General features: G+C 42.5%; 1 protein-coding gene and 1 long non-coding RNA gene across 2 annotated transcripts; both read left to right on the forward strand.

Moving 5' to 3' along the window:
- Positions 1-31001: 31001 nt before the first annotated feature.
- On the forward strand, positions 31002-35067 carry LOC112186042. Its single transcript, XR_002930605.2, has 3 exons — positions 31002-31609; positions 32012-33739; positions 34588-35067. It is a non-coding gene; the product is annotated as an uncharacterized LOC112186042 (long non-coding RNA).
- A 23658-nt stretch (positions 35068-58725) lies between these two features.
- LOC112190242 lies at positions 58726-60668 on the forward strand. Its single transcript, XM_024329668.2, has 4 exons — positions 58726-58831; positions 59368-59640; positions 60205-60319; positions 60420-60668. Exons 2-4 carry the CDS (start codon positions 59511-59513, stop codon positions 60481-60483), a joined length of 309 nt encoding a protein of 102 aa, XP_024185436.1. The 5' UTR covers positions 58726-58831; positions 59368-59510; the 3' UTR covers positions 60484-60668.
- Positions 60669-60948: the final 280 nt, after the last annotated feature.

The following is a 60948-nucleotide window of genomic DNA, read 5'->3' on the forward strand; positions in this document are numbered from 1 at the left end:
GCTAAGGCTTGGTGCCTTAGATTAGCATTTTTATTTATTTTCTTTTTCTTTTCTTTGTTTGCTAAGTGTCTTTATTTCCGATTATCCAAGGATTGTGGGTTAGCCACTAATCCCCGTGGTACGATAAACTTTGGGCATAATATTTCCCTATCTTGACAATGATACGTACGCTTGCGTAAATGTGTATCAAGTCAGTATTCATAAAGAAAACAAGTTCCAGATTTGCAATTGTAGCTGTATATGTCGATGAAATGAACATAATAGGTACTATTGAAGAAATAAGAGAAACCGCGAGCTACTTGAAATCTGAATTTTAGATGAAGGATTTTGGGAAAACTCGATTCTATCTAGGCCTTGAACTAGAACACCGAGTTTGTGGAATACTAATCCACGAGTCTGCGTATGTCCAAAACATACTCAGGTGATTTAACATGGACAAAGCGCATCTTGCTAGCACTGTCATGATCAGTCTAAGCTTGGATGCAAGGAAAGATCCATTTCGTCCAAAGGAAGATGACGAAAAGGTGTTGGGAGCTGAAATTCCCTATCTAAGTGCAATAGGCGCATTATTGTACTTAGCCCAATGTACTCAACCAGACATTGCATTCTCAGTGAACTTGTTACCTAGATTTAGCTCAGTGCCAATGCAGCGTCACTGGAATGGTATCAAGAACACTTTTCGATACCTAAAAAGGAACCATTGACTTGGGACTGTTCTTTCCCTACAGAGAGACAAGAGGGACCGCAGATGGAACTGTAATCCCTAAAGGAAATGTTGATGGCGAAAGGGTTACTCACTACACCGAAATGCCAAATGACGTTTTGGTTGGTTTTGTTGATGCTGTGTACCTCTCTGACCCACATAAAGGTCATTCCCAAACTGGTTATGTATTTACCATTGGAACACGGCAATATCTTGGAGATCAACCAAGCAAACCCTTGTGGCTACCTCCTCGAACCACTCAGAGATCATTGTTCTACATAAGGCGGTTCATGAGTGTATACGGTTAAGAGCTATCATTACACATATTTGAGGGACTAGTGGTTTGAGTTCTACCACTAAAGAGCCTACTTGCATTTATGAAGATAATGCAGCTTGCATCGAACAGATAAAGCTAGATTATATCAAGGGTGATAACACAAAACACATATCGCCAAAGTTTTTCTACAATCAGCAACAACAGACCCTCCTCAAAATTCAAGTGAATCAAGTAAGGTCTGAGGAGAATGTGGCAGATTTGTTCACCAAATCATTGCCTAAGGCCATATTTGAGAAACATGTGAAAAGCATAGGAATGCAAAGACTTTCCAAGCTCCCTTGATTAATGTAAGGATCAGGGGGAGGTGTAGACGTCAGGAAGAGTCTAACGCCCACATGTCATCCTTAAATGTAAAAGGTGCGTTGTGCTCTTTTCCTTCGACCAATGTGTATTTTTTGTCCCACAAGGTATTTATTGTTACTTGGCAAGGTTTTTAGTGAGGCAACAACTCATGCACCATTTTATCTTTGACTTGGCACAAGGGGGAGTGTTAAAGGAATAACACTTTATGTGCATTCGTCAAAGAAACAGACGAAGAGGGAATCAAAGAATTGCAATCACATCACAATCAGTATTTACTATCATTATTGTAATTGATGTTAATTGATATTTCCATTGTAATTCTATCCCTATATAAAGGGACTATGAAATGAAATGAGTAGACCAATTCCAATCGCAATTTACTTTTACATTGAGAAGTTTATAATGAAGAAAAAAAATCTTATCTCCATTACATCAAATTAAGTCCTGGTGCTTATTTTTGTCCATGAAGCCATTTATACAAGATATTATAAAAAATTAAACATATATTTATAAATGACAGATTTTTTTTCTGTCTATAAATTAAGCACAAGGGTGCAGCTGTTGCCACCCTACTAATACTTGGTTCACTCTACATTCTCTTCTCACCCTAAAGACATTTTTTTAGTTTCATGCATACTTTGTTCACCCATTTGTAGTACCCAAAATACCATTTTCCAATGTAGGATTTAACTCGAAATCTTTTTCTATTTGGCTTCCTCGTTATCTCTCTCAGTGGTTTTTGACTTCCTCCTCATCTTCCTCAGTCAATCTCGTGAAGTCTTAGTCAATCAGTCTCCTCGGGTTTAATAATGAATGAAAAGATTAAGAATGAGTTTAAGTACATATTATGTATGGGTAATACGAAAACTAATTGTAAATATTATTATCTATGTAGTTGTTCACGTAAATACTCATTAGTTATGTACTTTGGAAAATTCTATAATGTGTTAACGTATGACATGCATACAATTGCCTTAAAAGTGGTAAAATGAGTCCTCAAAATAGTAATATTAGTCCTTAAAGTAGTAACATGAGTCCTTAAAGTGGTAAATTTTCTTAGTTACCACATGAGTCATCAAAATAGTAATATTAGTCCTCAAAGTGGTAACAGGAGTCCTTAAAGTGGCAAATTTTCTTAGTTTACCATATGAGTCCTCAAAATAGTAATATTAGTCCTCAAAGTGGTAACATGAGTCCTTAACGGGGTAAAAATAGTTGATGTATGAGAAATGTTAACATACCATACATTTACCCATGTACTTTTATGTAAACTCTACCTCTATTTAAAGGTGGCTAATGAGACAGAATATAAACACTTCTGCTTCCTCCTAACTATTCTCTCTTTATCTTCTCTTTACTTTATAACACGTTATCAGCACACTCTGGTTTAAAAGAGTTCTTTCTTATACCTCTATGATGATCAATGTATTCTTGGTGCAACTGTGTTGCTTCTAAGTTCTAACCATGAGGCATGATCTACCAGTTTATCTTGGATTCAAGTTGCTTTTATTTTTACTGATATAATCGTTACTATTCCATCTCTATAAACATTGGACGGCATATGATTATATAATCATACATGGTTGCCATTTTTGGTTTTATATACATACAATTGTTTCTTACATAGTATAATTACAATTATATAAATATATTTTACTTACTTCCAGCACCATGACGTTTCATCTTTTTTGTTTTTGTATTTGAGTATGATTCGTCTTTTATAAGCCTTGTCATGCTTATAGATAATATATCTTGATAACTATTCAAAACAGATTTGATTTTTCTGTATCATATATATATATATATATATATATATGCTTTGTTCAGGATCACCGTTCACATATGCAAGATTAAGTCGAACACGACAAGTTATTAAGTTCATAGAACACACGGTTAAGTGACTGTAATGATTAATTGGTTGCAGACTTGCAGTGAGGAAATACATTTGTTTGGTTCTGCATCAAATCAATTGATTATCCAGAGATACTGGACTAATTTTCCTTTGGTCTACACTCTGCAAGCCTGGTATGGGTGAGCTTTTTTTTCTTCTTTTTCTAAAAGATGATCAAAGGATTTCACTCCTACCCTCATGGTGACTCGAATCCAGAACCTGAATCCTAGGTAGTGGGCGCTCTAACCACTGAACTAACACTATTTCGTCAAGGTATGGATGAGCAAGGTATATTTTTATTTTGACATCTGTTTTATTGATTTATTGTTTGATCTCCACCATATTCTGTAATCAAAATTGATCAAGACCTAAAGTCTCTTGACTTGATTACAAGAGGATCTGAAGCTCCTCAAGGATTATTGCAACATGAAGTTTCCAATAGTTTTTACAATTATGAGGGCCAGAAGATCCTCGACGTAATATATGAACTCATATATTTTTGATCCCCAATAATTATAAGAGGCTAGAAGTTCCTCAAATTTTTTTGGTATTGGGGTTCCCTCCTCTATACGATAATGTGAATTTGAAGTTCAATTTTGAACACCTGGCCAAAGCTAGAAGCTACGTTGTCCACAAGATAAAATTATGTTCTTGTGTGACTAGAAGAGCGAAGAAATATTCACAAAATGATAAGTTGACCAGACCAGAAGTTTTGTGTATTTTCTTCCTTAATGGAACCAGAAGATTTTCTTCATTAATGGAGCCAGAAGTTTCCACAGTTAATTTTATTGCATAGTTAATCTATTTATTTTTCATCCCTGCAATTTTCCTATTTTGTTATGTACTTTCATTTCAGTACTTATCTTTTAAACAATTTTTGTTATTCATATGGCTAGCAGCCTTACGAACATATGAATTTCGAGTGTAACATTTTTGAACTAGAAGTTCAAAATTCCATTGTAGAACCCGAAGTTCTAACAGTAAAAACTCGAACCCAAACTTTGAGTATAAAACATAAACTAGTCAAAAGTGAATTTGAAGCTTCACTTTAGTCACCTCGAGCCTGAAGTTTCGAGCACCAAATTTATCTGAACCTGAAGTTCAATTTATGAAATCTTAGAACCTGCAATTCAAGAAAAAAAAAACCTGAAGCTTCGATTACACATATGATTCATTCATAGTTTATTTGACTTTATGTCAACTTGAACTAGAAGTTTCCAGTGAATTTTATTATGTTGATTTATACATTCTTCTTTATGCTTACTTAAAGTATTCTTATTGTTTTCTTACATTAATTACTATACCATAAGTTCACTCCAACTTAGAACCTAAAGTTCTAATTGTGCAGACTCGAGCCTTAAGTTTCGAGTATATGTACAATTTATCAAATAGCTTTAATCTTGATTAACCTCAAACCTGAAGTTTTGAGGGGATTTTATTGACACAAATTTAAAAGTAAGCAGATATTCCACCATTGGTTTATGACGAATGAGTATGAGTATACCCCAAATTAATGATCGTGAATTTTGTAATTAAAAGAGATCAGAACCTGTAGTTCCTTGATCCTTAATTACATGAGGACATAAAGTTCCTCAATGATCATACTAACTACATGACCATCTAATGTCCTTCACTTATAAGTTATGTTCATGAAGTTTAAATTCGACATTTCGCGTATATCATTTTGGCCAGTAGTTCAAAAATGAATTTGGTCCATTGCAATTATCAATATTTCACAATTGATGTCTGTCAATGTCTAAAAGTTCAGCTGTAGCTGAACTTCGGTTAACCCTGATACGATGGGCGGACCGCTACTTGTAATATTCAGAGCTTCTGTTTACCTGTCAAGTAAAATACAGAGGGCGTCAGAGGGAGACTACATTGGACGGTCTTCTCTTCTCCGATGCCTAAGTTAGTCAATGTATTTGTGTTGACAAGGTAACAGTAGGTAAGTAGTAAATGCGTAATTAATGAGGAGAGAGGAGAGAACCTTTTATAGGTGAGGAGGGAACTGATCTTCTCCATGTTTTCAATGTCGGACTAATGTGCTTCAATCCCCAGCTTCTGGAGCTTCTGATGCTAACTTGGGGCGGCGCGTGGCGGCGTGTCAACGGTGATCTGGGGGTGAGCCGGGGCTCAGGCGACAGCTAGTTTGGCTGTGTTTCCGTAGGTCACACAGTTGGCGGTAGTTGGTACCGCTGGTGGTATCATGAGTGTGGCTCATTATAGCTAATTATGCTTGCAAATGCTCATGTAAGTACAAGTCCCCCAAGTCCCTAGTCAAGGAGGGCAATCTTAGTTGGGAAGTTGCATAGCGGTTCGAAATGTTATTTCCGCTCGACTTGCAAGAGCATAATTAGCGTCAGTGTGTTGTCAACCATGGACTTATTGAACAAATGCTTTGTACCCTTTCGGGTAGGCCCCTGCTAGGCCCCCCAGGGAGTCCCCCACTCCCCGGCTAAGATATACCTCTGTTTTGTCAGTATATTGTTTGTTGAGGGGAGCTGCACTGAGCAGAGGGTGTTGGGTAGCAACCCCAAACTTTGGTACCTGAGTGGCGGAGGTCGATGTGCCTGATCAGGGCTGTCGTAAATTGTTGAAGTGTCCCCGTGTCCCGGAAGGACTTTCTGACTGTAACGCCACGTAGTGGTCGTCGTCAAGATGAGGCGTTTCCTTGGGAATCATCGTTGGTGGAAGTTCGTCCGCTGATAGTAAGCGGCAAGCAGTGTTGCTGGGACCAACCTGGTGCTAGTTCAGTGAATTGAGTTGTGCTCCATTGCAAGATGAAATGGGAGAAGTTCGGATAACAGAGTTTCGTTTAGCGGAGACTGCCTCGCTTGCAAGATGAAAAGGGAGAAGTTGCGCTTAGCGGAGACTGCCTCGCTTGCAAGATGAAAAGGGAGAAGTTGCGCTTAGCGGAGACTGCCTCACATGCAAGATGACAAAGGAGAAGTTCCACTAGCAAAGTTGCGCTTAGCGGAGGCTGCCACGCTTGCAAGATGAAAACGGAGAAGTTTCGCTAGCGGAGTTGCGCTTAGTGAAGACTGCCTCACTTGCAAGATGACAAGTGAGAAGTTTCGCTAGCGGAGTCTTCCTCGCTTGCAAGATGAAAATGGAGAAGTTCCGCTAGCGGAGTTGCTCTTAGCGGAGACTGCCCGATGAGTTGTGACTTGCCTCTTCGATGGTTGCTTCGGCTGGACGCTTCGTCTGACGGCGTTCGACACGTGGCCGACATGTATTGGGTTAGAGTGTGGAATAACATCTCTGCAGCACGTCCGTCTCCTCACCATTAATGCAAGTAATCACAGACGCCTCGGTTAATCAGGAGATTAAGTGCGATCGTGGGCCATGTGTTCGGTTGTCGTGTGACATCATTTTTCAGCGGACGGCTTATATTGCTTTGATGTTGAAATAAAATATAGGGAAACCTAGAGGTTTAACACTTTGTACTTTTGCCTATTATCGTCGTCCTCAAGCCTTGCTCTGAGATCTTAGAAGGTTCTGCAATCTACGTGAAGCTGTCGATCTTTGGAAGACAAAGATCTCCTGAAGTGAAGACGAGCACCTTCGAGCATACCAGATTTTTTGTCATTGAGGTTGGTAGCCCCAAATCTCGTTTATGTTTTATTGGTTTTTGTTTGCTTCTGTCGATTTCAGGTTTTTTTTTTTTTGAAGTGGTTTCTGGCACTTTCCGATGTCCCTAAGGGTCTAGAGTTGTGTTTGGGGGTGGGTTTTGGGTGTTTGATAGGAGGTTGAGGATTCTTGCCCTGCTAGATGGTCGAATCTGGGTTGGAGTGAGTGCGTTTTGTTCTTGTTTTGGTACTTTCTGGGTTTTCTGGGGATGGGTGTTCTTGATGTTCTTGGCTATAATCTGACATAGGCATAGTTTAGATCGTTGTTGAACTAACTCACCTGGGTTTTAGGGTTTGTGATGGCTAGCGTCGTAGATATCTCGAGCAGTGAGGATTCCGGGTCTGATATGTCGTTCAGCGTGGCGGATAGGGTATTTATTGACTCGTTGCATCCTTCTACCCCTGCAGGAACCTCACTGTCTGAACCGCTAGATATCGAGCCTCTACAGACCATACTCTGGGAGGTGGCAATGGGTAGTGTCGGTTGTACGGAGAGCTCTAGGGTGGGGGAGGAAGCCGCAGCCCGCCATAGGTGCTAAGAGCGATTAGCGAGCAATAGCGCCTCAAGTGGTTCCGCTGATGGGGGATAGACTGGCGGGGAGGAGATCGAGTCAGCATGGGTTCTCCATGATGGTACCCTTGTTGAAGAGGCGAGGGGGGCGATGACCGTTGCCGCCCTAAACCGGTTGAAATGAGTGTTTCGACTGCCAGGTGTCGTGAAGCTTTGTCCGCCGCTGAAGGGCTAGAGATCGTCAATGCTGCCAGCGGGGCATGCCACCGTGCACGAGGCTATCTTCCGCCAAGGAGTGACATTTCCCCTCCTACCAAATCTCCAAATTTTGGAATGCGAGTTTGGCCTCGCCTTTGGGCAAATTTGCCCTAACATGTGGCAGTTGTTTATGGCGATCAACTTGTTGTGGCACTTGTCCGGTTGCGAGGATCCAACAGTGGCGGAGGTGGTGCACTTATACGAGTTGGTGTACGTAAGGCGCCAAGGTTACATTGGGCAAGTGAACCTGAGTCACAGTCAGGGGGCGCCCAAGTTGATCGAGAATTTGAAAGCTTCCATGGCTTACTGGCCGGGGGGGGGGGGGGGGGGTCTTCTGTGTTGCTACCGCCGGATGGGAATACCAAGCAGGGTCGAATGAGGGGGAGCCGACGTTCAGGATTAAGTCGGAGTTCCAACCTATCCGAGGTTGTCGCTGGACTCCACTGCTCTATTGGTTTTGTTTGTATAATGATTCCTTGTGCTAATGAGTTTTTTTTTTTTTTTTTTTGTAGCGGGCTTGAGTTATAACATGACTCGTGAGGAAGAGTGCCTCGTGGCAAGGATCCAAGGCTGTTGGTAGAATTGCAACCTGCTAGATCTCCGCCTACTCACCGGGTAGGAATTGTTGGTCGATCTACAGTTGACACTCTCCCTTTGTAAGTGACTTCCGCTGATCCCTGGCGTAGCTTTGGTTTTGTACCCGGCTAACCTGTTGTTGTTGTTTTTTTTTTTTTAAAGACTCTCCGCCGGGTAACAAAGCGAGCCGCGATACTTTCGTCAAAGCGATGGACTGTGACAAGATAAATAACTTTCTTGAGAGCATGTACGCCGCCAGGTTGGCGACCCAGAAGACGATGGTGAATCCACAGACGTTGGCGGTGAGCCAGTTTAAAACCCCAGTGGTGCTGTTAATGTCGCACCACTCTCATCTCAGCGCCGACTATTTACCAGTCGTTCAAGCTGGAGCTGGCGGTGATCATAGGGTTGCCAGTGGGAGCCAGGCTTCAACTGCCCCTGTGCAGCGAAAAGAAAAAGTGCCCTCCACTAGGCGCTGGTCTCAGCAGGAGCGAGCGGTGCCCACGAAGGCACCAGTTACCATTGCGGGGTTGGAGCCGCAGATGACGAGGCCTGTCACCGCTGGCACTACATGGGCGGTTTTGTAGAGGAAGCGACGGCAGAACAACGCTGATGAGGAGGGCGGAGTTACTGGTACAGAGACCATCGGGGCCCTCCAGCGGGGAGGTGCAGACGAGCGACTTGGACTCGTTTGCCGCGTACTCTGAATTTCTGACTGACCCAGAGCGAGAGTTTCTGTTCCACCTTTGCGAGAGGCTGGGATTCAGTGGATTAGATGGAACCTCCCGCCCAACGGTGCTACAGCGGTCGTCGTTTAGCTCGGCTTTTGGCCATCTGTCCGTCGGGTTGCACGAGCTCTTCCTGGTGGTTTCGAAGCAGCTTGAGGTCGAGCGGCAGTTGCTGGAGGAGCTCGAAGTCCTGGGAGGGGAGTTGGCGGTTGCTCAAGTCAGATTGGAGATAAGAAGCGGCAGCTGACTAAGGCAGAATGCGATGCCTTGGATGCTCGTGGCAAGCTGAAAAACTCCATCGAGCAAAACCTTGATCGGAAAGACCACATCAAAGTGCTCCAGCAGGATATAGTTCAGCTGAAAGAGCAGATGATGGCCAAGTCTAAGAGGATCGACATTCTTCAGAAAGACTCTGCCTCCAAATTCGTCGAGGTGAAGAGATTAGAGGGTGTGGCTGCCCAGCTGGAGGCAGAGAGGAGCGGTGTTGAGGTCGCCGTTGTAGATGCCTTCAAGTAGTCTGCAGCATACAAGCAAGCTTTGACAGAGGCGGTGAAGGCCGATGTTGCTGCCAACGTAGAGCTCTTGAATAAACATAGCGCCATTGACTGGGTGAAGGAGTCCGGGTCTGCTAGCACACCCATGCAGCCATCAGTCGGAGGGGGCGGGTCTTAGGCGGTTCAAGCTGGCGTGCGCTCCGGCAGTGGGGAGAGTGATCATGATCCTGTGGAGGCCTCCCAACGGACTCATGTGCCTACCCAGTCCGAGGTCTCTAGGGCCAATGTTCTGGCTGCTCGTACCCGGCCGGACCGGACCATCATGACCCCAAGCCCGCCTGCGCATGGCTACGATCAGACAAGTCATATGGGCGCGCAGCAACAGCCGGCATAGGGTGTGCAGGGCGGTGCTGAAAATTGTTGAAGGCGTTGCGTTCCGCCATACTTTCGTATTGTAATGCCGCTGAGGCTTGCATATATATTATTTTTTGTAATGACTATTTTTGGGCAGGGAGTCCTGACCCCGAATAGACGGAAGTGTGTTTGAAAATTTTCAGTGTTGTATACCTTTCGACTATTATTGTTTGAATGTTGCTTTTACCGCCAGAGTTTTGACTTGTGCTTTTGTTAATCTTCGAAACATTAAAGGAATTAAAATTGTTCCAAGTGCACAGTGTAGCCGACGTGATCCGCTGAATGTTGTTGGCGTTGCCACTTGAACTTGTGCCTGGACTTGGTGACAATTGTTTGAATAATTCCTCATTTCATTGATTAGCTTACTTATCAACATTTATAAAAGCGGGGTTGTACCCGTTGGGTAGCTACCCGTAGCTAAATATTGAACAAAAATTTAGCTAAGTCAAGATACCTTAGGGTAGCGGCGTGGCTATTTGTAGTAATATTGAAGGTGTTCAGTATTCCAAGAGTGGATCGTTGTGACGTCATCCTTGTCCATTAAGTAGAAGGTGTCGGGGCTAACGACTTCCACAATTTTGTATGGACCTTTCCAAGTTGGGTGGAGTGCCGTTGGTGGCGGAATAACCTCCTTCATTACCCAGTCCCCTAGCTGGAGGTTCCGGGCTTTGACTCTGGCGTTATAAAAATGTGAAACCCATTGCTTGTTTTACAAGTTGTGCAGATGGGCTTTGTGGCATTTTTCCTCGAGGAGATCTTTGTCGAGGTTGACGCCCTCGCCGTTGGTCTCGGAGTGGTAGCCTTTAATTCTGGCGGTAGGTTTTGTGACCATGATGGGTACGACGGCCTCAGTACCGAACATCATACAGAATGGCATTTCACCGGTGGCGGAAGTTGGAGTACTCCGGATGGCCCATAGAACTTCCGGAAGTTTTTCCGCCCATAAACCCTTGGCTTCGTCGAGCTTCTTTTTTAGCAGCTTCTTGATTATCTTGTTCGCTGCTTCGACTTGGCAGTTGGTTTGGGGCTGAGCGCTCATCTTGGCGCCCAAGTTAGCGGTGAAAGAGATGAGTTCCTTGTTCTTGAACTGTGTGCCGTTGTCTGTGATGATTGTGTGGGGAACGCAGTAGTGGCAGTAGATGTTCTTCCAGAGGAAGTGAATTACCTTAGCGGTAGTTATTTCCTTCAGTGGTTCTGCTTCGATCCACTTTTTGTTGTAGTCGATGGTAACAATGATGCATTTGAACTAACCTTTAGCGGTTGGGAATTTTCCCAGTAAGTCTAGGCCCCACATGGAATGGATCCATAGGCCGATAATGATTGACAGGGGTTCCGCCGGGGCATGGGGGAGGTCAGCGTACTGTTGACATTTGTGGCAGGACCTGGACACCCTTCTGGAGTCGTCGCCAAGCGTGGGCCAAAAGTATCCTTGTCACATTGTGCGATTGGACAAAGACCTGGCGCCCAAGTAGTTTCCACACTCCCCAGAGTGTATCATTGTAAGCACGTCTTTTCCCTCTTCTGGGGTCAGACATCAGAGGTTGGGATGAGTAAACCCCTGGCAGTAAAGTTTGCCATTCTGTATGTTGTAGTGGGTTGCTCTCCACTTGAGCTGTCGTGCTTCGACCTTATCCGCTGGTAATGTCCCATTGCGCTTGTATTCGATGATTTCATCCATCCAACTTGGCCTAGTCTCAATGTTGAAAATCTCCGCTAGGGTTTTTGTGATGCTTGGCTTGTCAAGGCATTCCACCCTTGTGTCCGCTGGACATTGGTTTGGTTGAGCGGTTGCTAGCCTCGCTAGTGAATCAGTCTTGATGTTCTTTTCCCTGGGGATCTGTGAGATGGTGTGAAATTTGAATTTTTTTAGGAGTGTCTTAACGTACCCCAAGTATGCCACTAACTGTAGGTTCTTGGCCTGGAAACTATCATTGACCTGGTTAACGACTAACTGGGAATCGTTGAATATGTTGATAGTGTCAGCGCCCGAGTCGATAGCGAGGAGTAAGCCAGCAATGAGTGCTTCAAATTCCGCCATGTTGTTTGAGGCTTTGAAATTGAACTTTAACGCGTATTCTAAGTTTAGTCCCCTCGGTCCTGTGAGGATGACTCTGGCGCCGCAGGCCTTGGCGCAAGCGGAGCTGTCAACGTGGAGGTTCCAGTCTGACTGTTGCTGGGGGGCTGGTTCCTCAACAGTTATTATTTCCGTGCTGGCCTGTTATGTACCCTGGCTGGGTTTATCCTGATGCTCGGTGAGCTCAGTGATGAAGTCTACCACCACCTGGCCTTTCATGGCGGTTCTTGGTTTGTAGTTGATGTCGAACTCGCTGAGCTCGATGGCCCATTTGCTAGGCTCCCAGAGTGCTCATGGTTTTGCATTACTTGCCTCAGCGATTGGTTTGTTAAGACATGAATGGTGTGTGCTTGAAAATATTGGCGGAGGCGTCTAGCGGAAACAATAAGTGCAAGAGAAAGCCGTTCCAGGAAGGATATCTTGTTTCTGCCCCGTTCATGCCTCTGCAGGCGTAGAATATGGGGAACTCATCCTGGCCCTCTCGCCTGACAATGGCGCAGCTTACCGCTGATTGTGATACCGCTAGGTATATATACAGTGTCTCCCCTTGCACAAGAATGGAAAGAAGTGGGACTGCTGCCAAGTATTCTTTCAAGCTCTAGAATGCCGCCTCACAGTCTAGGTTCCAGTCTATTAACTTCTTGTGGTTCGTCTTTAGGACCTTGAAAAATGGGAGGCAACTGTCAGTGAGTCTGGAAATGAACCGAGAGAGGGCGGTTAGCTTGCCGTGGAGGCTCTGAACGTGCTTTTTTCATTCTGGAGCCTTCATGTTAAGGATAGCCTGTACCTTGTCAGGATTGTCCTCTACGCCCCGTTCACTGACTATGTACCCTAGGAATTTGCTAGCGGTGACGCCAAAGAAGCATTTTTCTGGGTTGAGGTGCATACCATACATTAAGAGAATGGAGAATATAATTCTGAGGTTTGCCATGTGTCCGTTGGCTTTGATGCTTTTTACCAACATGTCGTCTACGTATACCTCTATGATCTTGCCCAGATGCTCAGCGAACATGGTATTCATCAACCGCTGATAAGTTGCACCGGCGTTCTTCAAACAGAAGGGCATGACATTGTAGCAGTATAGGCCCTTGTCGATGGTGAAGGTAGTGCAGTTCACCAGGGTGCATCTTGATCTGATTGTAGCTGGAAAAGGCGTCCATCCGCTTAGTAGCTCGTGTCCAACGGTGGCAGCGACCAGTTGGTCTATGCAGGGTAGCGGGAAACTATCCTTGGGGCATGCCTTGTTGAGGCCCTTGAAGTCGACACACATCCGCCACTTTCCGCTAGGTTTCTTGACTGTGCCCAGGTTGGAAATCCACTGAGGGTAATTGACTTGGCGGATGAACCCGATGTTCTGTAGTTTGGTGACTTCCTCCCCAATTGCACGATACCTTTCCTCATCGAAGCCCCTCTGCCGCTGCTTGATAGGGTAGGAGGATGACTTGATGCTCAGCTTGTGTGTGATGATCTCATGAGAGATGTCAGGCATGTCAACATAGAACCATGCAAAGACAGCGGCGTTGTCACTTAGAAACTGGGTGAGTTCTGCAGCTACCTCTGTGTCTAGTTGAGCGCCGATGCGGACTGTCAGCTCAGGATGTTCGTCGGAGATGCTAATAACCCTCAAAGATGTATCTGGGTAGACAGGCTCCTTTTTGAAATATTTCTTCTCGTCATCTCTAGGGTCCTCAAAGATGTCTAGTGGTGGCGCATGGTTTCCTACTGTTAGTATCTCATGGCAGAGCGTCGACCGTGCTATGGTTGTGGAGTAGCATTCTCGTGCCAATTGTTGACTTCCTTTGACACAACCTGTCCCGTTGGGCGTAGGGAACTTTATGAGAAGCATGTATCTGGCTATGATTCACTTGAGCTTGTTGAGTGCTGGTCGACCGATGATGGCATTGTATGAACTAAAGTAGTCGACAATGATGAACTCCGTATGGATTTCAGACTTACATGGGCTGGCATCGATAACTAGTCGTATGTAATCAGAACCCAATGGTTACGTGATGTCTCCGGAGAAGCTGAACAATGGCTTATGATCTTGTAGTAATTTTCTATTCCGCTGGAGTTTGCCATAACAACCATTGAAGATGACATTGACAGCGGATCCGCTGTCCATTTATCGAGTATGGCGTCAATTAAGAATGGGTCGTAGTGGGGTAGATGCACTCCGCTCTCCTCCTCATCTGAGAAGGTAATGGGTTCCCAACCAGACCTTGGGAATTTAGCGGACCTCTCATAGCGGATGTTGCAAACTTCGTTGGGGTGGTTAGCGCGCACATAACGCTTTTTTGCCCTGTGGGACACATTGCTAATTAGAGCACCGCTGTCAATGGTATTGATGCAGCTCATTTGTTTGATGTTGGCGACCACGGGCGGCGGTTAGCGGATCTTGAATTGCTCCATCTTACCATCGCGGTACAAAGTCTCAATAGCTGTCTTGAGAGGGTTGCAATTGTTGGTGTTGTGGCCGCTGTCCTCATGGTATTTGCACTATTTACTGGTGTTCCTGGGCTTTCCTGCCCTTGGGTATTTTCTTGGGGGTGGTGGCGGAATCTGATCCTTGCATTGGTCATATATTTCTTCATACGAGGCTGTGAGGATTGTGAACACTGCATACCGCTGAGAGGACTCTGTCTGTTTATTACAGTTATCCCCATGGGATGAGCGTTTCCCTTGTTGTAATGCTGGTCGTTCTGCCGCTTGTTCTGGTAGGTGCCTTGTTGTCATTCTCTCTTCTTATCTGTTGGCGGCGTAGCAGAGTGTACATACATGTACATTTGCAAGCATAATTAGCTATAATGGGCCATGCTCATTGTACTGCTAAAGGTACTAATTCCAACCAAAGGAATGACGTGCAGACACACCGCCAGACGGGCTACAACCTCAGCATCGGACCACCTCCAGATCGCCACTAACGCGCCGCCACGCGCCGCGCCAAGATGGCATCAGAAGCTTCTGAAATTGAGAACTGAAGCATATCAGTCCCACATCGAAAACAAAGACAAGATCAGTCTCTTCCTCACCTATAAAAGGTTCTCTCCTCTCTCCTCATTAATTACGCATTCAATACTTACCTACTGTTACTTTGTCAACATAAATACATTGACTAACTTAGGCATCGGAGAGTTGAAGACCGCCCAGCGCGGTCTCCCTCTGACGCCCATTGTATTTTACTTGACAGGTAACGGGAACTACAATAACAATACAAGTATCGGTCCGCCCACCGGATCAGCGTTAACTAAGGTCCAGCTACCGCTAGACTTTTAGACATTAACATTGGCGCCGTCTGTGGGAATCTTTTGAACAAAAGGTCATCCCGCTACAATCACCATGACTAACGATAGCGGGGGAAACGCTGAGGAGCAGGCAGAACTCCCCGCCATTCCCCAACCTTCCGACCCCGCGATCGGCGTTAACCGCGTATTATTCACAACCCCGGCCAACCCCGGCGGTGAGGCAAATCCAGGCAGCAGCCGCCCGTCAGGCCAGGATCTCGTCACCATGTACGAGATGGCACTGGCGGATCTTCATAAGGCAAATAGAGAACGTGAGGAGGAGCGCAGGGAGAAGGCCGAAGCCCAGAGTCAGATGGCCGCGCTCATGACGCGTTTTGAGGAACTAAAAAACACTTTGGCGGCCACCGACCGCCCGGCACAGAGCGAGCAGTCACGCAGCACCAGGCGAAGTCGACCCAACGCCGGCACAGTAGCGCCAGGGCCGGTCGTACAAATGCATGTACCGCTGAACCCACCTGGGTTGTCAGGAATGGGACCACCGCCCATACCTCAACTAATGTCAGAACAGGTGGCGGAATCACTTCCGCACACCAATCGCTCGAATACCAGGACAATGACTGAGGAGGATCCGCCCATGCCTAGGCACAGGCCAACTCGGCAAATCAGTCGGGCCGATTCTGTCGGTGACGCAACCGCCCAGCTATTAGACAGGATGCACCAACTGGAACAGAGGTTGATCCGGGTGGAGACGGGTGTCCCGACGTCAACCCGGAATCCGCTATTTACTTCCAGACCCGGCCCCTTTTCCGCCACGATCCTGCAGGCCGTCAGACCAACACATGCAAAAACCCCAAAGATGTCACAGTACGGCGGAATGACCGATCCCTTTGTCCACATGGACACCTTCAAGAAGGTCACCAACAACAAGGGCTTCGACGACGCCACCTTGTGCCATTTATTCAGCGAAACGTTGGACGGCGAGGCAATGAACTGGTTCTTTGAATGTCCGCCGGGATCTGTCGGCTCATTCCATGCACTGTCACATGCTTTCCTCTCCCGCTTCATCTTACTGTCCGCCGGACATCACAATACAAGTCAGCTTTTCGGCGTTAAACAGGGGGAGGACGAATCTCTGAAGGCCTTTGTCACCAGGTGGCGGGCGGCAGCATCTCAATGCCGCGACCTGGACAAGACCATGGCATCGGCGGCCTTCAGGAAGGGGCTCCTCAAAGGACCGTTCATCTATCACCTCAATTACAACCATCCCAATGCAACATACGACCACGTCATGAGTGAGGCGGTCATTCACGCCCAGGCGGAATTCATTACATATGGAGAAACCCCACCGCCAACAACGCCAGCAAGGTCCACACAGCCATCTTCCAGTCACCAGGAAACCACTGACAAGCCTCCCTCAGCACCGCCAACTGACAAGAAAAGAGAGTGGCAGCAGGGCCACCACCAAACCAAGCGGCAGAAGGGGCAGCATTTTTACAAGGGAAACCGCCCAACTCATGGGGATAACAACAACAAGCAGACGGAGTCCTCACAGCGGTATGCAGTGTTCACGGTCCTAACGGCCTCACATGAAGATATCTACAATCAGTGCAAGGATCAGATCCCACCGCCACCCCCTCCAAAGTACCCAAAAACAGGCAAACCCAGGAACACCGGCAAGTGGTGCAAATACCACGCAGACAGCGGCCACAATACAAACAGCTGCAATGCTCTCAAAACAGCCATTGAGACTTTGTACCGTGACGGCAAGTTGGAGCAGTTCAAGGTGCGCCAACCACCACCAGTGATTGCCAACGTCGAGACCTTGGGCCGCATCAACACCATCGATGGCGGTGCTCCAATCACCAACATGTCTCACATGGCAAGAAAGCGCTATGAACGCGCCAACCACCCAAAGGAAGTTTGCAACATCCGCTACGAAAGATCCGCCAAACTACCGAAATCAGGTTGGGAACCTATTACCTTTTCAGAGGAGGAGGAACGCGGAGTACATTTACCCTATGACGACCCATTCTTGGTCGATGCCATTCTTGGCAAATTCTCGGTGGGGAGAATCTTGGTGGATAGCGGATCCGCTGTCAACGTCATCTTCAGCGGTTGCTACGACCATCTCAAGCGGAACAGAAAACTACTCCAGGATCACGAGCCACTGCTCAGCTTCTCCGGTGACATCACACAACCACTGGGGTCGGATTACATGCGACTAGTTATTGGCACTAGTCCCTGTATGGCTGAGGTACACACGGAGTTCATCATTGTCGACTGTTTTAGTTCGTACAACGCCATCATTGGTCGACCAGCGCTTAATAAGCTCAAGTGCATCATTGCCGGATACATGCTTCTCATGAAGTTCCCCACGCCCAACGGCACAGGCTGCGTGAGGGGAAGCCAACAGCTGGCACGAGAATGCTATTCAACAACTGTAGCACGGTCAACGCGCCGCCATGAAATCCTGACAGTGGGTAATGACCCACCACCACCGAATATCTTTGAGGATCCTAGGGATGAGGAGAAGAAGTATGTAATGAAGGAGCCGGTCAACCCAGACACGTCGCTGAAGACCGTCTGCATCTCAGACGAGCATCCCGAAAGGACGGTCCGCATAGGCGCACAGCTAGACCCAGAAGTAGAGGCAGAACTCACTCAATTCCTACGTGACAACGCCACCGTCTTTGCATGGTCCTATGCGGACATGCCTGGCATCTCCACTGAAATAATCACCCATAAGCTGACCATCAAACCTTCCTTCTATCCCATCAAACAGAAGCGGAGGGCTTTTGATGAGGAAAAATACCGGGCAATCGGACAGGAGGTCGCCAAACTACGGGACATTGGATTCATCCGCCAGGTCATCTACCCTCAATGGATCTCAAATCTGGTAATGGTGAAGAAGCCCAGCGGCAAGTGGCGGATGTGCGTCGACTTCAAAAACCTAAACAAGGCATGCCCAAAGGATAGTTTCCCGCTACCTCGTATCGATCAGCTGGTCGATGCAACCGCCGGACACGAACTCCTCAGCATGATGGATGCCTTCTCCGGATACAATCAGATCAGAATGGACCCCAGCGACCAAGAATACACCACCTTCACCACCGACAAAGGCCTCTACTGCTACAATGTCATGCCTTTTGGTCTGAAGAACGCCGGTGCAACTTATCAGCGATTGATGAACGCCATGTTCGCTGAGCATCTGGGAAAAATTATCGAGGTCTATGTGGATGACATGCTAGTTAAGAGCACAAAGGCCAGCGGACATGTCGCAAACCTCAGGATCATAATAACCATCCTCCTGGCCTATGGTATGCGCCTCAACCCAGAAAAATGTTTCTTTGCAGTCACCGCTAGCAAATTTCTGGGCTACATCGTCAGCGAGCGAGGTATAGAGGCTAACCCAGATAAGGTACAGGCCATCCTTAGCCTGTCGGACCCCAAGTATAAGGTAGACGTCCAGTGTCTCCAAGGCAAGTTAACCGCCCTTTCTCGATTCATCTCTCGACTTACTGACAAGTGCGCTCCATTCTTCAAACTCCTCAAAACAACTCACAAGAAGGTCATCGACCGGAACCCAGAGTGTCAGGCGGCGTTCCAGAGCCTAAAAGAATATCTAGCGGCGGTCCCTCTCCTTTCTGTTCTTGTGCAAGGAGAGACATTATTCATATACTTGGCGGTCTCGGCAACGGCAATAAGTTGCGCCATTGTTCGGCGGGAAGACCAGGACGAACTCCCGGTATTCTACGCCGGCAGAGGCATGAACGGAGCAGAAACAAGATATGCACCGTTGGAACAGCTGGCCCTCGCACTTATCGTTGCCGCCAGACGCCTCAGGCAATATTTCCAGGCTCACACAGTCCATGTGTTAACCAATCAACCGCTGAGGCAGGTAATGCAGAACCCTGAACACTCAGGACGCCTCAGCAAGTGGGCAATTGAACTCAGCGAATTTGACATAGAATACAAACCAAGAACCGCCATGAAGGGCCAGGCGGTAGCGGACTTCATCGCTGAACTTACTGAGCGTCAGCCGGAACCCGATACTCAAGCAATGCCCGGAACAGAAATAGTAACCAATACAGAGGCAACTTCCCAACGGTCGGATTGGGACCTACATGTGGACGGCTCCGCCTGTGCCAAGGCCAGCGGCGCCGGAGTCATCTTAACCGGACCCGGGGGACTGAACGCAGAGTACGCATTAAAGTTCAACTTCAAAGCTTCAAACAATATGGCGGAGTACGAGGCGCTCATAGCCGGCTTGCTTCTCGCCATTGACTCAGGAGCTGACAGCGTCAACATATTCAGCGACTCCCAACTAGTCGTCAACCAGGTCAACGACAGCTTCCAAGCCAAGGACCAGCAGTTAGCAGCGTATTTGGGATACGTCAAAACATTGCTAAAAAAGTTCAAATTCCATACAATCACACAGATCCCCCGGGAAAAGAACGCCAAGGCTGATTCACTGGCCAGACTGGCAACCGCCCAACCACATCAGAGTCCAGCGGATACAAGGGTGGAATGCCTGGACAAGCCAAGTATTACAAAAACCCTGGCGGAAATCTTCAACGTGCAAGTCAACCCCAGCTGGATGGACGAGATCATTGCATACAAGCGCAGCGGAACGTTGCCAGAAGATAAGGTCCAGGCAAGGCAGCTCCAACGAAGAGCAACCCGCTACAACATCCAGCACGGCAAGCTCTACCGCCAGGGATTCAGCCATCCTAATCTCCGCTGTCTAACCCCAGAGGAGGGAAGGGTTGTCCTAACTGAAATCCATGGCGGGGAATGCGGAAACCACTCGGGCGCCAGGTCCCTGACCAACCGCGCAATGCGACAAGGCTACTTCTGGCCTACACTTGGCGATGACGCCCGGCGGATTTCGAGGTCTTGCCACAAATGCCAACAGTTTGCAGATCTCCCACACGCACCAGCGGAACCACTATCAATCATCGTGGGCCCATGGATTCATTCCACGTGGGGCCTTGACCTGATGGGAAAGTTCCAAACCGCCAAGGGTCAGTTCAAATACATCATTGTTGCCATTGATTATAACAGCAAGTGGATAGAGGTAGAGCCATTGACGGCAATAACTACCGCCAAGGTAATTCACTTCCTTTGGAAGAATATCTATTGCCGTTACGGTGTCCCCCACACAATCATCACAGACAACGGCACACAGTTTAACAATGACGAGCTCATCTCTTTCACCACCAACTTAGGCACCAAGTTGAGGTTTGCATCTGTCGCCCACCCCCAGACCAACGGCCAGGTCGAAGCGGCAAACAAGATAATAAAAAAGTTGTTAAAAAAGAAGCTCGACGACGCCAAGGGTTTATGGGCGGAGAAACTCCCAGAAGTCCTGTGGGCCATCTGAACAACTCCAACCTCCGCCACCGGAGAAACTCCTTTTTGTATGATGTTCGGCACGGAGGCTGTCTTACCCATTGAAGTTACCCAACCTACCGCTGGAGTCGAAGGCTACTGCCCAGAGACCAACAGCGCCGGCGTCAATTTGGACAGGGACCTCCTAGAAGAGAGAAGACTCGAGGCCCATTTACACAATCTACAAAACAAGCAACGGGTATCACGTTTTTACAACGCCAGAGTCAGAGCTCGGAACCTCCAATTGGGGGACTTGGTCATGAAGGAAGTCATTCCGCCACCAACAAAACTCCGCCCAACGTGGGAGGGCCCGTACAAAATCGTGGAAGTTGTTAGCCCAGGCACCTTCTACTTAATGGACAAGGACGGAGTCACGTCGGCCCGCCCTTGGAATACTGAACACCTTCGGTATTATTACAAATAGTCAAACCGCTACCCATGCGCATCTTGACTTAGCTAAATCTTTTGTTCAAATGTTTAGCTAAGGGAAGCTACCCAACGGGTACTACCCCACTTTTGTACGCTGATCAGTCAGCCACCAATGAAACGAGGAATTATTCAAACCATTGTTCCTAAGTCTGGCACTGAGGGCAACTGGCAACGCCAGCGATCGTCAGTGGACCAAGTCCGCTACGTAGTGCACTTGGACCAATCTTAATTCCTTTAATGTTCCATTGATCGACAAAAGAAAAATACAGCTCAAAACGCTACGCACACATTGTACCAAACCAAGTCAGAAATTTACTTTATTCCACAACAGTCTTTACAAACAAAGATGCCCCAGCGGTTACACACAAAAAAAAAACAAACTTTGGTGGAATTCTCAGATAGGTTCAGTGGTTGGCGTCGGCCTCGGCAGCTTCAGCGATTGGCGGCGCGACCGATCGGCTCGCTTGATCAGAACCTCGGGCGGTCGGACTGGGGGTCTCTATGGTGCCGTCGGCCCGGGTGTGTGCCTCCAGAAATCCGGCACGTGACACCTCCGACGGGGTCTGCTGGGGAGTTTGCTGCGACCCTTCCGGCGGATGTGGGCCACTTTCCCCGCTGCCCGAGTGAGTACCTACAGCTGGGACAGGCACGACCTCTGTCTCCGCGCGGACACTATCAACCGGCGGCACGTCAGGCTGCGACGCCTTTACAAAGTCAATGGCACCCTTCCGCTTCAACATATCTATATTGGCCCGGGCCCCAGACTTCGCCGCTTCGGTTAGTGTCTTCTTAAACTCCGCCGACTGCTTGAATGATTCAACAGCAGCGGCCGCAGCGGTGCTTCCCTCAGCTCTCAGACGGGTAACCTCACCCCCCAGCCGCTTCAGTTCGGCCATCCTTTCGGCGGACTCCCGCTGCACTATAATAAGCTTCTTGTCCTTGGCGGCTATCTTCTCCTTCAGCAGCCCAATCTCCTGCTCCAACTTGGAGACATGTTCATTCCTCTCCAGATCCCGCCGAATAGCCGCATTAAGCTTGCCGCGGGCGTCCGCATAATCACACTCCGCCTTGGCTAGTCCCCGCTCGAGCTCCGCCAGTCTCTCCGCCAGCTCCCTCTGGAGATCTCCAATTTCTCCCTTGAGCTCCTCCTCAACCCGGGGCTGCTTGGACGCCGCCAAGAACATATCGTGTAACCCCGCCGATATTTGACCAAACGCCGAGCTGAAGGGCGATTGGTCAATTGCCGTCGGGCGCGATATGCCCGCCAGACCCCCGAATCCCAGCCGCTCGCATAGATGAAAGAGGAACTCCCGCTCCCCTTCTGTCATGAATGGCGCGTACTCGGCGAAGGAGTCCAGATCACTGACGGCGGGCGCCTCACCCTCCACCGCCACCGTTTTTGCAGGAGCTGGCCGGGCCTTCTTCTGTCGGCGAGCACCAACCACCTCCACCTCCTCTCCCTCTTCCTCGTCAGGAGACTCAACCGTCCGGCGCTTTTTCTCTAGCGCCCTCTGGCCCCCAGCGGCGGCCCTCGTCGCCATGACTGGCGGTTCCTCCCTCGTCACAATAACTTCTCCCGCCGGCTGAACCGCCTGAGAACCACGCCTCTGGGCAGGCATCCGCTCCTTCTGAGGCCCGCCCGCAGCACTTCCCCTCTGCTCCCCGCCGGCCGTCTGGGTCCCCGCCTGCACCACAGGCAGACCATCTTCACCAAGGTGGGACTGGTGCGGCATCGCCATCACCACCGGAACCTCGGACTGGCTCAACGCCAACGTCTCCGGGTTCACTACAGTCTGCTGGGCCGCCAGCCCCTCGGCGTACATGGCCTCCAAAAAATTTTCTATCTCCGCCCGATCCATGGCTTTCTCAAACGCGTCGCGACTTGATTTGTTGCCCGGCGGAGTTTCTAAAAAAAAAAAGAGGAAAGACAGCCACCAGTCAGACACAATTCAATTATAAAACAAAACGACAGGGTAGAATCCTCACCAATAGAGCGTGTTAGTCGCAGGTCGACCAATAACTCCCAACCAGTCAGCAAGCGGAAATCAAGCAGGTTTCGGTTCCGCCAGCAACCTCTGATCCTCGCCACCCGGCACTCTTCTTCACACGTCAGCGTATACCGAAGTCCCGCTGCACAAGAAAAACACGTCGTTAGTAAGAATACAAGTTCAAGCATGTAAGCACGCCAAACATTTTTAGCGGACACCGGCCACCAACCTCGAATAGGTTGGAACTCGGACTTAATCCTAAATGACGGCCCTTCCTCGTTAGACCTAGCGTGGTACTCCCAACCGTCGGTAGCGACGCAAAAGGTCCCCCGCCAATAGGACATGGAGTCCCTCAGATTCTCGATCAGCTTGGGCGCTCCCTGCCGGCGACTCAAATTTACTTGCCCGTGGCAGCCTTGGCGCTTCACATATACTAACTCGTAGAAATGGAGCACTTCCGCCACGGTAGGCCCCTCGCACCCCGACAAGCGCCACAAGGAGTTCATCGCCAACATCAACCGCCACATGTTTGGACAGATCTGACCGAAGGCAAGGCCAAACTCGCAAACAAGGATTTGGAGATTGGGCACCAGCGGAAGTGTCACCCCTTGGCGGAATATGGCCTCGTGCACGGCCGCACACCCCGTCGGGAGAATCGACGCCTTCTCATCAGCCGTCGGTGGGCGCAGCTTCACCGACCCCGGCAACCGGAACGCCTGCTTCAGTCGGGCGACAGCAGCACCGCTCATCCCCCTCCCGCCTCGTCAACGGCTGTCCCATCCGGGAGGAACCACGCTGACTCAACATTTTGCTCCGCTGTTTCCCCCTCCCCAGCGGAGCCGCTGGCAGCACTGTTACTCGCCAGACGCTCGTCGCGCCTGGCTTTGGCGGCAGCGGCCTCGCCCGCCTTAGAACTCTCCGGACGCGAACCCCGACCCATAACTACTTCCCAGGGGATGGTCTGTAGCGACTCGACGTCTAGCACTTCTGGCAGTGAGGTTCCTGCAGGGGCAGACGGACGCAACGAATCAATAAAAACCCCATCCGCCGCGCTGAGCGACACGTCAGACCCGGAATCCTCACTGCTCGAAATCTCTATAACGCTAGCCATCCCAAAACCCTAAAACCCACATCAGTTAGCACAAACATAGATCTAACCTATTCTCGCATCAGATATAGCCAAAATAATCAAGAACAAAACCCAGAAAACCCCAAAGTGTAAACAAACACTCAACCCAGACTCGACTATCCAAATCCTAAAATCAATGAACGCATTGGCCAACCATCATTCAATCCCCCACAAAAAACCCCATCTCACAACTCAGAGCACACCCAGAAAAGCAAACACAACAAAACCCAGCAACTAGCAGAAACAAATAGCAGAAGACAGAGATCCGAATACCAACCTCAGTGGTGCAATCTCCGGCACGGTGGTGCACAGGTACGACCGACGTCTCTGGGAGTGGTATACCCAAGCTTCGATAGGCTCCTTCTCCGGTTTCGAACAAACGGTGGCTAAGCTTTCAAAATTTTCACAAAGTGTCGAATCCCCCAGAGTTTCCCCCCTTTTTATATAGGCCCCAACGCGTCTTCGACCGTCCGCTCCATACCGACATCCCTTGTTAGCCGTACACGTGTCGTACGTCTCCACTCACTCTCCGGATTGCCCGAGGCGTCATCTTGGTTACGAAACCCACAGTTACTATCATTAAAGGCTAGAAGACGGACAGGCTTAGCAGACAAACCTACGCACGCTAACCCGCTATGGGCGCGACACGTATTAACCACCGAAGGGGCAACTTCGAAAACTCCGCCAGCGGAACTTCTCCCTTGTCACCTTCCAAGGAGTGAAGTCTCCGCTGAGCAAACCCGCCAGCGGAACTTCTCCCTTGTCACCTTCCAAGGAGTGAAGTCTCCGCTAAGCAAACCCGCCAGCGGAACTTCTCCCTTGTCACCTTCCAAGGAGTGAAGTCTCCTCTGAGCAAACCCGCCAGCGGAACTTCTCCCTTGTCACCTTCCAAGGAGTGAAGTCTCCGCTGAGCAAACCCGCCAGCGGAACTTCTCCCTTGTCACCTTCCGAGTGAAGTCTCCGCTGAGCAAATCCGCCAGCGGAACTTCTCCCTTGTCACCTTCCAAGGAGTGAAGTCTCCGCTGAGCAAATCCGCCAGCGGAACTTCTCCCTTGTCACCTTCCAAGGAGTGAAGTCTCCGCTGAGCAAACCCGCCAGCGGAACTTCTCCCTTGTCACCTTCCAAGGAGTGAAGTCTCCACTGAGCAAACCCGCCAGCGGAACTTCTCCCTTGTCACCTTCCGAGTGAAGTCTCCGCTGAGCAAATCCGCCAGCGGAACTTCTCCCTTGTCACCTTCCAAGGAGTGAAGTCTCCGCTGAGCAAACCCGCCAGCGGAACTTCTCCCTTGTCACTTTCAAGGAGTGAAGTCTCCGCTGAGCAAGCCCGCCAGCGGAACTTCTCCCTTGTCACTTTCCAGGAGACGAAGTCTCCGCTGAGCAAACCCAGCCAGCGGAACTTCTCCCTTGTCACTTTCCAGGAGACGAAGTTTCCGCTAAGCAAACCCCGCCAGCAGGACTTCCTCCTGGCTACCCTGCAAGCAGGGTGACTGTCGCCACACACCGCTGGCAGAACCTTTCTTTTCGTCTTGCAAAAATACCGCCAGGCACGTCTATCGGACGCTGCTGCATCTAGCGGGGGATATCCGCCAAACGGAAAATCCCGAGGCTACGCCTCACTGACAACGACCGCCACGCGGCGTTACCGTCAGACCGTCCCTACGGGACACGGGGACTAGTCAACCAGTCTACGACGGCCCTGATCAGGCATGTTGACCCCCGTCATTTGGGTGCTAAACATTGGGCTCGCTACCCAACACCCTCTGCTCCGTGCAGCTCCCCCTCATCAAACAAATTACCGACCATCCGGAGGTCTATCTTCGCCGGGGAGTAGGGGACTCCCTGGGGGGCCCAGCAGGGGCCCACCCGAAAGGGTACAAAGCGTTTGCTCAGTAAAACCAACGGTTGACAACGCACTGACGCTAATTATGCTCTTGCAAGTCTAGCGGAGGAAAACGCTTCAAACCGCCGAACAACTCCCCAACCAAGATTGCCCTCCTTGACTGGGGACTTGGGGGACTTGTACATACATGTACATTTGCAAGCATAATTAGCTATAATGGGCCATGCTCATTGTACTGCTAAAGGTACTAATTCCAACCAAAGGAATGACGTGCAGACACACCGCCAGACGGGCTACAACCTCAGCATCGGACCACCTCCAGATCGCCACTAACGCGCCGCCACGCGCCGCGCCAAGATGGCATCAGAAGCTTCTGAAATTGAGAACTGAAGCATATCAGTCCCACATCGAAAACAAAGACAAGATCAGTCTCTTCCTCACCTATAAAAGGTTCTCTCCTCTCTCCTCATTAATTACGCATTCAATACTTACCTACTGTTACTTTGTCAACATAAATACATTGACTAACTTAGGCATCGGAGAGTTGAAGACCGCCCAGCGCGGTCTCCCTCTGACGCCCATTGTATTTTACTTGACAGGTAACGGGAACTACAATAACAATACAAGTATCGGTCCGCCCACCGGATCAGCGTTAACTAAGGTCCAGCTACCGCTAGACTTTTAGACATTAACACAGAGGTTTTGCTAGCGGTCTTTTGATGGCTGGCGAAAGGTTGAATGGACTTTGTAGGCGTTGGAGCGGTGAGGGGGTTTCTCCATATGTGATGAATTCTGCCTGTGCATGGATCACAACCTCGCTCATGACATGGTCATATGCAGCATTTGGATGATTGTAATTGAGATGATAGAGAAATGGTCCCTTGAGGAGTCCTTGCTTGAAGGCTGTCAGCGCCATTGCCTTGTCGAGATCGCCGCACTGGGATGCCGCAGTCTGCCACCTAGTGACGAGCGCCTTCAAAGTTTCCGCTGCCCCCTGCTTGAGGTTGAACAGTTGGGTTGTGTTGTGATGTCCGGCAGCCAATAGGATGAACCGAGAGAGGAAAGTGTTTGACAGTGCGTGGAATGAGTCGATGGAGCCTGGTAGCATTCGAAGAACCAGCTCTTTGCCTTACTGTCCAATATTTCACTGAATAAGTGGCATAGGGTGGTGTCATCAAATCCCTTATTGTTAGTGACTTTTTTAAGGTATCCATGTGGACGAAGGAGTCGGACATGCCGCTGTAGTGTGACATCTTTAGTGTCTTTGCGTGTACTGGTCTGAAGGCCTACAGGATCTTGGCAGTGAATGGTCCTGGTCTTGATGTAAAGAGCGGATTTAGAGTTTGTGCTGGGGCGCCTGCCTCCACCCGGATTAGCCTTTGCTCTAATTGCTACATCCTTTCCAAGATTAGGGCGGTTGCGTCGCCAGCAGGCCTCGCCTAGAAGTTCCGTTGAACTAGCTCCCGCCTGGGGGTAGGTGGATTACCTTCAGTTCTGACCCTGGCTATTGGCCGGTTGGTGTTTGGTTGTGATTCTGCCTCCTACTCCATCATTAGGTGGGGCAGAGGTGGCGGTCCCATCACTTCTGGTGGGTTCAGCGATACCTGCATCTGTATGACTGGTACGGGTACTATTCTGCCTATATTGGGTCGACTGCTTTTGGGCCTCGACGTTCTCTATGCGCTCATGTTTGCACCCCCTGTTTGCCTTGTGGAGGTCCGCCAATGCCAGTTCATACATAGCGGCAAGGTCCCGGACCAGTGGGTAACTACTGCCCGACTGGGTCTCCGCCTCAAGGTTTGATGGGGTGTTGAATAGTGTACAATTAACGTTTACCACTGGGTCAACGTTAGCTGGTAGGTTTGTGGGGTGGAGGTCGACGGACTGGTCCGCTTGCTACTGAGCGTTTGCCTAGCTACCGCTAGTCATGGTAGTTGTGGTGGATCACATTTTGTTCAAGGATTCCCACAGACGGTGCTAATGTACGTTAATGTCTAAAAGTTCAGCAGTAGTTGAACTTCTGTTAACGCTGATCCGATGAGCGGACCGCTACTTGTGATATCAGAGCTTCTGTTTACCTGTCAAGTAAAATACAGAGGGCGTCAGAGGGAGACCACTTTGGGCGGTCTTCTCTTCTCCGATGCCTAAGTTAGTCAATGTATTTTTGTTGACAAGGTAACAATAGGTAAGTAGTAAATGCGTAATTAATGAGGAGAGATGAGAGAACCTTTTATAGGTGAGGAGGGAACTAATCTTCTCCATGTTTTCGATGTGGGACTGATGTGCTTCACTCCCCAGCTTCTGGAGCTTCTGATGCTAACTTGGCGTGGCGTGTCAGCGGTGATCTGGGGGTGAGCCGGGGCGCAGGCGGTAGCTTGTTTGGGCTGTGTTTCAGTAGGTCACACAGTTGGCGGTAGTTGGTACCACTGGCGGTATCATGAGCGTGGCTCATTATAGCTAATTATGCTTGCAAATGCTCATGTAAGTACAATGTCTACTAAAGGTAAGGTAACACTCATCAAGAGTTGTAGACCTTGATTTATTGCTCCGAATGAGCTACTATAATGTTACCGAATTTGAAGTATTGTCTCACTAAGTGCCTCCAAAATGGTTGGAGAAGATTTTTTAAGCTATCGTGAAATATTATCGCACTAAGTACCTCCAATATTGTCCAATTTTTATACAGTAAATTGAGGCATATAATGTCATGAACCAGAAGTTCATTAAACCAAATACATTATTTTGGCTTGACCAGTTACATCACCTTTGTCTACCATGTTGCATGGAATCACTTACAAGTTCTGATGACTACTAACCTTACTTAGAAACAAATTGTTTATTTACCGCATATTTACGAGTTGTCATTTTAATGAGACGATCCTCCTGCCATGAAGGGAGAAAGATTGTTTCTGAAGAATGACATGAATTGGTGTGAGATATTTTTCCACCATCTCATTTTGAGTTTGAGAAATATCTAAGCTAATAAATTGATAAAAGAAAGTGACAAAATTATATGCCAAATGCAAAGGAATATGCTTGGGTTAAAGTCCCTAAAACCAACCATATTAGCACAAAGAATCTCGACCCAATTCTATTTTTGTTATGCATGTGTATCCAAGTGACATGGTTCTCTTGAAAAGAATGTCATTAAACAATGTCAGAGTTCCTAATGCTACACATACAAAAGTTATAAGTACGCCATTAGAGAATGATGTCATGGTGATACAATAATTCATCAATATGGTTGATACTCATGAACATAATGTTTTTTACCTCAAACTTGGTTTAGGTTTGCCACCAACCAATGAACATCTTCACTCCAAAGAAAATGATAGATCTTTAAACGCATTTTTGTGCATGGTCATAATAAGACAGTCTTCCCGCCGTTATGGGGAGGAAAGACTACTGTCATTTGAATAACAGCGTGAATTTGTTTGGATTGTATCCACCAGGTCTAAAGTTTTAAGCTCCCAAAAAGGGAAGATTATACAAGCCCTATAATGCTGTACATGAGATTATAAGTAAAAAAATCTACATTCTCTACATAATTCATCAAGAACTAAATACTGTTTAGTCCTTGAGCTGTTGACCATAAAACACTTCAGTCCCTGACCTTCTAATTTCACACGTTTAGTTATTGTACTTCAAAATTTCGGACCAAAAGGTCCTTGCCGTCTAAAACCTCAGTTAAGTCGCAGCGAAATGTCTATTATGCCCTCAGTTTTTTTTTTATAATAAATTTATTCCTTTCTCTTTTTTTTATTTTTTCTTTTTTTTCTTTTTCTTTCTTTTTATCTCTTCTCATCCACCCCCTACGAGGAATGATGAAGAAACAAACAGAAAGAAAGAAAGGGAAAAAATTAAAAAAAAAATCATTTTCCAAAAAAATAAAATAATTAATTAATTTAAAAAAAAAAAGAACTGAGGGCATAATAGACATTTCACCACGACTTAACGGAGGTTTTAGACGGCAATGACCTATTGGTCTAAAATTTTGAAGTACAAGGACTAAACGTATGAAATTAGAAGGCCAGGGACTGAAGTGCTTTATGGTCAAAAGCTCAATGACTAAACAGTATTTAGTCCATTCATCAATGAGAGATGATTGTCCTGGGAGTGACAATATATGCCCCAGAAGTGGCATGGGTACCCAATATCAATAAGCTTATTATAGCTAATGCATGCATATAAGAAGTATATTTGGTAATTTACGTCAATGATAATTTACATTTAGTAGCTACCAAAAATCATTAAGGGCTGTATTGACGCTATATCACATTTCACCATGAATGTCGACAAAGTATATTATTGGCTAAAATTGGAAAGAGGTAATTCTAATGAAATTAAATATTGGAAACATGATGAAAGACTTTTACCTTTAACCCTACACGGTACAAAAGGGTATGTGTCAAAAGTGAAGATAAATCACTGTGACACAATATCTATTTATAGAGACATGAGATTATGAATATCTCCCCTTATACGAATGATAATTTTCTATAAATACAGTGTTACATATAGCTATTATATTGACCAGAGATTTATGACATGTTATCACCGTATATTATCACTACTACAAAAATTGAATCAGACGACACCTCTCAAACAACGCATTATACTTTCCCGTCGTCTGATTGATTTTTATTTTTTCAGACGTCGTTTCTACAAAATCCGTCTTCTCATATGGACTTATGAATTAGTTCAGAAGGCATTTAAAGACAAAACCGTTGTGTGACGCCAAAAAAATTGAGCGGCAAGTTTCCCGCCATGTAAGTGGTGCCAGACCCTATCTCAAACCCCAAAATTTCCCCCAAAATGGATTGATCATACGACGAAAAATAATAAAACTGTGGTCTGATTAATATGTTTGTCGGAAATGAGGGAGATTTCCCACCACCATTTTCTCCAACTCCCCAAAGAAGAAGTCAAATTAATAGGAGAGAAACCCCAAAATTAAAATGGCCGCATACAAACCACATTTTTATAAATTTCTGTTGTATGAGTTATTGTCCAAATTGATGGGGACCTGTCCAAATTAATATAGGCGGAGCAAAATGTATAACAAAAATAACAAAGAACCTTCACTCTCTCGGCAGCACCTCTCTCTCTCCCTCAACAGAGACCCAAAACCAAAACCTCACTCTCCCAAACCTTCACTCTTCGCTGGCGCCTCACCTTAAAACCAAAACCAGGCTCTCTAATCGATTGATGCGCTAAACCCAAAATGAGTCGTCCTCTGATGTCCCTTCCAAATCCCCATTACACTGCTGAATTCGAAATCCCCAATTTTCTAGGGTTTCAATTTTTAATCTCAAGAGGAAAATGTTGAAGCGGAAGGCATCATGGAAGAGAATGTTCCCCCTCACCATCTCCGGTACCTGCCTCTCAAGGCCATCACCGCCAATAATCCAAGTGTCGTCATCTTCTTCATCGATCTGAGGGCTTGTCCAACAACCGCTACTATGGCGTCAACGAGTACATCGCCATGTTCCAGCCCCATGACCGAATCATGGGCTCCCCTCCGTTGGTCACTTGACCTATGGTTACTACACCTCCGGCGAGAAGAAGATCTCAGCCAACTCTCTCTCTCTCTTCCCCTAGTCTGAAATCCAAGCTAGCTATCACCGTCAGCCAGCCCTCTTCTGCTTCGCTTCAATTCAATTATCTCAGGTATGCCTAACTCCCCAAACCCCCCCTCAAATTTCTTTGCCCTTGTAGAATTGAGATTGTTTTTGCTCTTTCTCTTTGTATTGGATTTGACCTTTTTGCTCTTGTTCTTGATTGTTCGGCTTTGATCTCTCTTTTTTTGGGATAATAATATGGTAGTCTTCTTTCTACCCTTATATATGTCAGTCTATGTGTTCGATCTCTTTCACCAAAGAGTCTAAATAGCAAAATGCAATGGTGATGTCTGTTGTTAAAATAAGAAATAGAAGAATGAGTAAACATTTCCTGCAGGAAAGTGCAATTGATTGAGAGTATTTGGTTAAAATTGTATTCCTCACAGTTAGATGGATATTGATAAAAAATGACATATAAGCATTTCACATTGTCTTAAATTCTGGGATACAGAATTCTGGATCACTGGAACTTCATGTGACACTGTAGCTTGCAGACATGCTTGGCAACTGACTCTATTTTATCACTGGTCAAAATGAGAGTAAGTCCTTCTTTCTCTATTGATTGGGTTTGTCAAATTTATCAATAAAGCATGCAAATTTTAACAACAAGTACCGTTTGTTAAACTGGGTTTCTAAATAAGGGATAAGATTATCGCCTTCCTGAGTACCCTTTCATAACAATCATAAAGTTTTAAACTTATTCTCTCTCCTAACATTTGGTTACTGCTGCTTTCAGTTTCTTTTCCTTTATGTACCCGTAAAGTGTTCTTAATGTCTCGGTTAGAATACACTATATAAAATTTCAATTATCAAAACTCATTTATTTACAATTCATGGTCGATCAGCTCTTTCCTTTACATTATAATCAGATTGATTTCATTTTTATTGCACATAAAATTCATGCAAGGTTCAATACCATGTTGATACTTCCATTGAATACTCTATTTAAGTGTTTACATTCCACAATTTAGTTTATTCTCTTCAGTATTATGAATCCTTGCTTTACTTACTGCTATTTACTTTGTATAATGTATGTAATTTCGTGCCTTGCACTTTTTGGTTGATATTAATGTAAATATTTGTGATTTCTTGCGGAAAGTTACATACTCATCTATAGTTTTTCACTTTGGAATCAATTTGTATAGTATTTCCACTCTTTGAATAATGTTATGACAATCATTATTAATTGATAGCAGATAGTGATCATGGACTAATTGCTTCTATGCTAATAACTCTATTTTTGGCAACTAATTTATGTAGAAAAATTGAACTACAGAAAGACTTGCAATACATAAGTTTGATGATTATTCAATGTCTTTGTACTTGGATCAAGTGAAGCATGCAAAAATCCAAAAAGCAAATTACTTAGTTAACTTAGCACAACAATAGAGAATGAGTCATAGTAGCTAAAATTGTTTTCTTTTTCGATATAATTAGGATAGACATGTCTGGTAATTTATTACTTTTTTTTTCACAACTGCCATATAACTTTTGGTTTTTGGTTTCTCTTCGTTTTACTAAGACCTATCTTCATGTATTTATGTGCATCTACTTCATATAAGTAATTTGGCTGACGGAGTCTTCAATATCAGTTGCTTTCTTAGTTGATTAACATAAACATTCTGCTATGCATGTTTGGTGCTATCTTGAGTGATATTCTCCATGACGAGGAAGCCTTGTCTACCGCAACATGTGGTGCTTGTTTGGGCTATCAAAATGCCAAATGAGCTCTCTTCTTTCAATAGTTGACATAGGGTCTATGGATTTTTCTGATGGATTGAATATTGAATGTTTAAATATTTAGTCACGTTACTTCCAGGCTGAGAAATAATGCCCATTTAGCTTCCTTTATATGTCATAAGAATTCCTGCTTTCTTTAGTGTGTTTCTAAGCAAGTGGTTTCTTGGATCTTCCTGCATTGCAAGTTCATGTTGATGAAATGTCACATGCAGCAGAAAGTAAACCCAGTTTGAGTTGTATTCAATGCGCTTATTATTGCGTGTGATCAATCAGCAGCAGTTGACCGTGCTTTTGATGTCTTAGAAGAAATGAAGGCAGATACGACACAGCCTATAGAACCTGATCACACAACTGGGATAATAAAGATGAGCTCGACAAGATCACACAACTGGCCTATAGCACTTTATCTTCTTCTTCAACTAATCTGGGCTCTGTGGAGGTAAATGTCCTATAATAGCTCCACTTTGGTGGGGAAAATTTATTTGTGAGGTTTCATGTAGAATGTATATTTAGCTGTGAGAATCATGTAGAGCTAAATATACATGTAGAATGTATATTTAGCTGTCTAAATTATTGAAAGTGTTTGCCCATTTTTTAATTGCATTACTATCCATCACCCAATTGTGCAAGTGAGAGCTATATATGCTTTAATATATACCAACTTAACTAATTGAATCATAATAAATGTACTAAATTCTTCTCTGTTAATATGATTGAGTTCAGAATTTGGTAGCTATCACAATCTCTATTCTAGCCTACAATCTGTCTAGGAGAATTGCTCTGTGTGTGTGTGTGTATGTATTATCTTTGTTGTATTTTTGGACTCACTAATTGCTGTCAAGTTTGAGGTACGTAGAAGATTATAATGGGTCCTGATTAATATACTTAAGAAGTCAATATTTGGGGTTTAGGTGATAAATGGTTGAAGAGTTGAATGATACTATGTCAAGTAGTAGAAGCATAAATAACAATGGTGTGGTTAAATTTTTTTGGTCGGATTACAATTCTAATAGACCAGAATGCACAGGCATTGCATTTGTTCATAACTGGTCTTCTTCAGGTTTTTATATGTCATTATATATTCTAATTTGTCTCCGGCATAGAATCAACACATTGTTGCAGGAAAAGTTGGTAAATGCATGTAGCAACCCTTCAACATGAGTTTTTAGAGCTGTAGAAAGTCCAAAAATTGACATGTTTAGCTAAAGTTTATGTAGTGTATTGCTATCTTCCTTTTGTACTTTGTTGTTAAAATGGTAATCTCATCCCTAAGTTGCCTTGTCTCAGGGAAAATACCTGATTTTATTGGAAACTGGACCAAACTTGACAGACTATCAGTATTCCCATCAGTATGTTCATCTTCCATCTTTACACTCCTTTTGGAAAAGCTACTAAAAGTATAAATACAGCAACCGACTTCTTGAGTTGCAGAACTCTCTTCAGAATCTGCTATTTATATTGCAATGGCAACAAGCAAGGGATGTGAAGGAGACCTAGGTGTAGTAAAGAATGTAGAGACGGTGATGCAGCGAGAAAGCACCTACAGAAGCTTCCAAAGCTAGACTCCAATGAGGCCATGAGAGCAGCAAATTAGCTAGACTCCTTAAGTAAATTTCTCGTTGTATATTGCTAGGAGAGTAGTATTAGATGTACTCCATTTGTAGATGAAAGATTACCTTTGCACAATCTATTTTGGAGCATGATTTGGATCATAACATTTTTTTCTATATATTGATCGGCTACTGTTAATTTGATCATTTTATTTAAGTTTCAGCATATACAATGCATTGAATCATTCTATTAGGACAACAATAACCACAAAAAAAACTGTCGTATGTGCACAATAGTTACAATGTCCCAAAAATAAAAACTGTCGTCTGATTGTAAAATAGATAATGACTATTTTGAAAAACTGTCGTCTGAATGAAAGTCACACAACGGGCATAAAATAAAGCGACCTCTGAATTGCAATCACACAACAGTTTCTAAAGTCGCCCGTCGTCAGAAGAATAGTCACGCAACAGCTAATGCTGTCGACAGGCTGCCGGCATGCTGCCGAGCCCTTCACACGACGGTTCCCTACAATCGACCTTCATCAGACGGCGCCTCGATATACGACGGTTTGCCTCCATATCAGACGACGGTTTTTAGCCGTCGTCTGATTCAATTTTTGTAGTAGTGTATGAAGATCTTAAAGACACATTGCTAAAAGCAAAATCTCAAAAGTAAAGTGTCATTATAAGTGCATCACTTATCAAATCCTTGAGGGGTTCAAATACACGAAAGACTCAAATGCAAATTCATGAATGGTTGAAAGAGCCTGAAGCTCATTCATGAAATCAAAGAGTCTATAACTAGCTCATATATACTCATTCTGTTATAGTTAACGTGACCTAAATTGCCTCAATGAGTACTATGACAACAATACGAAATCAAATTCAAATTATGATTATAATGTTGTAACATATTCTAACTTTCGCGAAGTTATGAATTCTTAGAACTCTTGAAGAGCTTATATGAGATGTATCAATACACAAAGATATTGATGTGTATGGCTAGGTATGCCATGATTTTTCAATGTTTTAAACTATACAAAGTTAAATGTGTCATTTTCTTTTTATTGTTTAGCTATTACTTGGTATATGAATTTGAGAATATGAGAATGTTTCTAACCTTATTATATGAGGTAAGACTTATTGAAAATCGTCTAGCTTTGTTGGTATTGCTTTAACTTTACAGCTATGAAAATTTGTGATGAACCCCTACATGCAAGCACACATAGTCTCACATTAGTGATAGACAAATCAAACCACTATAAATTGTACATGTAGCTTATCGCATACATAAATGAGACTTGCAACAATCAGGGGGAGATTCTCATAAGAATGAGCATGAAGAAACATGTTACCTAGGACATATGTGCGTTGTGCTTTTTTTGTCCTTCGACTAAGGTTATTTTTGTCCCACTGAATTTTTGTTACCTGACAAGGTTATTAATGAGACAATAATAAGCATGTCTAATACTATTATTCATGGGTGGACATCAAAGGGGGAGTGCTGTAAATATTATTATCTATGTGGTTGTCCACATAAATACTCATTAGTTATGTACTTTGACGTAAACCATACCTCTATATAAAAGAGCCTAATGAGACTGAATGTAAACACTTCTACTTCCTCCTAACTATTCTCTCTTTATCTTCATAACAAATTGTAATTTTTTTATCTAATAGTATTTTTATTGTAATTTCATATTATGATATTTTAGTATTTTAATAAATCAAAAAAATTTTAGATAAACAAAGTAGTTAATAGAGTGGTAATAGCTGCACCCTAAATACTGTAAAAAAAAAACCCATTTTAAAAAGGGATAATTCCTTTTTGCCTAAAAATTACATGTATTGTGCCCAAATGCACCAACATTTTCGTATCTTACTATTTGCTTGGGAAAAGACTAAAAAGGGTAGTCTCCTATATTGTCCTGAGCTTTTAGAGCTTTCGTCTACCTTAGAAACTTTGTTAAAAACAAAAATGAAAACAAGATTAGCCTTCAACATGCCTAAGTTTTTCTCCTAACGGCTCCCTGCCTAGTGGATACTTTAACAGGCGGAATCACTGCTGCTTGTCTTAATCTCAGTTTTAAAACTGGTTTTTTCTGGTAGGCAAAACTTTTAAAACTTCAGACTTCATGTAGGAAACTGATAGTGGTAGCTATTGAATGCAAAACTATGAAACAGATAGTGATAGCTAAAGATAGAATGCAAAACTATGAAACAGATAGTGATAATTTTGCTACTTTTGACAAAATGGGTAGGTAATCCTTATTTTATTTATTCAACAAAAATACATGCTAGAAATCTAGAGTCCCATTCTTAGGTAAACAGCAAAAGGCTGTTTAGCTATCCATAAGAATGAAAACAGATACTTACTTGTAATGAAAGCACACTACTGCACACCGAACAGAAAAAACACACTGCTACTTATGGCTTTCTTACTTCTTGAGAGAAGACTCTTTTACTCAATTTTCTGATCTAGAACTAATATGAAAAAAAATTTCTCTTCCTACAATTGGAACTTAAAGCTCCTTATATAGGGAGCGGAACTCAAACTAGAATTCAAAACATCGAAATGTACAGAACAACTCCGTGAACTTCTGCTTTTCTGAGTGCTCTTGCTGGTGGAGGTCGGACAGGGAAAAGCAAAAGTAGTTAGGTGAAATGTTTTTCACTTTCTTCTTTTGAAAAGCAAAAGTATCTTTTTGAAAAAGATAACAGTTGCCTTTTGTTTTGGTGCTTTCTTCTTTCACCTGTGGCTTCACCCGTGATGCTACATATTCTTGTCTGTTTCTGAATTGTGGCTAAAGACAAAGGAGTTGTTGTCTGCCTGGGCCATTCTAACAGTGGTAGCATTATCTTCGACATCTGTATCAACATACATCTTGTAGTGGTTGTCAGTTTCAAGCCTTTCCACCCACTGCAAGCATGTCAGTGTTGACTCTATCTCCTTTTTGGTAAGAGATAGGAATAGGTCACTGCTGATTACGTCAGGATGATCGTAAGCAGTGATAATAGTTTTCTCTCCTGCTACCAGGAAGGTATTGTGGATATCTTCAGAGATGATCTTCTTGATGTATTCTAGATTCATGGCCTTCATCCATGGGATGCTTGAGTTTGGTTGGCCATTGTACCCTACACAGGCTGGTTGAAGATATTTCCTTTGAATAATTCTCACATAATGATATGGAGGAATATATTCAACTTCACCGTTTGCCTTCTGGATCCATTCTGGATGAGTGGATCTAAACCTCAGATGAAGCATACAGTCATTTTTTCTTATATTTTTGACTGTGTTGACAATGATAGGTGGCAAACCTTTCAGATCATCATTTGTTTTAGTCCTTAGATTATGGACAAAACCATTTTCAACAAGCCAGAGCTTGTGTTCTTGAGGATGTTCACTCTGAACATTAACTAAGTATCTCCCAACATAAGGTCCTGCAATGATAAAGAGAGTTAGGGGAACTCGATCTTCAGAATTATGACTTCCTATCAAACTATGGAATTCATGCCAGTCTGATTCATTGAGCGCCATGATAGGGACCCTAGCACTTTCAGGGCTTTCAAGGAAGAGAATTTTTCTTTTCTTACAGCACTCTGCTGTGTATGAATTTCTTCAAGCTGTGGCCTAGCATTTTCATAGAGTTCTTCAGCTAGTGCAAAGAGAGCTGGGAACATCAGACCACTGCTTCTTTCTTGAAAGGCAAATAAAAGATTATCCAAGATTGCCTTCTGGTGAAAAGCTAGTCTCCTGCCAGTTCTGAACACAGGAGTATCAAAAGTTCTTAATTCATAATTAAAAACATTTATAACTCCCGTTGGAGTTGATCTGCTTTTTGGCAAAGCAGCAGCCGTCAACGGTCTTGATGAGCCTTTATCGTCTGCCGTTTGAGACGGGCTAGCCAATCCTTTACCCTGGGATTGATCAGTTGTGGCTAGTCCTTTTGGACTTAGCAGAAACCTTTTGAGGATTTTTTCTTTGGGATCCTCTTCAGGTTCATGTTCTTTCCCAGTTCTTCTGCTTCTGGGATTACAACCTTTGTCGTCATCTCTTTGGCTGAACATTGCCATTTCTCTGGTCAATGTGTCTGGAAGATAGTTCTTATTTCCTGCAATCAATTCAACATTATAATCATATTGGTTAAGAAATAATTGCCAGTTTGCTAATCTTCCTCTATCAGCAGCTTTATCAAGTTTGAAATTTTTGAAATTCTTTACTCTGGCACAATCAGTGTAGACAGTAAAGGGTTTTCCAAGAAAAGCTGGAGAATTTAAAATCGTTTTTTTGACAGCCAAAATTTCTTTTTCCCCTGTGGGATAATTTAGTTCTGCAGGGCTAAACTTGCCACTACAAAATTTGCAAATCTTTTCAATGTTAGTCCCAGGCGTTTTTGCCAAGACTACACCGGACCAATAATTATCACTCGCATCTGTCTGGAGGATAATTTCATCATTCTCTTCTGGTTGTTGAAGAGGAGGGAGGTTTTTGCAGAGATTTTTAATTTGCTTCACAATTCTTTCATCATCTTCTGTGAAGTTCCATTTTCTTTTGGAACTTGTCTTAGGAGATAACATTGTTGTTAACCCTGAGATCTTGGGAATGAAATCTCTCCCATAATTTATGACACCAAGGAATCTCTCTAGACTCTTAGCATCATGAATTCTATCTGGGAACTTCCAGATTTTCTCAAAGATATGAGGTTGGAGTTTTATTACTCCATTTTTGATATTTATTCCTAGGAAATCAACTTCATCGAGGATAAAGAAGATTTTCTTTTCGCCTAGGATAATTCAATGCTGAACTATCAGCTTTACTACCTCATGGAGGTGTTCCATGTGTTCTTCTCTGTTTTTGGAGAAGACAAGGATGTCATCTATATAGACGATGCAGAACTCCGCCACATGCTTGAAAATGTTGTCTATCTTTCTTTGAAATATTGAGGGAGCTTGCTTTAGACCAAAAGGCATTACCAACCATTCATAATGACCTTGTGGTGTTCCGAATGCAGTGAGAGGAATACTCTAAGGATGCATCTTGACCTGCCTGAAACCCGACTTTGCATCGAATTTTGAAAAGACTTTACCTCCTCTGAGCTGGTTGATCAATACTCTTACTTGAGCAATTTGATAACCGTCTTTGACAGTCTTCTTGTTGACATCTCTGTAGTCAATCACCATTCTAGCTTTTCCTCTGAGGTTTTCTGCATGATTTCTCACGTAGAATGCTGGAACATGATGAGGGCTAGTGGACGGTTGAATTAATCTCTTGTTCAGGAGATCTTCAATATCTTTTCTGAATTCTTTTTTATCTTCCTCTTTGTATTGAGGAATGGCTTTGACATGACAGATAGCATTCATGTCATGCAATCTCAATTCACAAACCACTGGGTCTTTTTCCCAAAACTTCTGAGGATCTACATCGATATTTTGTTCGAGTAGTTTCTTGATTTTATCAAGAGTGGGAATTTTCTGAGACTCAAGCTTATTCTGAAAGTGCTTGAGGTTATGCTCATGGATGAAACTAGCTTCTTCATCTTCACTAGTTTCTTCTTCTTCTTCTTTAGAAGATTCTTCAACAAGTAATTCTTCTTGTTGTTTGATTTGGAGTATAGGCTCGAATTTGGATTTGTAGGGGGTAAGATCACCACTATTCTGTTGCGATCTCTGATACTGAGTAGTGAAACCAGGACCTACTACACTTTTTGCTTGTGTAAATCTGTCTGCCCAGAACACCCATTCACCTTTTCTGAAGCCTATCGCTTCTTCATCTTGAATAAATCTCTGTTGGAGAATAAAATCATTTCCCAACAAGAAATCTGATCCTTGGCCTTCAGATTGCCAAACATTATGAATGATAAATGTTCCTCCACCAATGGTGATATGAACATTTTTTGCTACTTTATTCATGGTGAGATGGCTTCCATCAAATGTAACACCAGTAGCAGATTTTTTCTTATCTTCTTTCCAGAGTTCATCTGGAATTGCAAATCTCTTTGCAACAGTAAATCCTGATCCATTATCCACAAAGGCATGTAGATGATATTTTTTATGATCAGGGAATTTCAGTCCAATCTCTATGTAGTTGCTGTATACTGGTAGAGACGACTTTTGATTGATGAAGCTCATTTTCCTGAGCTTGTTCCTTTGGAATGAATGGTTTACATTCTTCTGGAACAATTTCTAGTGGTTCAACCAGTTCAAAGTTTTCTTTTTTATCGATTTTTTCTTCATCGGTGATTTCTTCCTTTATTTTTGAGGAAGATGGTTCCATGATTTCTTGGAACAGAGTTTCTACTTTCTCTTTTTGCTCAGAGAAATATTCTTCATATTCTTGTTCAACCAATTGGCTGACAAAGCCATTCTTGGTTTTTCTTCTTGCTTCAGCTATAAAGCATTCCTTGTGATAAGTCTTTTTTGACTCTTCACAGAACATAGAGAGACCATTCTTTTCATGACATAGGTAATAGTCACAGACAAATGTACCAGGGTTAACCTGATAAGAAGACATTAAAGATTCTATCTTACTTTCTTCCCAATTTTTGATTCTTAGAACATTCATCTGTCTGGATTCGAAGTACTCTACTTCAGAATCTGACTCAGATTCTGATGAATCTTCTTCTTCAGACCAGGCAGAATAAACTGACCTGTCGTCTTCTTCATCATCAGAATAGGCTATTTCGTAGCCTTTCATGTTTGTTGTTTCTACTATTTGCTCATACTCTTCGAAGAGAGCTTTAGTAGATCTTTTACCCTTTTCTGGGCATTCATTGGCATAGTGCCCTTCAGCTTTACATAACCAACATCTGCAAGATTGCTTGGTTGTTTATGCTGATAGGTATTCTTCTTTTTCTTGAAGAATTTCTTTTTAGGATCTTCATCCTGCTGTTTCTTGTAATTGGAACTTTTCTTGAATTTCCAATCTTTTTTCTGATTACTCTTTTTGAATTTTTTAGAGTAATATTTTTCTTTCTTTTTTCTGTGGAATTTGGATTCATGACATCCCCAATTTGTGGGCATATCCAGTATTCCATAACAGAAATTCTCAACTCCTTTGAGTTGTTTTTTGGCCATCTTAGCTCTAAGATTGGCTTTGCTTTGCTCTTTCAATAATTGCCGGATTCTGTCGGAAATTCCTCCAACTGAAAATCTTTCAATCGGTTTTTCAGCTATGCTTTCTCTCACAGCTATTCTCCATGGTTCAGGGAGTTTTCTGTGCAATAGATTAACAAGATCAGTATTCTCTAGTTCACCAATTGTACAGTAATATTCTTGAATTCATTCAAGTATTCTTCAAAATATCTCATGTCACAGATTTTGAGAGCATGGATATTCGATTTGGCCGTTTCTTTAGCCTTTGCACTCAGATTTGAGAGATCTCCACAGAACTGATCATACAGGGGTACTGCAAAATCATACGGAGACTTTGAATTTTTGATTTCTTCAAGCCAGTCTCTTCCTCTGGCAGTTTCTTTGAACGACAGCTAGTACTTTTTTGCTACTCCAGTAAGAGTAGTTTCATAGTATACCTGCAAATTTGGTGCTTCAAATTTTCCAAGGGTAAGTGCAGAAGCCATCATGAGGCTGTCTACCCATTGGTCAATGGTTTTTCTTTTGTCTAGACTCTTGTCTAGATTTAACCAGATGCCATAGTTCGTGATTGGAACTTTGGGCATATTGTCCTCTGGGACAAATCTTTGGGAATTTCTTTCCCCTTTTTTACCCGTGGGGGCTTTCTGAAGTGGGAGTTTTGTTTTCCCTCTTTCTCTGCTAATGAAAGTTCTGGAGCTTTCTCATTCTTCCATTTCTATATCTTGGTAAGGAAAGACTTTTCTCGTCTTTCTGATTTTGAATTCTTTCATTTCTTCGATTAATTTTTCTATTCGTTCAGGATTTTCGCAAGATTCTGCTTCTTCATAGAGTTCATAGAGCCTCTCTGCTCTGAACATATGGACTGGTCTGTTTAGATCAGCTTCCAATTCTTCTTCAGATATTGGTTTTTCAATAGTGGGTTTTGTACCACTAACACTAGCTTCTCTAGTGCTGTAGCTTCTTCTGAGAATATTTTTATTTATCCTGAGGTTCTCAGGACAGACATCTCTTTTTCTGTGATTGTCAAAATTGAGACTGATTTCTCCAGTCTTTCTACTTTCATAGATTTTTGCTTTTGCTCTTTCCGGTAGCTTTTTTGGACCGGATAGTTTCCATTCAAGAGGAAAGGTCACTTCATTCCAAGTAACTTTATGTATCTGTAGTAAATAGTTCTTCTGATTGGTGAGGAACCAGTAGTAAGACCTGGAATATTTGTTATTCTGGCCTTGGGGGCTACTGTGGTGCTCATCAATTTATAGTATATTCTATATACTATTGCAAGTTCTTGCATATCTTCTTTCATGGATATGCCATCTGTCTTGACTCTCAGTCGTAGACAGTGAGGTGCATCTTTCAAACTGGTGGTAAAGTTTGGAAAGCAGTTGAAATATGCTACTTGATCGCATAAGGATGCTTCAAGTGTTCCCAACAGACTAGCTTGGAAGTCTATTAATCTGTTGTCTTGTAGAACACATAGAACTGAACAGTCTATGCCTTCTCGAGCAAGCAAATTTATGACTACTTGGACTGCTCCAATATGCATAAATTGATATTTTTTTGCTTGAGCTCTGGCAACTTCTGAAGGAGTGATCAGTAGAAGATCAGTCTCTCCCCCTGCTTTAGCGGGGGTTGTAATTTCCAGTAGTTTAAAATAATGGCTATCCATTAGATCAAACTTTCCCCTTTTGTAGATTTGTTTAAAATCTAATTTTGGGATTGAGGAGTTTTTTACCTCCTGTTCAATTTCGTTGAATTCGAATTCTTCAGCATTCAGGAGCTGTACTCCTTTCTTTTTTCGAAAGATGCTTAACATCTTGATATCTCTTTTTTCCGGATTTTCATACCGGACACTAGTATGACTAGTAGATGGTTCCAAAAAAATCATGTTTGGAACAAGATTTGTATCTGGTTTTTCTAATGGTTTGAATCCATTAGCTTTCTTTGTTTTCACTGTAGGCACTTTCTTGTCCTTCAGTATATTTTTCATAGAATTCAGCGTTTTTTGCTGTTCATTGATTTTTCTACTGACGACTGTCAGCTTTTCTTCTTCCATTTTTGGAAGTTCCTTGATATAATCCAGTTTGTTTTCCAATCTTTCCAATTGGTGGATTATAGCAGGTAATTTTTCTAGATGAGTTTGACATCTAGATAATTCTAGTAACAACCTCTGATATTTCTCATCAGAGGAATTTAGTAGAGAATTTATTTTCTCTAATAACAATTCTGACATTGTCCCCATTTAGGAAGGGTTCTCCTTTGAGCTATTTTACAAGCTCTGATACCAGTGATTTGAGGATCTAACCAATGCTCAAATAATCAAGAGGTTTTTGTTCCTCTTCCAGAACATATAAGAGATTATCAATCTTTTGTTTTATTTTATAGATTCTAGTTTGAAGTCTATAAATGATATCCCAATAGTTGGGAGATTCTCTATTAAGACTATCTCTATAGGCTTCCAGTTTTCTCAATTTTTCTCTCTCTTTTTGTAATTCTTTGCTAGTATTTTTATAGATAGCAACTAATTCAAGTCTATCAACGATCGAAATTATAAATAGTAAATCGTACTGTTTACCTTTGAAATAGAGGATGAATTCTATCACACTTCTGTTTAAACAAATAACTTTAAGAATGGGCCCACCACGTTTCATCAAATGTAACAAAAATATTAAACATATTATAGACTAATGCAAAGAAACAACAGAAGGGTACTGATGGAATGAAAAATAGAAAGTTGTGTAGATAAGAAAGAAAGGGACAAATGACTAGGTGAAGAGGAATAAAAATAATTTGTTGGGGTTTTTGAGAAGTATTTTGATAGAATCAGGGTGTATGAGCATTAACCCTTTTAAAAAACCCCAATATGTGTACCATCGTTTTGCAATTCCTTGTGGTGCAACTAACAGGGTCATACTGAGTTTAACCATCTCTCATGACTTAATGATATGATCATAAATAGTACAATAATTATATATATATATATATATATATTGTCATTTGCCATGATGTGTTTGATGACTATAGTCTAGCACTATATCTAGTGCTATTTCCTTTGTTCCCCTTTGTCAAGGGTGCTTTTTGACCTTAATTAGATCATGATTATGTTCGAGCTTGTTAGCTTTCAATTGGCCTAATTTTGGAACAGAGATGTGGATACATTCCTTTACTTTCACCTTAAATGTTGAATTATTTCGCTTTCTTCAAAAATGATCGAGTTGGATTCTCCATCTTTTTTAATTGTATTCTAGTTTTGGCAACTTCAGATGAACATTGCATGTGGGAAGCTCACAGTAACTTTTGATTGCCATCATGTAATGAGCAAATAATTGTCGTTGTTATCGAAAAAAATGCAATGAGCAAATACCAGTAAAATTTGACTTTACGATTGAGATGATAGGCTGATAGCCAAGCAAATCTCTATCGAATTTTGACAGATGTGATTAGGATTGATCCAAAATTATTATGATAGAGAGGGAGAGTGGTATGTGTTAGGAACATGAAAGGGTGTTAGTGTAATTTTGTTATGCCTATAAATAGGCTGTTGATGTATTGTTCACAAAAAACAGATAATACACAATGTAGCCCATTCAGTTTTATACGCTTTCTCTCATCCCTTCTCTTCCTTTTTCTCATCTTCTTCTTCCTTCGTTCTTGATTCATAGCTTAGCTTTCATGGTATCAGGAGCTCAGGTCGATCGGTGACCTAGATGTTCTTGCTTCCTCTATCTTTTGCTTCCGCGTTATCAATTTCATTCAATTTTGATTTTCCCCAATTCCAAACCCTAACCCCCAAATTTAGTTTCTCCCTCTTCCATGGATCCTTGCTCCAAGCTTGAGCTTTTCACCGTCGTTGCTCTGTTCCGGAATCCAAAACTCATCGATATCAAGCTTCCATGGCCTTGTTCGGTGCGACGTCGTTTTGTTTTTCAATTCGAGTGCGGACAAGCGATTCCCTCCGACAGTCTCCACCGGAATCGGTGTGCGGATTCACGTCCATGGTTTGAGGAAATTACAGAGAGTTTGGTAATCTGTTTCCGATTCACTCATCTCTATTCGTTGTTCATCTGCTCTCTGCAATTCTTGTTGCTCCGCTTCACTATACATACAGCTGATGTGCTAGCTAGTCTATTATGGGATCTTCCCTAAGTCGTTTCTGTTTCATCCATCTACTTTGCACGTTATTATGTTGAAGTATATTGATAGAATATTTGAAAAAGAATTGAATTTTGAATTAGATGGACAAGAATTGATTGGTTTTTGAAGTAGAAGAATTAGTTGTAAATATTTTGAAAGAAGAAGTGAGTGTAATTTGCAGAAGAAGAATTGGTTGGATTTTGAAGAAGTAGATGATTTGTTGTATATAGTTTGAAGAACAATTGAATGAATTTTTGAAGAAGAAGAGTTGAGTTGAATATTGAAGTATTGATTGAATTTTGAAGAAGTAGATGAATTAGTTGTATATAGTTTGCACAAGAAGAACTGAATGATTTGAAGAAGAATTGGTTGAATTTTGAAGTAGAATATAGTTTGAACAAGAAGAATTGAATGCAGTTTGAAGAAGAAGATTTCAATGATTGTTCAAAGAAGAAAATTTAGTTGAATAGAAGAAGTTTTTCTTTTCCTTTTTTGAATGGATGGCTCTGGTTCAACGAGTATGGATACGTTCAATTGGAGGTGCATACAACTATTATTGGTCATGGTCTATATTTCGGTGGAGTTCTGCTTACATGGACATATTGGTAGATTGGGGAAGTGTTAGTGGTACTAGCAAATAATGATCTTCCATCTTCTTTTTTGGTAAAGGGGTAGCAGCTTGTTCACTTGGTCTCTATGTGAATGTAGTAATATGGTGTTCAAATTGATGAGGCAGGGGATTGATGAGTGGTTTTGATGATTGTAGCTACTAGTCATATGAGTAGAACGGGTATGCATGGCCTATATTGCATGGCCGCTATCTCTTGTCTTTGCTGGTGGTGGTTTAGGAAAGTAGATGCACCGGTTCTACCAGTTTTCAATGTTCAAGAAGCACATCAGTTGAAGATTTTCTGTGGGAGTTTTTTTTTTCAAATTAGATCCAACCATATGCTTGTACCCAAGCCTATGGTTGAGGGGGGGCGTTAGGAATATGAAAGGGTGTTAGTGTAATTTTGTTATGCCTATAAATAGGCTGTTGATGTATTGTTCACAAAAAACAGAGAATACACAATGTAGCCCATTCAGTTTTATACTCTTTCTCTTACCCCTTCTCTTCCTTTTTCTCATCTTCTTCTTCCTTCGTCTTTGATTCATAGCTTAGCTTTCAGTATGAAGAGAGAGAAATGTAGGAGATAGCAACACATGACTGACATGAGAAAAATAACAAAGGGTACTTTTGGAAGTTAAGTAACCAACACAAAAACAAAGTGCGAGTGGTAACATGTGAGAGAAAATGAGAGGCGAAAATCACTCTTTGTTTCTATACCATAATTGATAATGATCTCACTTTTTTTGTTCGCAACCTATTCATTTATAATTGAGAAGTGAAATTTACATTTTGTTTTATAATCCACAGTTTATGTTTTCTTTTTAAATATCTCACATGAGTCACATCACATATTTTACAATTCACATTATAAAAAGAATAAAAAAAAAACTTAAGATACTAAAAATAAAACATGCAATGTGAATTGTAAAATAGGGAGTTTGAATTTCACTCCCCTTATGATTTTAGAAAATTACACACAAGTGTCATTTTGAAACTTTAATTAGTCATAAGGTCACTTAATTTTTTTTGTACACACAAGTGGCTACAAAATAGCATATTTTTATTTAACTATACCCATTTTGCCCTTAGCCCCAAATTAGATCAAAATATCTCTATCTCTCGAAATGAGAATTAGATTTCTCTCTCTCCCTCTCTCTCTCCGACGAGCTCGTTCGCTTCTCACCGTCAAATAACCTCTCTGACATCGAAAGCTCTCCCTCGTTACAATCGACTATTGTGCAGTAAAGCTTAGCGTTGGCCGGATGATGTCGACGGAGAGACAAGCCTTGTTACAGATCGGAGCGAAACGAGACGGCATCGTTTCACCATCTCCTCATCTTTCTTCCGCGTTTTCTCCAATCTCGAAGCCAATTCAAATCAGATCGGAGAAATCAAATCAGTCACCAGAGGGAATGGCTTCATCGACCACAGTCAGAGTCTCCTCCAGCTTCCGCAGCGGCCAAATCGTCATCCTTGTCGTCCACAAGATCTGGTGTGTGAGTGCGGGTTGTGGATCTGGTATGCGAGTTGAGGTCATGGATCTGGAGCTAGGCTCCAGCGATCTGGAGTGACGAGAAAATGATCTTTAAAGGCGACCAATGGTCTCTCTCAGTTCCAGGCACTGTGATCTTCGCCGAAGACAGCTTTTCCCATGCTGTGGAGAAGGAGGTGGAGGAGCGGGTTCAGAAGCATTTTTCCGGTGAGATCGAACTGACGATAAGGCGTCTGAGAGATTATGGTAGGTGATTACGGCGAGGTTTGGTTCCAATCTGCCATTTGGTCAGAGAGCTATCCTCCGTCTCGTAAGCCCCTCTCTCAAACGACGTCATTTTTTATGTGAATTTCAGTATATGTTGAGCGTTTGTTGAATGATTTCTCCATGTTCTATGCACAGAAAGCTACTTGTTCTGACCTTGAAAGAGAAACATTGATATTGAAATATTTGTTTCTTTTAGTATGTGATTAAGCTGTTGGGATTGACTAGATATGTCAATATGAATAATTTCGTGTTTTAAGCGAAATGTTGATGCTCTTTACAACTGTTATAAATGGCTATTTAACCAAGGGATAGTAGCTTTCTATTTTCTTATGCTAGTATATTTCAAACTAATGTTAATAGCTTCTGTTTTCATTTTGATAAATTTCACGTTAGTAGCTCTTGATATGTGATGCCCCGGAAATTCGTATTTATTTTCCGAGGATTTTTCGGAATCTAAATTGTGGTTATTGGACGGTTTCGTGGCTCTTGGATGGAGCGGAAGTGTTTCGGACGAATTTCTATTCTGAAAGTATGACTTTAGGGGGGCTCAAGGTTGACTTTTTATACATTGGGATTCTCCGAAAACTTCCTTCACGAAAGTTGTAGAGCGCGTCGATACGAGTTTGTGGATATGTGGAACACGAGAATCAAAGTTCGTATGAGAAAGTTATGAGCGTTTGAAGTTTTGGGAAAGTTCTATAAATAGGAGTTTCCATTTTCAGAAACTTACTATTTCCATTTTCACATTTACCATTTCCGGAAATCAGAAATCCTCCGTTCTCTCTCATCACCCGCGCTCGACCCGACCAGAACCCGGTGATCCGACCCGGATTTTTCGGCGAGCTCCGGCGACGGCAGACCACCAGACGAGCCCAGATCGGTTCGCCTCCTCCGTGCGCTCCTCCCTGTGGTGTCCTCTAGCGCCGATTCTCAGCGGTGGAGGCGGTAGAAGGCGGTGCAGATTGTTGTTTTCGGACCCGATCGGTTCTCTGATCTCCGACGTCGGCGAGGCTTCAAGTTGAGCTTGGGGAGCTCAGAGCAGCCTCCTTGATCGATCCTTGGTGGTTGCTTGGATCGATTCACATAAAGCATGGTTCAACTCAGTTTGGATTACTGTTCATGACTTGTGAGGTAGTTTTCGACCCTTTATGCTTGTTTTCTGACTTCGAGCTAGTTATGAAAGTTCACAAGCATGCTTAGATGAAGAACTTTGATGTTGGGAGTTTTGTGCAATATTGAGTTTTGGCCGGCGGCGGTGCGCCACTGCCTGTGGAGGCGTTCCGGTGGTGTTCCGGCCATGTATGGGATTTTTCTTGTACTATATGTTTTCTACTCTTCGATACGAGCGTTTTTGATATATAATACGCATATTTTGGAGTTCGTATGAAATTGTTACGATTTTTACGATTTCATACCGGTTGATTTATTCGATCCGTGAGGATTCGAGCGTCCGATCGACTTGTGGTTTGGTCATATAGATCGTGGACGTATTCCGGAGACTTTGGGAGGTCTCGGATGTGGTTTTGCCTCTATTGGCGCCACTTTGGGGGATTTTAGTTCAAAACAGGGGTTTCGGACTTAAATCGGTTGTGAATTGTTACTGAGTGGAAACCATATGTGATTAGGTACTTGGCGAAGTATTTTGGACGGTTGTTTTGGGAATTGGCCGCTTTGTTCTTGGTTGAAGACGCAGCGGGAGTTTCGAGGTAAGTAATCTCACGAAGTTCATTCACGAACGGGCTTACCATATCTTTTTGAGAGCTATTTAGTAACTGCAAACTATAGTTGGTATTAGTAGGCATTCCTGAGCGGATGACTACATATAGATATATATTTACGTGAAATATATATGTTTTGGTGGTTTGTGGATTTATGAAAACAATAAGCATGAATGATGCGTTTTATTGTTTTGGGTTGTGGCTTTTGGAAAACAAATGATTGTGGAAATGATTGATTTCGATTTGTTTTGAAAAGCGTTGAGATTTGTGTAACATTTTGGGTCCAGTGCGACTGCTTTAATGTTTTGCTCCAAGGGACTATGCGGCCCGAGGACTGAAGGTCTATGACCTTGGGAAAAGTGTTGAGATTTGTGTACGAAAACAATATGCATGAAATGATGCTTTTTATTGTTTTGTGGCTTTTCGGAAAACAATGATTATGGAAATGTTGATTTCGATTGTTTTCAAAAGCGTTGAGATTTGTGTAATGTTTTTGAGTCCTGTGCAACTGCTTTAATGTTTTGCTCCAAGGGACTGTGCGGCCCGAGGATCGAAGGTCTATGACCTTGGGCAGAATATCAGGTAATCACGTCTTTGGCCGGACGAGTGGTTACGTTTTAGTTAGAGCTCTAGTTTGTCTGCCATATAGGTAATTCATGGGGTAACGGGAATTGGTTATTGATAACTCATGACATTACGTATTTTTAGGGAACAAGGTGTGAGTTGCTTCCTTATTAACGGTTTTTAAGGGGACAAGGTGCAAGTTGTTTTCCTTATTAACGATTGATAGAAATCAAGGTGTGAGTTGCTTTCTATGGTACGATTGATAGAATTCAAGGTGTGAGTTGTTTTCTATGTTTTACTGATAGAAATCAAGGTGTGAGTTTCTTTCTATGGTACGATTGATAGAATTCAAGGTGTGAGTTGTTTTCTATGTTTCGTTTTAGAAGAAACCAAGGTGTAAGTTACTTTCTTTTATTTCGATTTGAAAGGAAATTAAAGTGTGAGTTGTTCTCCTTTATTTCATTTTTTTAAGGATTAAAGCGTGATTTGGCTTCTTGATTGAAACGTATGGGGTTCATCCTGTGATTTTGGTGTGAGTTGTTTTGAGTTACTCATACGGGCTTGCAAAAGCTTACCGGGTTTGTTGTGTGACAACCCGGTACACTATTCAAACGGTGTAGGGGTTAATCCTGCAGGTTAGGAAAATCGGGGCTGAAGCTGAGGTAGCGCCTTTGCAGCTTTACTGTAGAAAGCCATTTTTATGACTTTACCGTTGATAAGGTTTTCCGTTGTAGTTAAACTCTGAGAAGCATTTACGTTTTATCTTGTTGTTGACAATTTAATTTGTAAGCTTATGTAATATATGACTCTGTGGAGCGGGTCAATATTGATTTAGTAGGTTCAGGGCATCAATATGTGTGTAAGTTAAAGGGAAAAAGTTTTCAGGTATTTGTTATTGATGACTGAACGTTCACGCATGTATAATTATGGGATTATATATCGATTTTTATTTGTTAAAAATCAGGGGCGTGACATTATAACTGTTATAGTGGTTTTTCAACAAGGTGATGGTAGCTTTCTATGTCTCTGTCAAGGTTCTAAAAATCAACCTAGGCAGCGCCTCCATGCCGTTCCGCTTTTGGCCTAGTCGATCAAGCTAGGCGTCAGGCTGAAAATCGGCCGCCTAGTCATCCTAGGCGGGTTTAGCTGGGCGCTGGTCGGTCAGGGCGTAGGCGTTTCCTCCATTTCTTTGTTTTGTTTATAACCTTTCAAACCTTAAAAGTTAAAACCAAAATTGACGAAACCCACTCTAAATCATCGTCTGGCCCGTCGCTCTTCTCTCTCCCTCTTTCTGGCACAGCCGCACAGGTCTTCTCTTCTCAGGCTCTTTCCGAGCCACCGGCTTCAATCTCTTTCCAAGTCGCCGGTGAAGCCTTATTCCCGTGACTGTCTCTAATTTTCGAGTTGGGAGAGGGAGGGGGTGGAAGGGGGGAAGAGGAGGAAAGTGAAGGTAATGGAAAAGAAGATGGGGTTCATTCTTCTCCATTTTTTGGTAGTGTGTACTGTGTAGAGAGAGAAAGAGAGAGACAGAGTTTGGAGAAGAAGAAGTGGGAGAGAGAGTTTATGCGCAAGTGGTTTGAGAGAGAGAGGAAGTGAGTAGTTTTGGTTGTGTGGCCACGTTAACATGATAAGGTTTGGGAATTGAGATAAGAGCACGTGAACAATTTAAAGTTGTTGGTTTTAGTGTTTGAATATAACTTAATCAAATTATTAAGTGATTTTAGTATTTGAATATCATTATCCAATGAAAAATATCAAGAGTTATGTGAATAATTTAATCTATTTGTATTTAGTGTAAAAAAAAAAAAAAAAAAAAAAAACACCTAGTCCCCGCCTAGGCTCCCTCCTAGGCCCCTGGGCGCTAGGCTTCGGACTACCGCCCGACTAGCGCGTAGCGTTTTTTAGAACCTTGGTCTCTGTTAGTATCTTTTTAAGCTGATGTTAGTAGCTTTTGTTATAATGGCTTTTTAGCACATTGACAGTAGGTTTCTACATCTATTGTAATAGATTTTTACAACTATGATAGTAGATTTTTAAAACTATAGAAGTAGCTTTTTATTTTCATAGCTTTGTTAGACTTTGAGAACCGCTCTCTCAATTTAAGGGAGTAGCTTTTTTTCTACTTGGTAATAGCTTTTGGTTTTTGTGAGAGTAGGTTTTGGTGTTGGTTAGTGTAGTTTTTGTTTTGCTTGATAGTAACTTTGGGTGATGGTGAAAGTAGCTTTTGTTACTTGTCATGGTGACAATAGTCATTTGTTGTTGGTGAGAATATCTTTTTGTGTCCGTGACAGTATCTTTTGTTAATGATGTTAGTAGCTTTTGATTTTGGGAGCATATGTTTTATTGGTAACAGTAGCTTTTGTTGTTGGTGACAGTAGCTTTTATGATCTCGCCAAAGGTTGCCGGAAATCTCATCAGAGTAGCTTTTGTTGCTAGCCATATTAGCTTTTGGTGTTAGTCACAGTAGATTTTGTGGTAGCCGGAGTTTGCCGGAAGTTGGCAGGAGGTCGGCTGGAGTCCCGCCAGAGTTGACCAGAAACCTCGCCGGAGAGGAGAGAGAGAATGGTTGTTGAATTTTTACTCTAGTGGCATGTAGGTAAATATGTTGGGTTTTATATCCAAAATATAACACCATTTTAAATCTAGTAGCCTTATGAGGGAAAAAATTAATTAGTGGCCTTATGGCTAAAAAACATTCAAAGATGCACTTATATGTAATTAACTCTTAATGTCATTAACACAACACCACCTTCCCTCCAAATTTCATTTATTGTCATGTAAATAAACTCAAATCGTGAACTTACTTTAAATTTCTAAATTTAAAAGCCTTGTTTTCTTAAGTGAATATAGGTCTAGAGCACTTACTTCCTAAGAAGAACTCCAACAGATTACCTATATTTTGATTTTTCTCTACTTTAGAGAAAAATAAGTCTCTTTTACTCCAACAGATTCCCTATAACTATCCGTATTTTAGGGAAAGTGACGAAAGAGAAAACCAAATTCCCTATATTTACAACAAACTCTAAAATTTTAAGCAAGAATATGGAGATTTTAAAGATTGTTGTAAAATAGAGAATCTATTGGAGTTGGAGAAGAAAAAGAGACTAAAGCTTTGACTTTTGCTTCCCTATAATACAGACATTATAGGGAAGCTGTTGGAGTTGCTCTAAGTATTGCGGATTTAGAGTTTTTTAAAGAGGAGGTGGGGATATGGTAGTCTGACGGTCTGACCTTTGGAGTATCATAGAAAACTTGGGATCAGTGCTTCACTCTAATAATGCAGGGGCATTGCAAGAAACAATTGTAGATGATGAAGAGGAGAAACCAGCCGGTAATCACATTTTTGTGCTAACCGCTTCATGCAACGGTAAGTATCTATTAACATCTAAGAAAAGTGGTACCAGAGTTTTCTAAATTAAGAATCAAGATTACCTCTCCATATTATAGATCGCAAGATCGCCATCAAAAAATGTAGAAGAACCATGAAAGTCAACACTAGATAACTAAAAATCTTCATAAGAAAGTTAGTGTTATCATCGGTGAGGTGTAGTGCACAGTCTTTCAAACATGTGGCTTGGAGGTTTGCACATTGGTTGAAAGTGAACACAAATAGGTCCTTTAAAGATGCTACAAGGGAAGGATGCGGAGCTATTTTTAGGGATGCAGATAATTTGCTTGTACTTTTTCAGCCAGAGTTGACGTTCCTAGTACCATGGATGCTAATGTGCTCGCTGTTATTGAGGCCATTCAAGTGGCTTGGGTTAGGCGTTGGATTCAATGCTTGTATTACATTATTTTCAAGACCCATGTGTTATTCCTTGGAGACTTAGAACTCAGCAGCATAATTGTTTGCTTCAAGCTAGTCAACTTACTTTTCATGTCTCACATATATCTAGAAACGGCAACGGTGTTGCAGATAACCTAACAAACTAGAGAGCTTTGAATGATGGATTTGTCTAGTGGGCTTCCCTTCTTTCGTTCATCAATACTCAATTTAGTCATGATTTTAATTCATGTGATAGTTATCACTTCTCTTAGAGTTTCTTCATTTTGTTTGAGCAATGGTGTAGCAGATCATCTTGTGCACCTTGCTAGGTTCTTTTTGTCTACTATTTACTGTATTTATTTTTATGTAGCTCGGGGTTTAGGTTTTATGTCCTCCCAATGTAAAGCTTTACTTTAACAATTGGAACCGGACGTGGGGTTGAGTCTTCTAGTTTGGTTGGATTTCAAACCTTTTTTTTGTTTTTAATTAAAAAAAAAACAAACAAAAAAAACAAAAACTAAGCAATAGATCATGGCTCACCAACATTATTTCATTTTGTCTCTCTTTCTAAAAAGGAAATTTTGCAAGATTGTACATTTGTAGATGAATATTGTGTTGCGTGCAAGTTTTTCGTGTTACTAAGTAAATGAAAATCTAATTCATTGAACTTTGCGTAGCAAATAATTGCAGCACTGGTTTTTCATGCTAACGTACATGAATGACTTGTTCGTTATTAAAATGCAATTTTTTAGTGTGACATATAGCAACCCTTATATAATTGCATAAGTTTAATGGAAATACTTATGTCTATAGATCATGTCAAAGTATCAAGCTTTACTCACTAGTACAAAAAGTTAATCACACAACACTAATCACACAACGGAACACAAATCATCTGTTGTGTGTTGAAGTCAGTTTAATCATACAACGGTGCTGGTTGAATTCTGTTGTGTGAATGCCAACAAAGTGATAACTTTTTTATAGGAACTACATTGCACAACGGAAATTAAGCATGGTCCGTCGTCTGAGCCTTAAAAATTTAGCGGCAGATTTCCCTCCACTTCGGAGTTTTGGTTGGATGTTGAAAAGCTGAAATTTGGGCTACTAGGACAACGGGTTTTATTATTGCCGTTGTGTGATTGAAAAACTAAGCACCAAAGTTGAAGGATGCTTGCTTGAATGTCTTCACCGAGATAGGGCTAGTGCAAGCTACAACAATCATACAACAGATTTAAGATTTTCTGTTGTGTGAACATGCAACTGGCGGTAACATTTTAACCAAAAATGTTGAAGGCGCCATGTTTCCCTCCATGATTTTACATTTTATACATTCAGACGACAGTGAGATATATTTCTGTTGTGTGAATAACTTAAGAAAATTTTTAGCTAGGTTTTGATTCCCACATCGTGTCTAAAAGAAAGAAAGAACCAAAAACACTCAGCTCTCTCTCGACTACATCGACACTCAGCTCTCTCATTTCTATCTCACTCACTTCGCCCAATTGTCACACACTCCCTCTTCCTCGAAACCGTAGCTCTCTCCTCCTTCCTCTCCCGCCCTCTTTCCATGGCCACCATCGCCTTCCTCTGCGCTCACTCCGGCTACTATCTCTTTCTCATTAACCACCTCCACCCCCTCGCCGACGCTATCGCCTCCACCCGCAAGCTCTCTCTCTCTCTCTCTCTCTCTCTCTCTCTCTCTCTCTCGAGCTCTCTAAGACCTCAGAAGATTTCAATCAGGCAAAGCACCCTCTACAACATGTTTTGATCTGAATTAATCGCGTTAATGGTGAGTTACTGTGACTGAATTCTTTGTTTTCTATTTGGGTCCTGAGAATTTTGGGGGTTTTCAATTTTAGGGTTTTAATTATAGATGGGTGGAGATTTGGGGATACCTGTGTTCCCTGAAGAAGACTGGGAGCTCAATACAATCACATGATAAAATGGGTAAGCTTAGAAGATAGAAGCCTTCGCTCTCTTCGTCTTCCCCCTCAACCCTTACTTCAGATCCATTCCCCGGAAGAATTGTCTCCCACAGCTCCAGCATCTGGTTTTGGGGTTAAGGTTCTTCTGGTTTTGGGGTTTTTTTGGTTTGGACGACTTGGGTTTTTTCATAGTCAGATAAATCTTCGTACTAGCTCTTTTGATTTACAAAGCCTTTTATGAATTTTTTTTTTAATTTTTAATTTTTTTATGATTTTCGATTCAATTACCAGGTATTGCATTGGAGGAATAAGGTGCTGGAAGGCATCTGCAGCAGAACTGTCTGATTTTGGGTGTTTTACGATAATGGCTTGTGGTGTCATTCTTTTGGAGCAAACAGGTTAGGAAAGCCTTCTATGTGCTTTTTTCAAAAATATTCATGAAGCATCTAACTAAAGCCAGTTTGCCGGGATTATTAGAATGTGATCCCAATTCCCATCAATTAGAACAAGAGTCGGATCACTATACTAACTGGTCTTTTTATCTATTCATTGGGTTGTTTCAGATATCAGCTTAATATATCACATGATTCGTGGTTAAGGAACACTCAAATTGTATGTGGTGTACAATGTGTTGGAGGTAATTGAGATTTTGAACCTATAATCCAATTTATGTTATACCCTTGTTGAATTCTTTTTCCTCTTCAGAAATATATAAATATGTATACTTTACCCTTTTAGAAGGCAGATTTGGTGAATTTTCTGTTTAATGTGGGTTGTGATTTTGCAGATTTGGTTGTGGTGAGTGCCGGAGATGATAAGAAGATATCGTTGTGGCATAAGAATGGGCAGAGCTTGGGGACTATTCCGGTGGCCTGGACGGACAGTGGTGACAACATTGAGGTAATTTTGTTTTGTAACTGAGATGGGATGCAAGAAAATTTCTCGTGTTAGGATATTTCTCTTCGAGTTGGAAATCATTTCCCCTCTTGACATTGTGGGACTTGTTGTCTTTCTTTCCTGGATTGTGTAATGGTGTGTTGATTACTTCTTGCTACTTGTCGATTTTGCAGGAGACGGGGGAATGGAATGAGATTGAAGTTAACATGGTGTGATTTATCGTCCTTTTTTTTACTTTACTGGTTATCATTTCTGCCTTATTAGACCTAGGGACGGTAATAGTTGAAAAGAAAAGAAAAATAAACAACTACATTACATTCCCACTAATTTGCTGTCTCTAATCTTCTGTTTTGAATTATGATTGGTTTCTCTTCTCCTTTTTCTTTTTTCTTCAAACTCCCAGATTTCTTGGTTCAAGCAGCACTCCGCACCAACTGCTGGTATCAGTTTCTCACCATCTAATTACAAGGGGGAATAAGTAATGAACGTAAGAATATCTTTGATTTATTAGAAAATTTATTGCCTTATGTAGCATATAAAGAGGCTCTTTTATGAATAATAGTAAAAAGGGTGATGGAACTCATCAGTAGAAGCCATTTCAGGAGTTTATCATGCTGGCTTTGTTCTGCCATACTAGATTTTTATAGTTCACTCAGTGACAATACTTGTACAGGGAGGAACCTCAGAACTGCAGAAGGCCCCTAAACAAGATGTGAGCAGGGAATTCCTTTACGTTTAAGATTTTCAATTTACTTTAGAAGAGACTCTTGATTCCTTTCAGAAATCGGTATGCGAAGACATGAGGAACCTTCATATAGAAATTTTAAGACAATTCCACATGCAAGCGGTATGCATCTGCTATGCTCTTGTTGTCCCCTTTTTGTTTTCATTTTTCTCATTCATTTTCTGGAACCATTACACAGATGGAAATGTCAACTGTGACGAGTAAAATTCTAGCAAACCAACCTGAGGTCCGGAAGAAGTTAATCTCTCTGGAAAGAAAACCAGCAGCTTCTGCAATTTTTTTAGCACTGGTGAAGATTGTATTCATTTTTGAAGAGCGTTTCGAAGGAATCATCCATCTTTCGAGCTCCTTGACTCGCTCAAGTTTTTTACTTTCAGTAACAAAATATGCTCACCCAGTATATCTCTAACTGTCTCTGATCTCAACTCAACCCACACCTTTCATGTTCTGAGAAGCTTTTTAGTTTTTGCTACTGTGTGAATGAACAGAATCCAAGTCAAGATGAGCATTGACTTTGGCTCTTTCTTGGATATATAGACTAGTTGATGGAAAAACCAAGTGGAATCTTCTTTGGCGTTTTAGTTTGGTGGTTTTGGTGATGTACTGACTACTGATGTGTGTGTGTGTGTGTGTGTGTGTGTGTGTGTGTGTTTGGGTTAATTAGATGGGTGGAAAAGCTGTTGGGTTCAGTCCGACTGGAAAAGAAGTGAAGGTAAAGCAGGTTACTTTAAACACGCTGCTGAAAGTGGCACGGAGACCCAGATGATAAAGGTATGCTTCATATTCCCGTCCTAATTATACTCCATACTAAAGAATTACTTGTCTTTTTCATAAGTTGATGAATTTATTCCTAATTATATGCCATACTAAAGAATTACTTGTCTTTTTCATAAGTTGATGAATTTATTCACTCTTGTGTTGTAAAGTCTTGCACTTTTTGTGTTGCAAAGTAAATGAACTCATCATCTGCTGTTCATCGTACATTCAACTTTTCATTAATCTAACCCATGGCTTGAAAAAAATGGAGTCTTATTGTTAGTCCATTGGCTAGAATAAGTATTTGTATGAATTTGTTGATGTTTCATCTCGTTATAATGAAATTTCTGAAAGAAAGTTTGTGAAAAGTAAACGTCCTGTTTCTTACAAAGTAAGAGTTTCTGTTAGACAGATGCTTTGATTTTTATGGCTTCATTTGTTGGGTGAACTACCGATGGTTTTATTCTTCTGATGAAATGCAGAGGTATTAACATTTGACAGTCGAAAGGAAGTAAAGTTTTGGCTTCATGATTGTGTATCTGAAATTGCAGGAATTCAGACATCTAGTGATGCCAAACATTTTGCCATATCTGCAAAGATACCGGAGTTCTCTAACAAGAACAGAACCTTGGTCCTCCAATATTCTGTAAGGTTTGAGCAGGAAATTGAATGCGGTGGGGGTTACATAAAGCTTATGTCTGGATTTGTTAATCAGAAGAAATTCAGTGGGGATACTCCTTACAAACATGCCATCGCTGAACTCGTTTTTCGCCTGAACAACCCCCTCCTCTTTCTTCCTCGTTCTGTCAATTATACTTTCTCAGGTATGTCTTCCTTAATTAAACAATCTATATGTTCAGTAACAATTCTAATTATTGAACTTGAATGGTATATGGTTTTATATAGATAGGTTAGGATTGTGTAGAAACTTTCATTATGTTCAAATCTGGAAAATCAGAATAGTTAGCATGTCAAATCCACTTCAGCAGATGGGGAAGGCCCCTATGATTGAATCTGAACTGTGTTCTACCTCCCACCCAGAAATCCTGAGAGAATGAACAACAAATCTGATTTTAGTGTCAGTACGTCCCAAGCTTGCTTCCATGTGCTTGTTGCTAACTAGATTTGTAAGTACAGAATGGGTAAAAAAAGAAGAAGGAGAAATCATGCCTTCTGGTATGTATATGTATGTATATGCACACACACACACACACACACACACACACACACATATAATGACTGTTTTTTGGGTTTAGAGAGAGAGAGAGACTGAGATTGAGAGAGTCTTTTAGAGTAAGGGCAGAGATCAGATTACTATATGCATTAAACGAAATGAATATTCCTTCTTTTTCTCTTTCTAATTCTGACTCTTTATGTGAACTTTACAGGTATACAGAATTTGCTGGGGCAGTTCCTACTAGACCTGCACAGGACAGTCAGGACTTGGCATTTTCAGTTTCAAGGTTTATACAAAATGGTGGTTCTTTTGCCAACTACTACATGGTACTTATTCTCCTCCTCTACATTTCACAACTAATTTTATCTTTGCTGATGTTGGTAAAATTATGTTATTTAACCATCTTTTATTCTGATTTTGTTACAGTACCATGGAGGAACGAATTTTGGCCGAACTGCTAATATGGTATGCAATCTGGCAGAAAGAGTGATCCCAGGAATTGAGTTGGTGCGGTTAGCATCATGGTGTTTGCAGTATGAACCTCGTGAGAGGCCAAATGCCAAGTCTCTTGTGATTGCCCTTGTTCTTCTTCAAAAGGAAACTTCGTTGAAGCGTAAAGATATTATATCAGCTTTTGTTTCATGTATAGGTAGTTAGGAATGATTTCTTGTTTGGTACATTATCTATCTTGAATGTATGGATGTTTGAAAAATGATGATTGAATGATATGGATTAGAGTACTGTTTATGTGTTAATTACTATCTAATATTCAGTCATGCAACTCTTTAATGCAAAACCATGTGTTGTATGATGATAAAAGAGTTCAAAATTTAGGCTTCTCCTACAACAGTCACTGGTTGGTACCCAATTGATTACAATATTCACACAACGGATAATCAAATATAGTTGTTGTGTGAACTAACAACCAACAACAAAAGAAAACAAAATTCTGCTG

The sequence above is a fragment of the Rosa chinensis genome, chromosome 2 (assembly GCF_002994745.2).
Source record: "Rosa chinensis cultivar Old Blush chromosome 2, RchiOBHm-V2, whole genome shotgun sequence".
Taxonomy (NCBI): Eukaryota; Viridiplantae; Streptophyta; class Magnoliopsida; order Rosales; family Rosaceae; genus Rosa; species Rosa chinensis.

Excerpts from the sequence above, each read along its gene's own strand:
- LOC112190242 (XM_024329668.2), top strand. The coding sequence starts at position 59,511 with ATGTCTGGATTTGTTAATCAGAAGAAATTCAGTGGGGATACTCCTTAC. Across the intron at positions 59,641-60,204 it reads TGTCAATTATACTTTCTCAG|GTATACAGAATTTGCTGGGG; the intron begins GTATGTCTTCCT and ends TGAACTTTACAG. Across the intron at positions 60,320-60,419 it reads CTTTTGCCAACTACTACATG|TACCATGGAGGAACGAATTT; the intron begins GTACTTATTCTC and ends ATTTTGTTACAG.